Consider the following 72089-nt stretch of genomic DNA (forward strand, 5'->3'; position numbering starts at 1 on the left):
AACGTATGTAAAGGTCTTTTTTATTCAGATGTACCTTCCTTCAACTAAAATGACATGGTGTGTAGATCTCAGATTTTGCCTTTGCTCTTTAGAAGTAAATGATTGAGCAGTGTAAGAACAATTCTACTCATACAACATACATGGTCACATGTAAATGCTAGGGATTCTAGTTGACTCAAATACAGTAGTTTGCAACAAAGGCGTTTCACCTTTGCATTGAAAAGGGTTGTAGGCAACATTATCATCATCATCAAACAGTAGTAACTGTAAAACAACAATTGGGATTCACTGTAGCAAATAGCAAGTACAGTACCAATTGCTACCAAGGAATTAACAAGTGTCTACTATTACTCCTAGGAAATTACCAATTGTAGTCAATTGTATCAAAAAAATAAATAATAATCTGTCATTGAGGAAGAGATTTGGTCCTCTGTCCAACTCAAAGGCCACTCTCTTGGTCTATCCACTGGACATGCTGCTTAGTGTAAAAAACAACAACAACGTACAGATAGCCCAGTCTTGCATCCTTTTCTAACTTTGAGAAACAATGAAACAAAAAAAGGAGCAAAAACAACAAAATCTGTCAGCGAGGAAGAGCTTTGTTCCTCTGTCCGACTCACAGGCCACTCTCCTGGTCTGCCTGGCTTCCCCCCTCCTCAACAGGATCCTTCTGCAGCTGCTTGTACTTTCTCTTGAAGAAGCCAAACTGGATAACATTGACAAATTAGGAGCAATTACAACTCAAAAAAAGGCTTACTTACAAATACTGAGTGTGTTTCTCAAAGGTAATCCAAATGTACAAATGCAACATCTTGCAACATGTCATTAGTATGCTATGATTCATATTTCACTGCTGATTAAAAGGCCTTATTGACATTTACATACATGTACATTTGGAGAGCAGATACTGTACATGTAGAAGTTGTCATAGCAACCCCAGGGTTTCACACTTCCTTCTAGCCCAGCACCCACCTGATTCAACTCATAAAAGGCATTTTACATTTACACTATTTAGCAGACGCTTTCATACAAAGCGACTTACAATTACAGAGACAGTCTCCCTGGAGTAAGTTATGGTTAAGTGCCTAACTCAAGGGCACACTAGTGTTGGTGTTCCCAGGTGGGACTTGAACTCATGACCTTCTGATCACCAGTCCACCTCACTATCCACTAGACCACCACTACCCCTTAAAGGCTTAATGAATCGCTTCATTGAGATGATTCATCGAGTCAGGTGTGGGCGTGTGGATTAGGATAGTGTGACCCCCAAGGACCGAGTTGAGAAACCCTACAATGCATTAGGTGATAGCTATACACCCATACACTGCACCTGAGTCCACATTCTCACCTTCCACATGAGGCCAACAGCCAGTGCCAGAAGCAGTAGTCCCCCAATCACACTGCCCACTATCACCCCCACTGGAACATCAGCTGTCTCCCCAGGCTTACTCACAGTGATCCCCACCTGGCAGGGGCGAGAGAAGAAGGAATCATTAGAACTACTTCAGGTCACTAGATTGTATTATATATTTTATTCCTTGGACCCAATAATGTTGCAGTGCAATTCAATCTCAAATTGATGCAGGGTAATGTGAGAACATATCAAATATTGTTGAGAAACTTTGGGAACAAGTTGGGTTTCTATCAATGGGGATAACCAGTGATAGGAACAAACTGCAAACAAATTCAGCTTGCTGAGCATACAACAGCTCTAATAACAACTCCAAGATGACAGCCTATTGTCTATGTGCTATAGGTAGTACCCCTGTTGACCAGTAGAGGTCACACAACCACTGGCATTATCTCTTGCCTACCAGTAAAGGTCACAGTAACTAAAGGCACTTGTTTGTTTTTTTTATCAGAGATTTGTTTTTGAGGAATAGGGTGACTTGGTCATTCTACTACTTCTGATCTTAGTTCAGTTTTCATTGTTTTCCTTTCAGGTTAGGTTAGGATTTGGGGAGGGGAAGCTGATCCTAGCTCCATGCATAGGGGCAGCTTCAACCGAACAGTGTTGTTGACAAGGGAGCCTATTGGGTAAGACCAACTGTCCTCAAGGTATCAGTATATTGGAAAATGCTAAAGGTTGGGTAAAAGATTGATAAGACAATATTACCGGCAAGTGCTTGATGCCAATAATCAGTAGATCAGACTGAGATGTCTCAATGTCAGCACTTGAGGTCAGCTCAATGGTCTGGAACGTTGCCTGTGGAAATCAAACAACGGAGACAATAACTGCCAATTCTATTGTTAATATAGTGTTACAAACAAAGTTGTCTGTTCACAATACTCATGAAAAAGAAAGAATGGGAAAGTGCATTCTTACAGAAGCGAATGTACCACTCCAGATTCGGGTGGTAACATTCACAAAGTAATCACTCTTTGCTCTGATGTCTTTGAGGACACATTTGACGGATTGGCAACTGGCGCTTTTACAATCCTGCATTTGAGACAAAATCGACAGAAGGATTGTAATTGTTAGGAGATGACATGTATGAATACTGAAACAGGTTGTTGGGGCTTGGTTTTCAAAAGACCACAGATATTCAATTGACTTTGGATAGCGTGTCTCTTTGCACTTTCAGCATGTTTTCACAGTGCGTCTCGGATGGAGGGAGTTGCCACATGGTTGCCACAGAAATGCGCTCTGAGCATCAATGTCAAAATACAACTTCTCCAACCGTTGAATCATGGCTGTAAAGCTTCTGTCCCGTTTGTCTATGAGGATGCCCAGATGATGTTACATTTTATGGGACAGAACGGGACTGTCATTTGGATGGCAAAGATCCTTGATGTAATAATAAAAAATTAAGGTGTTTTCGTAGTGGTCTTGGACAGTAGCTGTTAGCGGCACCTTTAACATTACACTACCTTAATCTTACCACAGTCCTCAGCACTAGCATATTTGTTATGGCTGCCTGTTTACCTCTGAAACGAGCGGACACAGCTCTATGATCACTTGTCTATGATCACCCCTATCGATCCTATAATACAAGACGTTGTTGTTTATTCACACTGTGACGTTAGTAAAGATTATTCGATTTGATTAGATTAGAGGTATATACAGTTATGAGCTATGTATAGTTAAGGTAGCTTATGCACAGTATGTCATGTGCAGATGTATAACAAGAGGCTATATCAAAGAGGTATGTGCAACGTGCAATATAGAGTATGTGCAAAGGTAGTATTGTAAACATCAGTAGTGCAAAGGTTAAAGAGTGATCACATTGACCAGGGATGTGCAAAAGCGTGAGCTTAGAATTATAAGGTTCTATCTCCGTTTCGGGTAGTTCAGAGATATTGAGCGTCAAAGTTTTTACATTCCATTACGTTTTGTGAGATGGAACCTTTGTATTTGATGAATTACTAACAAAAAAATGTCAACATTTTAAAAATAACACCACACAGGCAACACCTAATGGATCAGATGTCAGATTTGTATGTAAAAAACTCAATTTTGACAAAAATGGAGATAGAACCTCATACTTCTAACGTCACTTTATAGTAATGTATTTTTTGTGCAACTCACCAGTCTTTCGATACCTCTGAGGCTCTCCCTGGAGAACAAGGCTTTGTGCGATTTTGCACCGATTTTCAGGGGATCGACCAGGCCACTCGAATCACAGCTCACAGAGCTGCCCTGCAGGGTTTGAACATGCCTCTCACAGTAACAAACACACTGGACATTCATATTACAACCCAGGGAGGATGGGAACAACTGTGGACACTAAAACCTGAGTCTCAGGAGGAGAGGGAGAATGTGCGGAAATCAAACTCTTGTGTATGGAGAGTCAAAATGTATTAAGAAAACAATCGTTTATTCCAGTGTACTACATTGTACTGGTCAACGCATTACCTCAGTGGACATTGATACTTGAAAAACTTTGACTTTTTCATGGTCAGAAGAACTAATGAATCCAGGCGCGGATATAAAATGACAAGAAAAGAAAAACGTACAGTATATAAAACAATAGGGAATTTATTACGGGGATAACGGGATGAGGAAAAGCAGGGTGGTATCGCAAACGGGGAAGGGCAGGCAGGCAGGAGAGACAGGCAGGCAGGCAGGCAGGCAGACAGACAGACAGGGCAGGGCAGGCGGGGCACGTAGGGTAGGCAGGGCAGGCAGATAGTGCGGGCAGGCAGGACAATAACTGGGTCGAGGTCTTGGATACGACAAACAACGATCTGGCCATGAGTGGATTGGAAGCCAGGGTTTACAGTTTTTCTCAATTGCTTTGGTGCATTTCTCTGATCAGAATTGAAATTCTCATAACTGTTAGTTCAACCTCCACAACATTTAGTCATTTGTGCACATCATAGTAGCAGTTTCTCATTCCTTCAAACAAATTGCAAATGCTTTTGGGCATGCATCAATTGCTGTCATACAATTCTCTGCTGTTTTATAACATTATCATTTGCTTATGTCATGTCAGTCAAAATGAACTATACTTTTGGATGCTTAATAGTCATTCCCTATAAAACTAATAGTCCTCATTTCATTGCTTGAGTCATTACATCCAAAAATGTTGAACAAGTTGTCAAAATCTGTCAAGAAAATTCTATACATTTCTTTATCATTTTTTCCTGAAAAAACTATTTCTCTCAGCTTTCACTGATGAGGAGGAGTGTGTGAAGCATTGATTGTAACCAATGATAAGCCACTTCTCCACAGTCACTCAGAGCTGAGTCCCATGAACCCTCAATTGGCAAGCATATATGAACCGAGCAGGACATAGTGTGTACCATTTTGACAATACTGTGACACAGAAATTGAAGGTCAGCATCGTGGAAGAGGGGCGAGGATGCGGGGAAGAAGGGTAAGGGGACAAAACAGGGGAAGAGGAAGAAGAGGCCAAGTACATAGGCAGATTCCTGATGAAATTAGGGCAATTGTGGACCATGTTGTCAATCACGGCCTCACAATGGCTGAGGCTGGCCGAAGGGTGCAGCCAAATGTTGGGAGAACCACTGTAAATTCAATTATTCAAGCATTTTGTCAGGAGAACAGGTGTGTATATTGGACAGTAATTCAGCACTAAATCTGCACTGCACTACTGTCATTGTGTCATACATGAAGCTTACAGTGGGACAAGAACGTGTCACTTTTTACATTTTACATTTAGACTTACAGCTTTACTGCAGCACAGATTTACTGTACTGTAGTGTAAAGTAGTGTTACAGTAAATATTTGCCATATTTACAGTATGATAATGTACTGCAGCATTTTACAAGTGATTTCCGGTGTAGCAACTTTCAAATACTCATGTCGTCTTCAATTTGTTTCCGATTTCAATGTATGATGCATCATTTGAAAGCTTACAATCTGTAGTTTAAGCACATGTAAAAAACTGAAAAATGATTTCGCCTACAGGTAGCCCTTTTCATTGGGCTGTGTCACATATGCAGTCAAAATGTGAAACATAACTATTCAGTGTCTTGTACTCATTTACCTCACTAAATACAGTAATGTGTAACCCACTGTAGATTTCAAATGGCTGTGCAAATAGTGTATAGTACTGTCTTGAGCATTTTCAGGTAGTGTCACCAAGATCTGACTTTTTTGCATTGGAAAACACTTACAGAGTGAACTGTCATAATGAAAACATGACAAAGCCATTTGACTATCTTGTTCATAAACAATGGTGTCAGGACTTTTCATTTTGATGACACTGACACTTTCATTGACATGAATACTTGCTTTTGAGGAATGAACTATCCATTTTGAGCAAGTGACACGCTTTTGCAGGTTAACACCTAGGTTTTGCAGTTTGTACTAATTGTTCTGAGAAATGCACTAACTGTGGTGCAAATGTTAATAGTGATGTAAGAAATGCACCAAAGCTGCCTGAGAAAAACTGTAAGTAGAGCGGGATGATGAGTAGATTGCCGACAGGTGAGCAGAATGAGCAGGTGGAGATGATGACAGACAGGAGACCGGAGCCTGGCCACGCCCACACACAACACAAATAGACAGACAAGGGCAGACAGAAGGGAGGGAAGCACTGGCACAGACTAGGTGGAAGTGGAGGGCATGACCGATTTGAATACTCACTATTTGTGAGCCAAGGCTGGTTACGTAGAGCAGGGGGTTACCCTTCTGGGTTCTCATTGGTAGGGAGATTGTGAGGTAAACCAGGTTGACAGGGAAGTTGCCTGTGGAGATCTGCAAGGAAATATAAATACCATTCATGACAAATTAGAAACTTGCCGTACAGGAATTATGACCAACTTTCTTTAGAAATGGCAAGAGCACCCCCAAATTGGTTACACTTTACAATAAGGGTCCACTAATTAACCTTAAAGGAGTCGTTAAAATGAGTTCATGACAAACAGATACCGTACATTAACAACGTACTGACTTCAACCTAAGTGTATGTAAAAGTCCGACCTCAACTGTAAATGTTAGACACATAAGCACTTACTTTCAAGGAGAAGTTGAACTCAGGACCAATGTCCTCTAGCTTCTTCACTGTGGTCTCTGCAGCCTTGTCCTTATCCACCACATAGAAATGTATATTTGATTGCCTGAGGACAGAGTAAAGGGGATGAGTAGATGGGTAGGTTTGTGTTGCTATGTCTGACAGAACAGACCAATACAATTTGCTGTGATTTCTCATTAGTTAACTCATTGACTGCCAAAGACGCCAATTGGCGTCTTATAGAATAGTAACGTTGACTGCCAAAGACGCCAATTGGCGTCTTATAGAATTTGTGATGTCCGGACTGGACTTGTAAGTAATAATAGTCGATAGAGAACGTGGTCCATCAAACGCAGCTTTATTCTTTTCAGCATGAGTATAGCAGCAAACTACTCAACATAACTTCTCAGCATGAATGAGTATGGCAGCCAACTACCCAGCATACACTTCAACTTCCTCCCTAGTCTAACACGTGATTCCGTCTTAAAGGGCAGGACACAACATTTCCCCCTTTCTGGAAAAGAGTTACTTGTACTAACAACAAGGCAAGCAAAAAAATGAAATGGTAGATTCAGCATGTATAAACAAAACAATATCACATTACCCAATCAATATCACATAAGGAAACTTAAATATTATTAATCTAGGTAATGACAGTCTAATACAATAACAATAGACCAAAGTAGTGCAAACAGTATAAGTGCAACAATCCCCATACAACAGGAATACAATTCAACAACTGTCAGTGACCCATTATTAGGCTATTCAAGAGACATAGTCCTTTAGCCATCCAGACCTCTGGATATTACGTCTAGGCCTGGGTGAATGATCAACCACAGGCTCTACAGTGTCTCCGTCTGTGGTTGCGGCAGTGTCTGGGAAAGCAGTGAGATGAAAGGCATTCCAAGTCTTTCCATCACTCAGAATGTATGTGCTGTCCCCCACCTTCTTGCTTATGGTGAGAGGATCACTGTACCTTCTGTGACCTTTCATCACATGCAGAGGATTCTTAACCCGCACTTTGTCCCCTTTTTGAAAAGCAGGAGGACGTGCACCACGTTTGGCATCAGTGTAGGCCTTCATCTTGCGCTGTCGTTCACTGACTCTGTGGCGAATGTTCATCGTCGCCGGAGTACACTCAGGAGCAGGAGGTAACAGAGTCAGCTTGGTTCGCATGGGCCGACCGTGGAGCAGTTCAAAAGGAGATGAACCAGTAGTGGCATGAGGAGTGGCACGGTAGACCTGGAGAAAGTCTACCACAGCTGGTTTCCAAGGCTGATGTTGCTGAATGGCCAGCTGGATGGTTTGTTTCAGCACCCGATTGAACCTTTCTATGGCCCCATTAGCAGCAGGGTAGTAGAGAGAAGATCGGCTGTGTGAGATTTGTCTGTCTTTCAGGAAGGATGTGAATGATGCAGACGTAAACTGCACACCGTTGTCAGTGACAATGTTCAGCGGGTTCCCATGCCGGCTGAACACAGATGACATAAAGGCAAGCACAGTGTTAGTAGTAGTAGTAACAGTAGTAGTAGTAGTAGTAGTAGTAGCAGTAGTAGTAGTAGTAGTAGCAGTAGTAGTAGTAGCAGTAGTAGTAGTAGTAGTAGTAGTAGTAGTAGTAGTAGCAGCAGTAGTAGCAGTAGTAGTAGTAGTAGTAGTAGTAGTAGTAGTAGTAGTAGTAGTAGCAGCAGTAGTAGTAGTAGCAGTAGTAGTAGTAGTAGTAGTAGTAGTAGTAGCAGTAGCAGTAGTAGTAGTAGTAGTAGTAGCAGTAGTAGTAGCAGTAGTAGTAGCAGTAACAGTAGCAGTAGCAGTAGCAGTAGCAGTAGCAGTAGCAGTAACAGTAGCAGTAGCAGTAGCAGTAGCAGTAGCAGTAACAGTAGCAGTAGCAGTAGCAGTAGCAGTAGTAGTAGCGTCAGTGGGTGCTGGAGCCTCAGCGATGGCCTGTATGCGTACAGTGTCTGGAAGCAGACCATCAGCAGAGACAGTGTGACCCAGGAATGGTAGACTGGGCTCACGGAAACGGCATTTGTCGTTATTAAGCTGCAAGCCAGCAGATTTCAGACGTTGCAGGGTAACTTTAAGAGCCTCGTCATGTGTGTGCCTGTCACTGCCATGTATGATGACATCATCAATGTAGTACTCCACACCCGGCAGGTCAGCGAGAATGATGCTCATCATCTTCTGAAAGGCAGCTGGCGCTGATGCCAGTCCATATGGCACACGGCAGAACCGATACAGTCCATCATGGGTGATGAATGCCGTTAGGTCGCGTGACTCCTCAGCAAGAGGCACCTGGTAGTAGGCGTTAGCCAGGTCAATGGATGAGAAGATGGTGGAGCCTTTCAGGCTGGAAAGGAGCTCATCCATATGAGGCAGTGGAAAGGCGTCAATAATGACCGCCTTATTGGGCTCACGCAGGTCGACACACATCCTTATTTTTCCAGTCTTCTTTTGTATGACGACAATGGGGGACACCCAAGCAGAGGCGTCGACAGGTTCGATCACTCCAGCAGCGAGTAAGCGTTTCAGTTCATCAGAAACTGCGTCTCTGACAGACAGCGGTAGCCGGCGCAGCTTTTGGCGTACCGGTGTGACAGAGGAATCGACCTTCACGCGGTGCACAAAGTTTTCTGCACACCCTACAGCAGCGGGAGCAGATGCAGTAGTGCACTGGAGCACAGGAGTAGGCAGAGATGCAGAGTCATTAGGAGGCACCACTTTGTTGTTTGCAATATGCACACTTAACACAGTAATTAGGTCCCTCCCCATCAGTGAGGTCCCCCTCTCCACAATGAAGAAGGTACCTGGAGCAGTGCGGCCATGGAGAGAAACATCAGCAGACATGCACCCCAGCACTGGAATGCTGGTTTTAGAGTAAGACACCAGCCTGGCAGTCGGTTCAGTAAGTGGAATGTTTTTAAAGTACTGTGCGTAGATGCTCTGTGGCAGTATAGAGACAGATGAACCAGTATCAACCAGCAATTCCACTTTACTGGACTGTGAGTGTTCTGAAATAATCTCCACAGTGCATGTGATCTTATCACTATTACGTGCAGAATGTTCAGTATATAACACTGTAAATTCAGGGAGATCAACCTCACGTACCTCCTTGGTGTGTGTCTGTGTACTGCGACACACCTTGGCAAAGTGACCCACTCTGTTGCATTGTCTGCATGTAACTGATGCAGCTGGGCAGTTAGTTGCATTAGCTAAATGTCCATCTGATCCACAGCGGTAACATGTTTTCCGCTGTGAAGCCTCCCTAGGCTTTGTACGCTTACCCCACTGTTGTGGAGTGTGCTGCACCGCCTGCACAGATGCAGCCCGCGGCTCACAGAAGGCCTTAGCTTGCTCCGTAGCAGCCTCAATCTGTGTAGCAGTTGTCATGGCTCTTTCCAGTGTAAGTTTATTGTCCATCAAAAGTCTTTCACGGATCCGCGGGTTGTGTAGATGTTCAACTAGCTGATCACGGATCGCCTCATCCGCACGATCGCCATAGTCGCACGTAGCTGCAAGTTCACGTAGTGCAATCACATACTGAAGGACCGTTTCATTCTGCATCTGTACTCTCTTACGGAAAGCATGGCGTTCAGCAACAGTGTTTGTCTTGGGCACAAAGTACTCCTCCAACGCAGTCATTGCAGTGTCGTAATCTGCACCAGTGTTCGGGAGCGAGTAGAAGAGACGCTGTCCCTCGGTGCCCAGGCAGTGTAGTAAGACGGCTCTACGCCGTGCAGCAGGCCAAGCATTACCGCTAGCATTGATGACCAGCAAATAGTTCTCAAAAATTTGCCGCCATGTCTTGAATGGAATGGTGGGCTCACCAGGCGCAGGCAGGAAAAAACAGGGAAACGGCACGTTTACAGCCATTGTAAAAACTAGTAACTCCGATTACTCGTCGCCAATTGTGATGTCCGGACTGGACTTGTAAGTAATAATAGTCGATAGAGAACGTGGTCCATCAAACGCAGCTTTATTCTTTTCAGCATGAGTATAGCAGCAAACTACTCAACATAACTTCTCAGCATGAATGAGTATGGCAGCCAACTACCCAGCATACACTTCAACTTCCTCCCTAGTCTAACACGTGATTCCGTCTTAAAGGGCAGGACACAACAGAATTATTTTATTTTTTCGCGGGGATCGCGTTATTGACATGTTCTACACCTAGCGAGTGAATTTCAGACTTGGGTGTAATGTATTTCGGTCCCAGATGGGGGCAGTAGTTCGATAAAAGCCTGGAGAAGGAAGTGGCTTGCTGTGGGTTGTAGTAATGGCGAAACGGATCAGGGTATGTGCCAAACGCGGCGCGGAGCATTGCGGAGCATCGCGGAGCAGCGCGGCCATCGCGCGACTCTTCAAACAGTTCAGAGTCGGATGATACAGAAAAAGTGCAGAAAAAAAAAAAAAAAAAAAAGTTCTGCAGAAAAAGCTCGTTTTATTGGTCAAAATCAGGTGTTTTTGCTGAAACCACCCTATGTTCTACGGCCGATTTCTAAACACTCAAAGAGGCTAGAAACAAACTTTATTTTTCTGACGAAAGAAGAGAGTCTAAAGTTTTGGTAGATATGTTCAATGTTTATGTAGTCCGAAAAGTCAATATTTGGTGGGTCTTCAAAGTTCAGCGAAAATGCCCCAAAAGTCTGGCAGTGTGGAGCTCTCCGCTCTGAACATGGCTGGCAGTCAAAGTTATGAGACATTGCTAAACAAAGCAGGCATATACTGTATATTGGCACAGTATATTGCATTCAAGAACAGAACTTACTGTACCTTGTAATAATAACCTCTGCATCATAAAGAAGAGGAATTGTTACGTCGACTTTGTTGTCTATAGGCCTCTCCTCCTTACCATCACTAAAAAAAAAAACAGCATCAAATTAAGACACAGACAATGACTTGAATTATTTACTGTACATTGGGCTCTACTGCACATTTGAAAGAATTTCAATTATCAAACTAACACACACCTTTTAGCTTCAAATGTCACTTCTGCTTGGTTCTGCAATTGATCCAGGTTGAAGTCAAAGTTGATAGAGAATTTTACCTGTAGAACAGACATAAAGTGCCAAATGATGCCAGTAATATTCAGAACAATATTTTTGTGGCACTAACATTAGGCCAATCAATTAAACCAGGTATTGAGGTACCAACCCATTCCAACTTGAAGTACTGTACCGAAGTCAGACTATTGTGTGAATACTGTATTGATATTAATTAAAGGTTTGCACAAAAACTAAAGTGCCAGGGGGAGAATGTTAATCTCAAATTAGGATGAGTTCTGTGGCTCATACCTGCTGGTGTTTCTTTAAGGCTGGGTATCCCACCTGACAAGCCAGGACAGTTTGTTTTGTAGAGGTGCACCTTACCATTGTCCCATCACTCTGAAATGTACAGGTAAAAACAACACACCTTTGCAAAATATTAGCAAAAATGTACAGAATGTCTAGGAGTCAGAGCTCTTTATAAAACACTGGCCATCATTAAATTAAATTGGTTGTTCATGAAAATGTTCTATCAAAACTGTTAGCACTCATAATCACATTAATTCAGCTTCATTTCATCACCCGAAACTCACTCACTGGAACAGTTACAGAGGCATAAAAGAGATTCTTGGAGTATATGACCAAGATCTGAGTGTTGTAAGCGTTCTCCTTCTTATTCTCCACCAGAACTTCAAACGAGATCCCTCTGTTTTTGGAACTGACCAGCATGGGGGATGCACTGCAAGACAGGGATGCCAGTTACTAAAGTCACATACTCAACTGAACTGTACGATAACTGTGTGGACAGTGGAGACTCAGTCAATTTTACTTTCAAGCTGAGGAGACTTACTGTATATTGTGTCTTATATTGTCACTTTGGAACTGTTCATGACGTTTATGTCATTCTCCAAATGGTTTCCAAGCTGTTATGTTCAGAGAGGACCACCCATTTTATGAGATTTGGTGCCTTCTGTTTAAACTGCTCTAAAGTTGTTAAGGCATTCTTAGTGAAAACAAGGTCACATAAAATGGACAAAAATAGAAAATAAGTCAGTGGTGTTGGGGAATAGAGGGTGTGGTGGTTATTGGAGAGATTAGCCGTGGCTCTGCAAGTGAATAATGCCACATCCCTCCAAATGTCCTCAACGTTCTCTGCACTGTCGCTTTGATGGTTTCTATCTGACAATTATTTGTAAAGGGGTATAACATTAGAATACTGTCACTGATACTAAATATCTAAGTACGGGAACTTTGTAACTAAATACTGTGGGTGAATAAAGTGCAGCCAAGGTAAGATCATGTCAAATTGTATTTTGCGAGGAATACCCCTTACTATTGACAGTTCCAAGATATATTTTTGAAATGTAACCCTAACCCTAAACATAAAACATGAACACAAATAGTAAAGGCAAATATACATACAAAAGTTAGCTAGAACCAAGTTTGAGTGCGTTCTTCATGAAAATACAAGTATTCCCTCAAGGCACGTCAGGAAGTAAAAAGAGTTTGTGTAGCTCATGGTATCACTCACCTGGGAACCTCTTTGCCATTTTTTACATTCAACACCAGATCACTAACACACACCTCATCAGAGCCACAGTCTTTGGAGAAGGGAATCTGTCAAACAAACAAAGACAAAGAAGATTAGTGGCTAGGCAAGTGGGTAATACGTATTCTATGGTCCTAGTTGTCAACAAGTCTCCACCAGGTTCACACACAAGTGTAGCTGGTGCAAAAAAGCATGTTTACCCATTTAAACCCATGTCAAACTACATCTTTCTCTTCCTTACTATTTCCTACTATTACTGTATATGTAGTCGTCCAAGGTAAAGTAAGTAAGTAAGTAAAGCTTTATTTATATAGCGCCTTTCGTACATGAAATGCAACTCAAGGCACATGCAAGGTGCATGCAAGGTACATGCATTGGTGAATACGGGAACCCAATGAAAGTCAGAAAAACCTTCTAAAAACAGGTCTCTACTTACAGTTTTTTCCGATTGCTAAGTCGCAGTGTTCAAAACTGAAGTCACAGAGTCACAAATCTTCATACAGTCTGCATTACTAAAAAGCATCTTGGCCAAACACTTCATACATGTCTCAAAAGAAGCTTGTTTAACCATACACTGGCAACAATGTTCACTCAGAAAGCATACACAGTAATTCATAACACTCTGACCTACAAAACACTAACAACAGGGAGCATTACATAGTTTGAATGATTTTCACAAGAATGAATATTTCATTATAAGAATGGTTTGATTTATAGTAATCATAGACAGAATAGTTGACTGTACAACTGTAAAGTATTAGGAGGGTTCTGGTCCACCCTCTGGTCTGCATCTGGTCACATCTAATGTCTTCCCTGGCAATGCATCTAGTCTATTTCATTTCATTGTATATATTCTGCTAATATTTTCTAGACAATTCAAAGGTTACTGCAAAAATTCACAAATCATTCTGTTTTGAATGTGTTCTTCACAGTTTTGAACACAGTGTGTTAACATTGGAAAATGTGTTGCAAATACATAGTGTTTTGCAGGAGGTGGAGTTTGAATGAGAGAAGAGTTCATGGATTTTGGAGAACGTGGTCATTGAATGCATTTTATGTGAAAGCAATGTAAAATTAGTCACAGTTTGGTCCACATGGACTTCTGTTTCGCAGACTGTATGAAGAGTTTTGACGATGTGACTTAGCAATCGGAAAAAAAATGTAAGTAACAGACTGTGTCTCTGCGTTGGTGACACCAATCAGATTTCGCTATGAAAGCGCCCATTAACAACACCTCCTGGATTCACTGCTCCAATCACATCTCTCATGGGAATCCACCGAAAGGCCAGTAGCAGTATCTAGATATACAATGTGTGTAGTACGTATATCAATGTGTGTACATCAATGTGTGTATATCAATCTGTGTGTCAGTGTGTGTATCACATGGTCTACACCCACCACAGGTTTTTGACTGAGCCGCCCAGCATGCCCCTCCCCTTCTGCCCTGCCCCTCCCATTCTGCCCTGCCCCTCCCCTTCTGCCCCACCCCTCCCCTTCTGCCCCTCCCATTCTGCCCCTCCTATTCTGCCCCACCCCTCCCCTTCTGCCCCACCCCTCCCCTTCTGCCCCACCCCTCCCCTTCTGCCCCACCCCTCCCCTTCTGCCCCACCCCTCCCCTTCTGCCCTGCCCCTCCCATTCTGCCCCACCCCTCCCCTTCTGCCCCGCCCCGCCCTTTCTGCCCTGCCCCTCCCCTTCTGCCCTGCCCCTCCCCTTCTGCCCTGCCCCTCCCATTCTGCCCCACCCCTCCCCTTCTGCCCCGCCCCGCCCTTTCTGCCCTGCCCCTCCCCTTCTGCCCTGCCCCTCCCCTTCTGCCCTGCCCCTCCCATTCTGCCCCACCCCTCCCCTTCTGCCCCGCCCCGCCCTTTCTGCCCTGCCCCTCCCCTTCTGCCCTGCCCCTCCCATTCTGCCCTGCCCCTCCCCTTCTGCCCCACCCCTCCCCTTCTGCCCCACCCCTCCCCTTCTGCCCCACCCCTCCCCTTCTGCCCTGCCCCTCCCATTCTGCCCCACCCCTCCCCTTCTGCCCCACCCCTCCCCTTCTGCCCTGCCCCTCCCCTTCTGCCCCACCCCTCCCCTTCTGCCCCACCCCTCCCCTTCTGCCCCACCCCTCCCCTTCTGCCCCACCCCTCCCCTTCTGCCCCACCCCTCCCCTTCTGCCCTGCCCCTCCCCTTCTGCCCTGCCCCGCCCCTTCTGCCCTGCCCCTCACATTCTGCCCCACCCCTCCCCTTCTGCCCCACCCCTCCTGTTCTGCCCTGCCCCTCCCCTTCTGCCCCACCCCTCCCCTTCTGCCCTAGCCCTCCCATTCTGCCCCACCCCTCCCCTTCTGCCCCACCCCTCCCCTTCTGCCCCACCCCTCCCCTTCTGCCCCACCCCTCCCCTTCTGCCCTGCCCCTCCCATTCTGCCCCACCCCTCCCCTTCTGCCCCACCCCTCCCCTTCTGCCCTGCCCCTCCCCTTCTGCCCCACCCCTCCCCTTCTGCCCCACCCCTCCCCTTCTGCCCCACCCCTCCCCTTCTGCCCTGCCCCTCCCCTTCTGCCCTGCCCCGCCCCTTCTGCCCTGCCCCTCACATTCTGCCCCACCCCTCCCCTTCTGCCCCACCCCTCCTGTTCTGCCCTGCCCCTCCCCTTCTGCCCCACCCCTCCCCTTCTGCCCTAGCCCTCCCATTCTGCCCTGCCCCTCACATTCTGCCCCACCCCTCCCCTTCTGCCCCACCCCTCCTGTTCTGCCCTGCCCCTCCCATTCTGCCCCACCCCTCCCCTTCTGCCCCACCCCTCCTGTTCTGCCCTGCCCCTCCCATTCTGCCCCACCCCTCCCCTCCCCTTCTGCCCTGCAGCTCCCATTCTGCCCTGCCCCTCCCATTCTGCCCTGCCCCTCCCATTCTGCCCTGCCCCTCCCCTTCTGCCCCGCCCCTTCCATTCTGCCCTGCCCTTTGCTTACAACCCAACTTGCAGACATTGCACAACATGAATGAGTGCCATTATTTAGCATCTGAGCAGTGTGTATTCAGTTCCCTGTTTGCAAAAAATATTTTGCCTCCATTTGAAGCACCTACTCAACATCTTAAAAGGAAAACATCTTGAAAAACATCTTGGCTTAAAGGGAAACTCACAAAGAACTCCCATGCATTGGGAGAGAACACATCCAAGACGGGGTTGGTGTCTGGATTCTGAAGGCCGACGTCGACCCGCAGACTGATAGAGTTCACAAAGTCTGGGTTCTCCTGTTGGAAAGATATGATGGCCAAAAGCTGTATGACGGTATGGATCACATGATGTCACACTATCTAAACTATCAAGCTTCTACAATCTATTCTACAGCAAAGACGATATGAAGTTGCTAAAAGGCAGAGAGAGAGAGAGAAGGAAAAAATAATAATTCAATCATTCAATTTCACCACCTAATTGAATTCCCTGTTACCTGAACATAGACTTGGAAGTCCTGGCACACAGGTTTGGTAGATATCTGAACATTTCCGGAGGAGCGTCGTTCGTTGTTTTTACTGAACAGGCCTCGCGAGGTCACTCGAGACGACTGCAGGTCAGCATCCAGAGTGAGGTTGTACGTGACAGCTGGGAGGACGAGACAACCTCAGTGTGGTTTGTTCAGGATCGCACAGGATACATTCATGTTTAACTTCCAACAATTCATTGTCTTTGTGTATAGCACACAGACATACAAACCCAAACACATAGTGTAGCATACAGCATATATATATAAAAGAAAATAAACATATTTTTGCTATTCCTTCTAAATTGCTGTCCTTTGTATTTTGTTTGTATATGGCTTTATATGCTTACTTGGTTTATGGGGACACACAATTACAATTACATACACTTATCTGATTTGTTTGTGAACAAGAAGAGAGTTAGTCAGTTCACCATAAACACCTAAGACTCAGAATCCTGTTATATCTTAATTCTTTTAAATAGTACCTCAGGAGAGGGTTACAATTGGAAAATTAGACTTATGCCTTATCACATAGCTACATATAGTGGTATTTCAATTGGTAACAATAGTATAATAACAATGTGCCTACACAGCAGTTATTACATACTAGCGGAAATCTGTTCTTACAGATAAAATCATTGGATCGTGTAGGCCTATATTTTTACATTATGACATAATCACAAAGTATCTTAAATTGTTTAATCCAACCAATGATTAAGACTTCGGTTACGTGTAAATAAATAAGGTGGGCATTTAAAACAGCATTTCGCACATGCAGTATGTCTCTCCTGTTCCATCTCGCACCTATCACTCCTCATATAAGTTATCCATGTACACCGCTAAAACATAGTTTCGAAAAGAGCTGATGTTGGTAGACTTAATCATAATCATATTTAACTCATGAAGACTTGTGAATTGACTTTGCTTTATTAGTATTGTTATTGCTCATACATGTTCTTATTATTAGTGGGCTTGCTTCAGCAAGTTCAACTATTGTTATTGTTCATACTTATTAAACTATTGTTATTGCTCATACTTCTTCTTCTTCTTCTTCTCCTATTTCTTCTTCTTCTTCTTCTTCCAATTCTTGCATGCTACTCCTCGTACAGCTTACGTTTATATTTTTAATTATATTTTATTAATTTACTTTTTAAACTATTCCGATTTGTTGTATGTCAAAATCTTTTAACATGGTGAAATGTTGATTTAGGCCAACATTCTGAGAGCCCTATTGTTACTGCAACTGCTGCTACGTTCACAAAAACCACAGGAGACCTGCATAACACATTCTTAGAATGATTACACAACAATACACTCTCTTCATTACCAGTTCTACCACACTGAAACACTTTTTCACATTATTAACATGTTTATTTTTTTGTATACATGGAAAATACAACAGTTTATAAGAACCCCGCAATTAACAGACACAACACTACCCTCTCCTCTCATAATTGTGGGTGGTGATCCCTGCAACAACCAGCTAAAACTCTTTATAATTAAGTTCTACCAAAACCATGACATAACAAATACATTAGGAAAATATAGATTAATATCAGCCTTACCTATTGGTCCAATGGGATTTTTGGGCCTGAATAATGCACTGAAGCAGAGGTTGGTCTTGAAGCAGGAGAGCTTGCGTCCATTAATGACACAAGGATTACTGAGAATGCTGATTTTGTTTGGTGTGAAAGAAGCCTTGGTTGTCACTACAGCCAATCCACGAGACCTGAAATATCAGATAACCCTTTAGAAGACCATAACATCCCATATCACATTAGGAAAAACGTTCTAAACATGTAATAATAGTCAGATTTAGTCAAGCTAACCCATTGAAATCTGTTAATTAATTAATTAATTAATACATAAACCTGAAAATTAAGTTAGTATATTGTGACATACAGCACTTTGGTGAAAACATCGTATAGAAAATGTCAGCATTAAGACCAATTACAAGTATAAATAAAAAAAAACATTGGTTGTAAGCTTCCGAAACATTTTTGGGAGTCATTCATATTTGTTCGCCCTATTCTAGCCCCAAATATCTTATGACATCATCGTCCAGTGTTTCTTGGAAAAACTCACCAGAGCTGGACCACTTTACCATGTGCACCCACAGAGAGATCAGGAATGGTGTCATCATTCAAATCTCCATAGCCATCCAGAGACCTCCCGAAGTACTGCAATTTAGGGTCTAATTTAGACCCAAGGATTCTCTAGAAAAGACACATTTACATTTACATCATTGACATAGCAAACGCCTTTATTCAAAGCCACTTTACAACAAATACATTTGTTTAAGTAAGTGAATCATCTATCCATCAATCGTCATAAGAAAAACAAATCTATGTTAATGTTGTAAAATGTATAAGCAGTTAAACCATCATTAAAACATTTTTAACCAATCATCTGCAAATCATTTGCAAATACTTTTGAATATAGTTCCTAATAGTTAAGTATTTAATAAGGTCTCTAACAGTTGGAATAAAATAATAATAATAGTGAGTTCATTATTTATTAATGGTTTACAAATGGCATTATTATACACTCACTGAAAACGTTATTCTGAACACTATACTAATACTGGGTAGGGCCTCCCTTTGCTCTCAAAACGGCTGCAATTTTTCCCGTGGCATTGACTCCACAAGATGACCCAGTTCATCATCAACATAAACATCCACAGGAAATGTGTATGAACATTAAGCTTTGATTGGGTTATTTTCTCATTCAAAGTGAACCAGACAGTCTTGGAGATGTTCCTCAACATCTGGTCCTTCATCACCTAATCTCATGTATTAGATAGACCAAGGAAACATATGGATTTGAAATGATAATCATGTGCAAACAAAGCATGCAAGGCTAGCAAAAAAGGAAACCTCAAATATTTGAAACCACTTCAAATATGTCTTTTGCGCAGGTCTGGTATTAGATAACTCATGCTCCTATGCCCATAAGTGAGATGCTGTTGTCATGACACTGTAAATGACTGATCAGACATAAGGTTCCTACCTGAGAGTACTGTTTGCGCAGTGTCTTCTTGTCTCCATTAAACACATAGATCACACCCCTCTCTCTGTCCTCTAATGGCGCTCCCACCACCACATCACTGTAGCCATCCAGGTCCAGGTCAGCCACAGCGGAGACAGCCATCCCAAAACGGGCATTCTCCCCTGAGGACGGACCACTCAGAAAGCCCTGCTCAGTCAGGATACCCTGTGGAAAGAGGGACAACTAAAGCCCCTTTCACACATACAAGCCTTCCCAGTAGATTCCATGCAATTTCCAGGGTCGATGTAAGTGTGAATGGGACTGACCAGGGAAATTCGCTCAGGCAATTATGTATAATTCCATGCAATTTACAGGGTCGCTGCATGTCTGAATGGACCCTGATTATTGCCTGGTCAGTCTCCTTTCACAGCTGTCCTGCATCGCGCAACCAGCAGGGCAGAGCGCATAAGAACTGCCCCAATATCGCTACTGCTAAATATAATTCCACAACTGGACACTATTTAATTTCCAATCATAGTGGAGGTATGATATATGGCATACTGTATACATAAACTCCTCCAAAAAAGTTTGGAAACGTTATTTCAGTCGATTCTTCCTCCCCTTTAATAATACCAATGGGTATTGGATTTTATATCGTTGGAAAGCCTTATTAGTCACCTTTACAACTGTACAACTTGTAAGGATCATGCATTCGTGGAATGAGTAACACAGCTAAACGTGTGGGTAGCGGGCCAAATTGTTTTGCCAAAATCCCCTGCAATATTCTTCTGTTGGTATTCACTCTCGTTTTGAGCTTCAAGTGCTGGCAGGTGTATGTCAGTCACAGGTGTGTGACTGGCACCTGAATGGCACCTAATTGACAGGAATTATATTCTAGGGCCAGTGGCGATCCCATATCTCCAGATTCTGGGACCTAACTCCATTCTCCAGGATGACAACGCTCGTCCCCACAGAGCCAGGATCATCACAGAGCACCTCCAGAATTTGGGAGTGGAGAGGGTGGAATGGCCTGCCGTGAGTCCAGACCTCAACCCAATTGAACACTTGTGGGATCAGCTTGGGTGTGCTGTACGTGCCAGAGTGACCAACGCAACCATGTTGGCTGACTTGCGGCAAATCCTGGTTGAGGAATGGGATGCCATCCCACAACAGTGTGTGACCAGGCTGGTGACCAGCATGAGGAGGAGGTGCCAAGCTGTTGTGACTGCGTATGGATCTTCCACACACGACTGAGGTCCCTGACAGTATAAAATGAATAAAGTGTAAAAATGGCCAATATGTGTTGTTTTTTCCTTATTACTGTGGGAGAGTGCAATCATCCAATCCACCAAGCAACTCAAAACGAGAGTGAATACCAACAGAAGAATATAGGGGATTTTGGCAAATATTTTTGGGCCGCTACCCACATGTTTAGCTGTGTTGTTCATTCCATGAATGCATGATCCCTACAAGGTGTACCTCGTTGTACAGGTGACTAATCAGGCTTTCCAACGATATAAAATACAATATTATTAAAGGGGAGGATTAATCAACCAAAATAACGTTTCCGAACTTTTTTTGAGGGGTTTATATAATGTACAGGTGGAAAGGCTTTTTTTAAAGGCATTTTTAACTCCCAGCAGAGTCAAAACCCGAAATTCTGTGTTCACTACCTTTTCCAGTTGAACATAAACTAAACTATTTAAATGCTGCTATTGTTTGCGAAGTTACAATATCCTTACATCACACCATTTTCAAAGGATGCGAAGTTCTAATGTAGCCTCTGGAGATGTTGTAGTTGATCCCAAAGTCTGTTCAAACCCATCATGGGCAGATCCTTTTTTCTGCTCTCCTCTCTTTCCTCTTGCAATCACTCTGGTACATGATAATATTCATATTATATGTCCACAATACCTTTTTCCAGAACTCTGCAGGCTCTTTAGCTACTTTTATCAAATTAGCTACTTTTTAGCTAATATCCTGACCATCTTTGTGCATAACTAGTGGTTTGCACCTTGTAGTGAAGCCTCTGTGGTTTGACTGGTGACATATTCTACAGATGGTATTCTCTTACGCATTGGCGCCTACCTTCTGGAGAGTGTGTCTACTCTGTGGGACAGTTGTTTTGGGGGTTTTCTTAATTATGGTGAGCATTCTTCGGTCATCCACTGTAGAAGTCATCCTTGGCGATTGCTTGCTATTCTTTTGAATGATGTCCCAAACTGTTGATTTGGAAAGCCTACGTTTTGGGGGGATTTCTCAGCCTAATGGCTTCCTTTCATTGACACCTCAGTCGACAGACATCAAACCAAATCAAAAAAATCTAAATCAAATCTAACGCTGACTACAAAGGTAAACGCAAACCTTAAAATCAATACTAGACATTGACAGTGTCTCATTACTTTTGGTGCCCTGAGATAGAGCTCAGCCTTTTTCTTATCTAAGTGACCATACGCTACCTTGGTGATGGAGAAGAGATAGACCCTCCCCTGCTCTTTCTTCAGGTCACTCATAAACATGGGGGCTCCAACCAACAGGAGGTCTGACACTCCGTCTTTATCCACATCCAGGGGACATAGGACACTCCCGAAATAGGAGCCAATCTAGGATTAGGGAGAGGCCAAAACGGACAGATAAAGTGTATGGACATCGAAACACTTCACAATATTTAACAAAGGTTTTGTGTTCCCTGAAAACAATGGTACAATAATGTATCATGAAGTACATGTTATGAACAATGAAAGTACATCATTTGCTAAATTATTACTAGAATAATTGGTCAATTTGGTTTGTGGAATTTTACAATTGGTTTATGCGCAAGAAAGTTCATATTCTAACATTTTTACTGACATTAAGGCTATTTTTTTTCCTTAAATCACCAAATGTACTACCATCACTAGTACCTGTTTTCCTCTCTCAGAGTCTATCACTGTAAGTCTCTTTTGGACATTGACAGTATACACGATGACCTGACCAGAGTGGTTTGAGCGGGGTGCCCCAGCAACAAAATACTCTGATGATTCACCACTCAGGGTGGTCACTGAGTAACCTGGAAGGACAATACAAATACACATAAACATTTAACACAATGTAAAATTATGCATAATACTGTATGTTTTAGAAAAATACCTCCTCGGCTTCCTCAACAAAAAGGCCAGATAACAGTAAAGTGCATTGCAGTTGTCCTACAGACAGTAAAAAACAGACATAGATGTGTCACTACCTAGTAATGAACTGTGGTTTCTGTCCTGCAGGGTCCCTTCAAATGCTGTATAGGGGAAGATGTCCGCTCCCTGTCCTGTTTGGTGGACAACAGTACCACTCCATGCGTATGCCCCAACGGCTCCCAGCATCATCACATCCTATAGCAACACAGTTGAAAGGTCAGATACAGCTCATATTTGTCTGACAGGCTGACATTTTTCTCAGGCTGGCAACCTTAACTTTCTCAAATGTCATGTTTGTATTAAGGTTAAAGTTCAGGAAAGGGTTAGACAATCAACGGAACTCTTGTTTGATGCATAATGATCCTCAGTAATGACAAATGGTTTGACACTGGTTTCCAGACTGTGAAGCAAAGCGAATTTAAATGATAAGGCTGGTACCAAAGATAGTTTCCACTGGTACAAATATGGCATCGTTTTACATACATACAGTGGGGGAAAATAAGTATTCAACACATCGACAATTGTTTTATTCAACATATTTCCATTGTAGCTATGACATTTAGACCAGATATTGGTATTAACTCAAGCTAGAAATTGTAACATTCCAATCCATAAAAAAAGTTATGTGAATTAAAAAGATATGACACAGGAAAGAAGTATTGAAATGAATTGTAACTGAAATGTGTTTAATACTTGGTGGAGAAGCCTTTGTTTCCAATGACAGCTTCAAGACGGTCCCTGCACAAAATAAATACTCTCTCACAGTGATCAGGTGGGATTGTGGCCCATTCTTCAACACAGACAGTCTTTAAATCATGAAGATTCCGGGTCCACAAGTGAATCTTGATCTTCAGTTCCTTCCACAAATGTTGGAATTATGCCATTCATCTTCTCTTCCATAATTGTGATTCCCCCTGAACCATGTGAAGAGGAACAGCCCTTGACCATGATGTTTCCACTTCCAAACTTCACTGTAGGTATAGTCTTTTTAGGATCATATGTCGAGCCATCTTCCAAACATGGCGTGGTGTATTGTTACCAAAAAGTTTGATTGTTGTCTCGTCTGACCAGACTACATTATCCCAGTAATATACAGGTTTCTCCAAATGTTCTGTAGCAAACCTCAAACGTCAACATGCCTTTTCTTCAGTAATGGAGTCTTCCGGGGTGATTGCGAGTGGAGACTGTGACGGTTGTGTGCATTGCCTATTGTTTTCTTTGTGACAACTGTACTTGCTGCTTCCAGGTCTTCCTGGAGCTCTGTTCAAGTGATCCTTGGCTCTTGGGCTTCTCTTCTGTCTATCTTTCTGACTACTCGGTCAGAAATCTTGTGAGGAGCTCCTGTGTTTGGCTGGTTGATGGTCGAGTGATGTTCCCTCCACTTGCGTTTTTTTTTTTACTTTTCCCCCACTGTACCTTAGTCTATACTATTCTACAAGGAAGAGGGTAGTACTCTACCTGTTTGCTGGAGTAGTGTGCACTGAATCCCACCTGGGACATTTCCATCTGGAAGTTTTCCCCTCCTTTCCCAGTGCCTAATGGTAAAAGTGTGACCAGAACAAATACAGTGCACAAATACAGAAGCATGTTGTCTTCTTTTGGCCCTACACTCCAATTACTGTGAGATTAAAGTATAGATGCTATAGTATTTGGTGCATATTGGTTTCATAAGTAAGTCATTACTTTTAATGACTTACTTAGGGTACCTAAAAGTAATGGGACAATTGGCAGGTGTTTGTCAGATGTGTTCTGTTCATTTGTACAAGCATAAGCTTTCAATGTCTAGTATTGATTCTAGGCTATGTATTTGCCTTCGGATTCTGCGATTAGTGTATGTCACCATGAGGTAGGTGGTATGTCACCATGACGACCAAAAAAACATCAATGAAAGTCAAGGAAGCCTTAAATCTGAACAAATCAGAAACAAAGCCAAAAGCTTAGGCTTACCAAAATCAATAGTTTGGAATATCATTAAGTATTAAAAAAGCATGGGCGAACTCAGAAATCGCAAACAGGCTATGTCAGGGCTATGTCAGTCATTGTTAGTCTAATCAATCTCAAAGTGAGTGTGCTTTGAGACAGTGCCATAACAGAGATGTGTAGCAAATTCGAGGTTAACCCTTGCACCATTAATTGCCGTTTGCGGCTATATTTGATGATGTAACTGCTAATGGCAGCAGCAGAATGTCTTCTCATTCATAGCATTGCATTTCACTTCCCGATAGGCAAAAATACCTCAAATCAAACAACAACTGAAGATGGCTACAGGACAGGCCTGGCAGAGCATCACCAGAGAATATACCAAGCTTCTGCTGGGGTCAATGGGTCGCAGACTCGAGACAGTTATTGCATGCAAAGGATTCTTGACCAAATAGTAAGCTGTTGTGTTTCATTTGGACATTACATTTTGATAAACCTGTCCCATCACTTTTGGGTACTGTGAAACAGAGGGCCTACTGTATGCATAAAAACCGTATGTACACCAATACCATCAAATAAAAGCTCAGACTCTCTACTTTAACCTCATAGTTGTTTGATTTCAAATTCACATTTTTGGTCAAAAGTCAAAAGAAGAAAACATGCTTAACTTTCCCATTACTTACGCAGGGCACTGTATTGGAAGTACAATACAACATTTATTCTTCCAAAAATATATATATTTGAGAAGGTCACTACATGACTTAGAACATGAGAATAAGAAAACACTGAATAAAGACCTAATAAATGGCTAGTAATACCCCAACATTGGCGAATTAGCTACTTTTTAAACACTTAAGCTAGTGCCTTTTTAAGTATTCCCAATAATAAAGTGTTACCAAAGAGAAACCCGCCCACTGCTCCTGTTCTTAAGCTTTATCTATCAGCTGCTAAACAGTGGGCAGGTTTCTTTCATGTCAACTGTTACCATGCACCTGCAAGATAGCTCAAGTGCCATTTTCAAACATGAAAACATACCCTCAATGTTGAAGATACGGTTTCCAAGCACTCCTGCAATTGTTGAGAGTGCGGCCTCTTCTGAGACATTGAAGAAATACTTCTCAGTTGGCACACTGGCAATAGACTTGATTTCTTTAATCAGGTTTGTGGTGTCAATGTTGTTTCTAGTGTAATAACCCAAGACCTACAGTATGAAGAGAAGCATCGTAAAGGAAATATCAAATCCAAAGAGAGAACATTTACAAATTGAATGAATGAAGAAACTGATGGATGGATACATTTGAAAAAGACTGAAGTCTCCTCTTGTTATTTATTTTGGATATATTGTGTTATATGAAGACCAAATCTAAACTAAAAAGCATAACAAATCAAATTATACAAAAGAAAAAAAGGAAATTCAGAGAGTGAATCACCATTATAAAAATGTATACTGTAAACAAATGTTTGATCTGAAAAACACATTCCATGACCACAGTAAAAGCATATTTAAAAAGAAAAGTTTGAATGAACTTACAGCAATGCCAAAGCGGGTGATCTGTTGCTTTTCACACTCTTTGATGACTCGATCTCTGATGTCTACATCATGTGACTCCCCATCGGTAACCACCACCATCACTTTGGCTGCACTGGGACGGCCGCCATTATCCTTGTGGAATCCCCACTGCCTGAAGACAATGGGCTCAGTAGTGTACCATGTGAACCACATTTCATCATTAAGCACATGGCAAATGTTATTAAATGTCTGAACACTGGGGATTCAAAAAGGTCACTTTTAACACACCGGTCAATGATTTTGATAATGTTTCAGTATTCAGATTCAGATTCAGATTCAGATTCAGTATTATTCTGGTGATAATCAAGATGAGTCCAGTATTATTAATGACACCAACCTGGCGTATTGGACGGCTCGGAACGTGTTGGTCTTGGGGCCGTACCACTGGCTGATTCTGGAGGCTGCGGCTACAACCTCGTCTCTGGTTCTGTAGTCACTCAGTCTGAACTCAAATCGCGGGTTAACTGCATACTGAATGACGCTTACCTAGTGATGAAAATATAATAATTATTATTCCTATTCTTAATATTATTAAGTATATTATATTTAATAAAGACCATTCATTCATTCATTCATAATAATAAAATAACAGTGTTAAAGAGATAGTCTGCTAAGAATACAAATAATACAAATAATAATAATAATAATAATAATAATAATAACAACAACAATAATAATAATATTATATATAACAACATAAAAATACAAAATTACAATAATAATAATAATAATTATTATTATTATTATTATAAAACGACACCTAGTGTTAAAGAGATAGTCTGCTAAAAATTCAAATTAACATGTTTTCAATTGTGATGAATTCACTAAGACAGTTTGGGCTAATAATATACATGTCACTGTCAAAGACTCTAATAATATACATGTCACTGTCAAAGACTCTCTAATATACATGTCACTGTCAAAGACTCTCTAATAATATACATGTCACTGTCAAAGACTCTCTAATAATATACATGTCACTGTCAAAGAGTGTCTAATAATATACATGTCACTGTCAAAGACTCTAATAATATACATTTCACTGTCAAAAACTCTAGTAATATACATGTCACTGTCAAAGACTCTAATAATATACATGTCACTGTCAAAGACTCTAATAATATACATGTCACTGTCAAAAACTCTAGTAATATACATGTCACTGTCAAAGACTCTAATAATATACATGTCACTGTCAAAAACTCTAGTAATATACATGTCACTGTCAAAGACTGTCTAATAATAAATGTCACTGTCAAAGACTCTAATAATATACATGTCACTGTCAAAGACTCTAATAATATACATGTCACTGTCAAAGCCTGTCTAATAATATACATGTCACTGTCAAAGACTCTAATAATATACATGTCACTGTCAAAGATTGTCTAATAATATACATGTCACTGTCAAAGACTGTCTAATAATAAATGTCACTGTCAAAGACTCTAATAATATACATGTCACTGTCAAAGACTCTAATAATATACATGTCACTGTCAAAGCCTGTCTAATAATATACATGTCACTGTCAAAGACTCTAATAATATACATGTCACTGTCAAAGATTGTCTAATAATATACATGTCACTGTCAAAGACTGTCTAATAATAAATGTCACTGTCAAAGCCTGTCTAATAATATACATGTCACTGTCAAAGACTCTAATAATATACATGTCACTGTCAAAGACTCTAATAATATGTCACTGTCAAAGACTCTAATAATATACACGTCACTGTCAAAGATTGTCTAATAATATACATGTCACTGTCAAAGACTGTCTAATAATAGCTGAGCTGCACTGCCCAAATAATATTGCTTAAAGTTAAAAAGCCAGGTTAAGCCCCCCTTTCTTTCTTTGGGGGTAGAAAAGCTGTTAAAGTCTAATCCTAGGTTTCTTGTTTTGCCATATACATATTTGGACCAGTGAAATTTGACCTTTTCATTTAGTTTTGTTGGCCATTTCCCTGATAGCATCATTGCTTCGGATTTAGACTTATTGATCTTAAACCCTGAAACGTATCCATAGTCATTCAAGGTTTGTAGAAATGGTGGAATAGATGTGGCAGGTTCACTTATGAATGTCATTGTGTCGCCAGCGAATAGTGAGACCTAGTGTTCGACCCCCCCCCCCCATCCAACACTCCCTTAATAAGATGGTTTTGTCTTATCAGCTCTGCAAGGGGCTCAATGCTTATTGTGAAAAGCAGAGGACTGAGGCAGTCTCCCTGTCTGACGCCTCTCCTTAAGATGAAAAATTCAGAGCAACACCCAATGACCCTCACCCTTGACTTTGGGTCTTTATATAAGACTCTTACCCAGTCAATAAATGTAGGGTGGAAGCCCATGACAAGATTTGGTGGAGAATTACCAATCCAACCTGTCAAAAGCTTTCTGTGCATCAAGAGTCCAACGCACTTCAGACAAGTTTAAGATCTGAGGGTTTTGGTGCTCAGCAGTAGAAGACAATATAATAGCGAAACTATTACCTGGGCACTTCCATGATTAGACTACCCAAAGCAAGACACCGCAGCAGTCATATAATCTGCGTGTTTATTGCAGAGGAACAGAGTGACTGATGTTTTCACTTGCATCTTCCCCAGAGTCAACAACAGAACAGAGGAAACGGAGGGGTATATTATATGCAGGGGTGCACATAACTGGTGCGCCAGTGCGCATGCGTCGCCAAAATGCATGCTGCGCGGCAGATCAGCCGCTTGAAAGCGCTCTTGCGCACCAACAGCTGGAACCACTGGGAGAGGAATTTACTTCCTCAAAACTCCTACTGCTGACTGCTGCATCACTGCAAGCCCCACTAAGTAACTATTTGCCATCCCCTCAGCCGAAGGCCCGACGAGTAATCCATCACAACAGTCGACCGACGACGACCACGGCGACTCCCCTCACGAAAACATTCGGAAAGTATCGTAACTCGTACTTTCATTCCGCGTATCGCGTATCGCACGGTTATCATGCCGCCACGTGAAAATTCAGTCCCGAACGACTCGTCGCTAAAAGGAAAAACAACACCCAGGGACACGTTTCTTTTCTCTGAAGCTTTCAAACGTTCAGACGTTTGTTTTACAGCTTCATTATCGCACCTAGACCCCTGACCCAGGGAATATGGTTGGGAATTATATTAGAAGGAAAAAAAAGACTTTGTTGCACAATCAAAATAATGAGCTATTTAAGGTGATAGCCTACAACATCCTCTACCATGGTTGACATTGAGGACAATGATGAGAGCAGTGATGATGATGATTAAGCTTGTAGCATAAATAAATGCTTAGGCTGTAACTTTTTGTTGAAAAGTTGATTTCAGTGTTTACAGAACAGAGCAGTGCTTAAAGAGATGTCCGTTTATTTCAGTGTGTTTGAAGAACAGACATAATAATAATAATAATAATAATAATAATACATTTTATTTATAAAAGCACTTTACATATACAATCTCAGAGTGCTACAACACAGTAAGATAAAGCAAAAAAAAACATTCAATTAAAAGGCAAAAAAAAGGCTCTATTAAAAAGGTGGGTTTTAAGGCCTCGTTTAAAAGCATCCACAGACTGTGGTGCCCTTAGGTGGTCAGGGAGAGCATTCCACAGCCTGGGAGCAGCCCAGTTAACATTCAGTTAGTGCTTAAAGAGATGTCAGTTGATTTCATTGTGTTTAAAGGAGTCTGACAGACTTTCATGCTTAAAGAGCAGTCATTTGATTTTGCTTTTGTTTTGCACACAATCATTTGTTCGTTCATCTTTATTTATGAATAAATGTTGTTTTGCTAATATAAGTTATCCATGTATCCCTTTTTTATCCATCCTGTGGGACGGGTCGTGACTCGCGAGCTCGGGGAGCACCAAGCAGCATCCCTAGGTGCTCCTCTGAGCACTGGCCCCAAAAAGTTATGTGCACCCCTGATTATATGAGTGGTCCAGTGTCTTGTTTTGGGTAGTCTAATGAAAGTGCCCAGATATGTAAAACATCTGTAAACAATCAAACAAAAGGAAACACAAACAAACTTCCAGAAACCCAGCTGGTCGCATGAAAAACGAGTGGGGGGGGGGGTTGACAATAAGGCACAATAGAAGGTTTATAGGCCTAGATAGGCAGATTTACTGTGTGTGCCTCGATGTCCCTCCAAATCAGTCTAGAGAACAGAAGACAATAAGCCACCGGTTTGCTGGGAGCAGTGGGAGGAAACACATCTGGTTTGTTGGATCTACTCAACCAATGGTATTAACACCCTTTTTTGAGGGCTGAAAACATACTGAAAACAAACTTTGATTTGGGAATCGACTATCCCTTTAAACTTAATAGTTCTCATAAAGCTGAATTCACTTTTTCACAGGTTTATATGCCTACCTGGGTATGTTTTGGCCCAATGTCTAAAGTAGGTAGTAGTGTTTTGAGGAATTCATTCATTGGTGTCCATGGATAAATGCTGTTGGAGCCATCCAAAACAATCACAATATCCATAGGACCCCCGCAAGCTGAGAAAAGAAGGTAACATTATATCATAGTTAGCACATTTCCTAACTTGTATACCATTATGACATTCTTTAAAATATATATATATTTGAAATAGCACTGTACGTTTCATTCTTTAAGCCCATGGAGACTTGGCTCAATTAAGCCAAGTCCTTGACTATCACACTTTCAATGGAAACCTTTCTTTGATTATGCTAAGACTTTCCAAAAGTGGAGATCATAGGATAGAGGATAGGGCTATGTCCCAATAATCTTACAGGGCATCAACTACTCACTGTATTATTGTCATTACCAGAGGACTGGATAGGTGTCTACCATATTGCTCTCAGCAGACCTGTCCTGATTGTAAGGAAAATGAGACATGGCCTTACTCTGGATGGCAGGAGAGAATGCAGGTTGAGGTTTGAAGAGGGGACTGACCCCTGCACAGACTCCTGGGTAGAAGTCCTGACTGCCACATTGCTGTGCCCACAGTGGCCCACATGTCTATAGAGAGGAGACACCGTGTCACTAAGAGTCCTTTCATCTTTGTAAATCTTGGCTCAAACTATTACTCATCATCTTATGTTACATACACCCTACATACACAGTGATTATCATATACACATTGACATAGTCCAGAAACAACCCCTTGCACCTTCGCCCACTTTGTTTGTAATCCCTTACTTATACATGTACATTTATAGGACTTTTAAATGTTTCAGAAAAAAAAGAAAGGTTGGAAAAAATCAATAAAAAATAAAATAAATAAATAATTGTTTTACCATAAATCCACTGATTTTTGGCATGCGTGTGAGAGTCAGTCCTAGACTCATGTTGGTGTTGATATTCCTCACATCTGGAATGTTGATAGAATCTGAGAGAATAAAGACCAGAACAGACAGAAAAGTAAAGCTGTTGATAACAGCATGAGAAATTGCTTCTACTTGCTTGCTGTAATTGTTTCATTGCTACGTTTCTATTACAAACACATTTGAAACTTCGAAATCTAGTTTTTACGTGTCACTGATAATTGTAATTGCCACAAGGACCACGAATGATATGACGATTGCTTTGGACACATCTATTGTTTTGAATGTCTGTGTATTTATGTTTGCGACCTCATAAAAATGTGTTTGCGTATGTGTTAAGTATTATGAGCTGTGAGATGAAGGCAACCCACAGAACCCTAAACACCTATAGTATTTGCATTTAGTAACAAGACCAAATAAGGTTGTAAGTTCAGCTTGCTCATCTCACGTTTATGTGAAAGGTTAAAGGTTAAAATACCAGCCTTACCCTGGATGTTTAGCTTGTCACAGCTGGTTTTAGATCCTGAGATTGGACACTTATAAACATCCCCTTTCCTGTTTCCAGTGAAGCCACTCCATGGAGACCCAACGAGGAGCCTAGGAGAGAGGAACCCCTACATGCTTACCTTACACCCATACATGTCTGTCAGTAAGTGAAGACATCAGCAAGTTCACATAGAAGCTTTGTATTACTGTATCATTTATACAGATTAGGTCATATAAATGCAGCTACTGCATACAAGTACACAAGAAAAAGAGGAGTAGGCAGAGGGATATCCCCAAAGACATGCAAAAAAATGCTACGTATCCTACAGTAACTGTGTGGCAACTATGTGTGTATCTAAAAGTTTGGACATCCAATCTCTTGGCTACATAAAACAGATCCCATTCAACCTCAGTCACTTACATATCTTACACAAAAGACTGTCACCCCCCAACCAACCCCGCGCACACTACAAAAATAAACATATTATATGTGTCACTGCTTGGTGAAAAGGTCCGCTTGTCTGGAATTGTCAAACCTCACAATCGAGCCAAACAAGTCTTGTTGTGAAAATAATTGTTTTCCGGTTCTTTGCATATGACGAAAATTGAAGCGATGAACAACCCACTCAATATCATAACCAACAGTTTTACATTCACTAAATACCTACAGTTTGCTAGCAAACCTGGGTGGGGGTAGTATTTGTATTTTTGACTGGCCGTGTCCCTTTCGGTACTCACAACCCACATCCACATAAATAGCTATGTGCGTGTGTCTGTTGCCATCAAGGACTATCCACAGATAAAGTTTTGTCAATCAGCTTACTATTCATGGGACTGTGGTCTGTCAATACACCTTCTGCTTTGTTATTGGGTAAGGTAGTTACCTGGGGGCCATTCCACTAAAGGTGGATCAGTATAGCGGCGATTGAAATAAATGCGGCGATCAGGCAACTCGAGATTGGAATTCAAGCCTCAGGTGATTCCTCGAACGAGGATCAGCCTTGTGTGATGAGTGTTCACAGAAGACAGGCTTACAAATCTTCGATATGGGCGCGTGCACGCAGACATAAAGAGCCCCGAAGAGTCGATCTGTCGAAATGAAGATACTCCACTCTGCAGGGGTACTACATTTGCGCAGCATTCCGAATTATTGATTTTTATGAAGACGGAAAAATAAGATGTAAAATAGTGCAATACTGCCACAATTAACAAGGCGAGGGAAATGGTTTGGCAAGAAATTGCTGACCGATTAAATGCGTAGGTCATACTAGCCCCAGTTATTGTTATATGTTCATATTTTAATAAATGAATATTACTACTGTGGTGATATCAGCAGCAAGGCTACTAACAGCCATATCGCCACAATGGCCTAGTGGTATCGACCGCTGCCATAGGATTTATTTGTCATTTTATATCGGTGGTTCAAATCCCTCTTCAGACGCACTTTTTACTGCATTTCGTTGTCTGAATCTAATCTAAAATCTCATCTAAAAAAGTATGTAGGCTATAAAATTATGGTGCAGGCTAATTTACAAGAACTGACACGATTACAATGGTGTTTGAAACCTTTGCATGAAATCTTGTTAAATGTAAAAAAAAAAAAAAAGAATCACTTAGTCAAGTCTCGAACTCGCAACCTTTGGAACTCCAGCCGGCTGCCTTAACCACTGCGCCAGCCAGACTGCTGTGATGACAGCAATGCAAGTTGAGACACATTTTTTTTTACACTCTTTTCTTTGTTGATCTATCGATCTATCTATCACACTTTCAAAATATCAAGTTATCTATCGATCGATCACACTTTCAAAATATCAAAGTATCTATCTATCACACAGTCAAACTATCTAATCTATCTATCTCGTGTGAAGTGGGAACTAATATTTCCTAAAAGACACATGAGGAACTGTCGTTCGGGGATGTAGTTTCCGCCTGTGAGCCTTTTTTGACGCACGTCTTACTTTAGCCTGTGTTTTAGCCTGGTCGCGACCAGGCTAATTATATCTGACTCAGAAGGAGCTCAACCAAGCAGCGAATTATTTGAGCCACATTGATGGAACCGAACGCAAGCTAACATTATCGAGGCTTAGAACTTAATCGAGGCTTAGAACTTTATCGAGCTTCGTGGAATAGCCCCCTGCATTGTTTACTAAGCTGTGTGTGTATGTACATGTTTGTATGTTTGTTGCTGACACACTGACACCGAGTTACATGGCATAGCCAAACGTGTTAGTTTGTTAACCATGTAGTGAGTTACATTCCATAGCCAAACGTGTTAGTTTGTTAACCATGTAGTGAGTTACATTCCATAGCCAAATGTGTTAGTTTGTTAACCATGTAGTGAGTTACATTCCATAGCCAAACGTGTTAGGTTGTTAACTAGTGTACTGAGTTACATGCTAAGCTGTGTCAGTGTCTAGCCACACAGGTGTTAGCTTGTTAGCTTGCTAGCTTTGTTAGAAGCTTGTTTGTTTGTTAGAGTGGTTTTGTTTGTTGTGTACGAACATACGCAAGTTATTTTGTGTGTGTGTGTGTGTGTGTGTTTACTATGCTAGCCAACCAAATGTTAGCTTGTTAGTTAGCTAGCTAGCTAGCTTTGTTAGAGATATTATAGAAAAGGTAAATGCTTTTGTAATAAACGGTAATGTTGTGTGGAATCAGAAATAATGATTAATTCACGAACTGAACTGATGTTGCTCATTTGTAGATTTGCTGTAGAATAATACTGTGATACTGTTGTAGCGGGTACAATTATATGCTGCGCCTTTAAGACGAGGTCACATGAACGCGCAGGTGTGAACGCGCAGGTGTGCTTGAGAGAGGAGCAGTGAGTTGGAACGAGCAACGTGGTCGGAGCGGTAGCGGTGTGGGCTCTTTGCAAGTATATAGTTTTGATAAGAAGATATTGCCGAGTGGTCATACAAAGTACGGGATACGTTGATTTGCGAGTGTTTTGTTTGGGAGGAGCCGGCCTGAACGTCGTCGGTATCGAGAGGTGAAGCGTGCGCCAGCTCACCCCTCCCCCACCCCGTGTGTGAACTGCGAGAGAAAGGAGCTACCTCGTGGTTGGTGTTCATTGTCCTGGACAGAGGAGAAGCGTGCGCCAGTGAGGCGTGGGTTCAGCGAGGTTTCTCGGAGTTTGCCCTGCCAGCCATCAGACACTCTTGACGTGCGATCTCTGCTGGATGGGTAATCTCTGCACTACACCTTGCCATTAGCACTGGCCAACCACGCATACCGTGCGCAGACGAACAGAACTGAACTGAACGGACTAACGCTCGAACGCGCACACACCCACACTGGAGGAGAAGGACTGCTCATTCAGACTGAGATGTGTTAAATGTCAATGTGAAAGTAAGAGTGAAATGCCTGTTTTTGAGTTTATCTGCATTCAGTTAAGTTGATGTTGTTAAATGTACTCTCTGTGTGACTGCTAGACTCTCTGTGAGACTGCTAGACTCTCTGTGATTGCTAGACTCTCTGTGTGACTGCTAGACTCTCTGTGAGACTGCTAGACTCTCTGTGAGACTGCTAGACTCTCTGTGAGACTGCTAGACTCTCTGTGAGACTGCTAGACTCTCTGTGTTTATTCTTGAGTAAACATTTGAATGGGAATAACAGCTGTAATTTCCCATTTCATTTACTTACCTGGGGGTAGGGGCGCCTCACCTGTTTAGCTAGACCTAGGTAAAGTAGGGGGTGGTGTCAGGTCAGTTTGGCACTTACCTCGCACACACTTTTCACGGCCACCTACTAAAGCCCACTTTACTCCGTCTAAGAGGTTGACGTTAACTCAAGCTACTAAACAGGAAACAACTTGCTCACTCACCTGAACATTGAGGCCATAGGTATTGGGTGTGGGGGACCTAGATCCTGTCCCACTCAGTCCTCCCCAGACTAAGTACTTTGTAACCCCTACAAGGCGGCGGTAATAATCCCGACCGTCACAATTGGCGTCACGAACAGGATAGAATAAGCAACCATTTTTAAGTGGAAGCCATGGCAGAATTAGAGGAACTTAAGAAGCAATTTGAGAGGATGATGGAGAGGTTCAATGACCAAGCTGAGGCCCTGATACAAGCTAGAAGCGAGCAAAGAGAAGCTCTGGCATTAGCTAAAGCAGTCATAGATCAGCAGAAAGAAAAGCCCCCTGCATCTATTGTGTATATCCCCAGAGACCGCAAGATTTCAGATTTCAGTGGTAAACAAGGTGATGTAGATATTGAAGAATGGATCACATCAATTAAATCTGCCCTTCAAATCATGAAGGTCCCTATAGAGGACCAAGCCGAGTTCATCAAGCAGCATCTTCAAAACGAAGCCAAACTCACAGTCAAGTATATGGCAGACAAAGCTAAGGATGCAGAGACCATATTTGAAGCACTGCGTAAGACTTATGGTGACAAAGTCCCTTTAGGCACCCGGCTCAAAGAATTCTATGACCGCAAGCAGTTGGCAGGAGAGACCATACGTTCTTACGCCTATGACATTCAAGAAAAGCTAATGCGAATTTGTCGTAGAGATGCCAAGCGTGTCCCTGATTCAGACGGAATGCTGAAAGAACAGCTTGCTCTTGGGCTTCGAGATGATATCTTAAGAAGAGAGATCAAGAGGAGACTGAAGGAAAAGGAGAGTCTTACTTTTGCTGAGCTAATGCAAGACGCCATCTCATGGTCTGAGGAGGAAGAGGTTCAGGGGTCTGATAGTGCGCAAAGCAGTTCCCGTGCCAAAGGTGCCATTAATGCTACCAGGGCTACCGACGAACCTGCTTCGCAGTTGACAATGGAGATGTTGTATGAAGCAATACAAAAGTTAGCCATCCGTCAAGATGAACTGTTCCAGATGATGGGCCACAGTGGCACTGGCATGACACAAGGGAAAGGCGAGAGGGCAAGAAGCCCCCCTTTGAAAAACGAAGATGGGCAGTTCATCTGCTACACGTGCAATGAGCCAGGACATACCAGCAGACACTGTCCTCTGAACAGGGGAGCTAAGAGCATAGCACGTCCTCCACTCGGAAGGGATGGGCCATCTGGGCCTGCAGGAAACGACCCCGGAGGGGCGATGCGCCAGAGTCCAGGTACCCCTGCAATTAGAAGTCACCTGGCAAGGCAGCCCTGTAACACTTCTCAAGCCTCAAGTGTAAGTGCCTTTGGAAACTGCTTGGTCGTTGAAGTGAAGATAGCAGGCGTGAAGACTGACTGCCTGTTGGACACAGGCTCAGAGGTGACCACAATCCGGGAATCTTACTTCAGAGAGTACTTTGGGAAGTCGGCGTTGTCCTCAGCCAACAGGGTCCAGCTCGCCGCTGCCAATGGCCTCGAAATTCCCGTCCTTGGATGCCTGGAGGCGGAGGTAGAGTGCATGGGGAAGACCGTTGGCAGGAAGTGTGTCTTTGTCCTTAAAGATGAAAGCCCAGATGTGGAAGAGATGAGAGGCCTCCCAGGTATCCTGGGAATGAATGTTCTAAGTGAACTGAAGGATCTTTTCGTTGCCACGGACGGCATGAAGAAGATGAATAAGTATCGGGAAACAGAGGCTAAGGTCCACAGGGTGCTAGCGAACATCAGAAAAGAGGCAGGGTCCCTCGGACAGAGTGACCGAATAGGATATGTTAAAGTGGCAGGCAGAGAGACAGTCATCATTCCCCCACTCAGCGAGCGCATCCTGGAGGGTTCGCCTCGACTACGGAGAGGGCTCGCCTCGCCTACGGAGAGGGCTCGCCTCGCCTACGGAGAGGGTTCGCCTCGCCTACGGAGAGGGCTCGCCTCGCCTACGGAGAGGGCTCGCCTCGTCTACGGAGAGGGCTCGCCTCGCCTACGGAGAGGGCTCGCCTCGCCTACGGAGAGGGTTCGCCTCGCCTACGGAGAGGGCTCGCCTCGCCTACGGAGAGGGCTCGCCTCGCCTACGGAGAGGGTTCGCCTCGACTACGGAGAGGGCTCGCCTCGCCTACGGAGAGGGCTCGCCTCGCCTACGGAGAGGGTTCGCCTCGCCTACGGAGAGGGCTCGCCTCGCCTACGGAGAGGGCTCGCCTCGCCTACGGAGAGGGCTCGCCTCGCCTACGGAGAGGGTTCGCCTCGCCTACGGAGAGGGCTCGCCTCGCCTACGGAGAGGGCTCGCCTCGCCTACGGAGAGGGTTCGCCTCGCCTACGGAGAGGCACCCGTCCAGTAAGGACACCGGCCCTGACATTGACACAGGCTGCCCTGACTTCATATGCATCCCTGCCACTACACACATGCCCCACACAAACACAGGCCTGGGTATTAGAGAAGTAGTTGAGGAGCTGGGAACTATGGGTGGGTCAGATGCAGGGAGTGAAAGTGAGAGTGTGGCTGAACCCAGACGGTCTCAAAGACAGACCAGGGGTAGAATTCCCTGTAGATTCAGGAGTGATTATGTTTTGAAATAATTTGTGCGATTGCAAATGTTTTCTACTTACCTTCATGCATGTCCATGTTTTTAGGTATTGAGGAGTGAAAAGTGTTATGATGCCGTGTTTTATTGTTTTCAGCTCTTCTGAGGCATCCTTATGTACTGGTTGAAATGTTACCTGTGTTGTGAACCTACCTGTGGGTACTGTCGTATGGAGTGACATGTTGTATTTTTATTTCTTCTTTTACTGAGGTCGCATCGTCATTTGGATGTTGGATGGCATGGCAGGGTTTCGCAGGGGGGAATGTAGCGGGTACAATTATATGCTGCGCCTTTAAGACAAGGTCACATGAACGCGCAGGTGTGAACGCGCAGGTGTGCTTGAGAGAGGAGCAGTGAGTTGGAACGAGCAACGTGGTCGGAGCGGTAGCGGTGTGGGCTCTTTGCAAGTATATAGTTTTGATAAGAAGATATTGCCGAGTGGTCATACAAAGTACGGGATACGTTGATTTGCGAGTGTTTTGTTTGGGAGGAGCCGGCCTGAACGTCGTCGGTATCGAGAGGTGAAGCGTGCGCCAGCTCACCCCTCCCCCACCCCGTGTGTGAACTGCGAGAGAAAGGAGCTACCTCGTGGTTGGTGTTCATTGTCCTGGACAGAGGAGAAGCGTGCGCCAGTGAGGCGTGGGTTCAGCGAGGTTTCTCGGAGTTTGCCCTGCCAGCCATCAGACACTCTTGACGTGCGATCTCTGCTGGATGGGTAATCTCTGCACTACACCTTGCCATTAGCACTGGCCAACCACGCATACCGTGCGCAGACGAACAGAACTGAACTGAACGGACTAACGCTCGAACGCGCACACACCCACACTGGAGGAGAAGGACTGCTCATTCAGACTGAGATGTGTTAAATGTCAATGTGAAAGTAAGAGTGAAATGCCTGTTTTTGAGTTTATCTGCATTCAGTTAAGTTGATGTTGTTAAATGTACTCTCTGTGTGACTGCTAGACTCTCTGTGAGACTGCTAGACTCTCTGTGATTGCTAGACTCTCTGTGTGACTGCTAGACTCTCTGTGAGACTGCTAGACTCTCTGTGAGACTGCTAGACTCTCTGTGAGACTGCTAGACTCTCTGTGAGACTGCTAGACTCTCTGTGTTTATTCTTGAGTAAACATTTGAATGGGAATAACAGCTGTAATTTCCCATTTCATTTACTTACCTGGGGGTAGGGGCGCCTCACCTGTTTAGCTAGACCTAGGTAAAGTAGGGGGTGGTGTCAGGTCAGTTTGGCACTTACCTCGCACACACTTTTCACGGCCACCTACTAAAGCCCACTTTACTCCGTCTAAGAGGTTGACGTTAACTCAAGCTACTAAACAGGAAACAACTTGCTCACTCACCTGAACATTGAGGCCATAGGTATTGGGTGTGGGGGACCTAGATCCTGTCCCACTCAGTCCTCCCCAGACTAAGTACTTTGTAACCCCTACAAGGCGGCGGTAATAATCCCGACCGTCACACTGTCATGATTGAAATTATTTCACTAGCCTATTTCTTTTTGTGCAGTATGTAGGATGACTTCAACAAGTACAGTAATAGGGTTGCCACCCGTACCTTGAAATACGGAATCGTTCCTTATTTGACAGTTAAAAGATGCGTTCCGTTTTGAACCAATACGGAACGCTGTTTGTTCCGTATTTTCAATCCACCCGCATTGCGTGATTCCTCCAATATATCTTACTGCAGCGCTGGGCAATATCAGTGTTTCCTATGCATTGATTCGTGGCGGCCCGCACTGCAATCGAGACTGAATCGCTCTCAACAGGCGCGCGGCGCGAGGCGACGCGCTTGCAAAACAGTTTTATGATTGGTCCGAATTTCCCGGGACATTTGGATTTCAGGAAATCGCCCGTCCCTTTAATCCCGTATCCTAATCGAAAATGCAACATCATCAGCGACGACTGTGGGTTATTGCATTTACTGCTGTTCTCTGGTTCATGTTCTTATACCAGTGCTCAGTATAGAGTATTTTAAAATGGAGTGACTGCAGGCAGGGGCGGCGCTAGGGGGTGGCTACTTGGGCTCAAGCCCCGGATGTTTTCTGAAAAGCCCCGAATGTTTTACTTTAAAAAAAAATAAAAAAATCTCGTGAGTAACGTGCAGAAATCAAACAAAGGATAATACTTATACAAATAAAGTGAATAACAGGCTGATAGTCTTTGATATCTGCACTCTGGTTGACTGAGTAACAAGTGAAAAAGAATGATGTAACGTTAATGTTACAGCTAGTAAACATGGAGTAACCATATTAAGTATGCCCTTATGGTAGTCTGTATGTATACAGAATATGACTCAAATCTATCCTAAGATGTAACGCTAACTAACTAAGTTTGTTTAATGTCCCAGGGGGGATTTGATTTCACAGTACTATACACAGGCCAACAATACATGTAATATATCGTCATATAACACAGGACAAGACTCTAAATACAAAATAAGTGGTGAGCACAGAGTCTGCCCTGATATACATACTGTAACATAACTAGCCTCAGTCCATCAATTATGTAATTCTATACAAATATAAATGATGGTGACTGACAGGGGGAGCTACGTGTGCTGACCTCCCTCTGTGCCCAGAACCACCACAATAAGTTTGCTTCATTAAAGGGTGTGAATGTATATGTGTTCTCCAGTGCCTTTTGTCCGCTTTAAGGTGGTGGTAAGTTGAAGGTTGAAGGCTAATTTTTCCGGCGCGCTCCGCGCGCACATTAGATTCTCCCTCTGGGCTAAGCCCCGGATCTCCTACGATCCTAAATCCGCCCCTGACTGCAGGAACAGGTGCTCTGTGGAGCTCATGAGGAGTGAGCTGCTGATCACTCTCAACGTTGAGCTGTCCTGTTCAGAGTTTTACTCCATTGTTTTGAAAGACAAACAGCTGCTCAGTGCTGCAAGGAGTGATCAGAAGTACACTTGGAAAAAGAAATACACACAGTGAGGAAGAGAGAGAGAGGTGTTAACTGTTTTCACAGGAAAAATAAGTAACACAATGAGGAGAAGAGAGAGAGCTCAACTGCTAAACCCTGTCTACTGCTGCACATGATTGAATGATGACTGTTGAATGTTTTGTAGTTTTATAGTTTCATAAATTATTATTTGCACAACCATTGTTGCACTATATTTGAAAGTGGCAAAGCTTTGTTTAATTGTAAGTTATTGAGTTAAGTTATGGTGCATATACTGTATGCTAATGCTTTTTGTTTAATACATTTTGTATTAAGATACGTTCAGTCAGTGTTAATAAAGCACTTGAAACTTTAAGTATGAATCTAAATGCTTTATTGAAACAATGTTTAACTTATGATTTACTAGCACTGGGGACCCCACCCCGCCCTTGGGCCCGTGGTGGTCGTGGTCCCGAGGAGCGGGGCCCCTACTGCGAGGGGTGTCCCTTATTTCTCTGACTGAAAGGTGGCAACCCTAACAGTACACTATGTTCATGAGAGTCTATGGAAAGCATGCAAGTCTACACTATAGAAGTGTCCACACCTCTGAGCTGAAATTTGTCTTACAGAATTATGAGGTGAGAGGTTCTGAGAGATGAGACCTTGATGTGAGTCACCAGCACTTCAGGTATTTGTCATTGTCATTGTATTAGCAATTCTATTTTATGAACATAGAAGTATTTTGTAAAAATTGTGTTTTGATAACAGTGGGCAATCATTTTCCTACTGTCTTCTATTTTTATTACAGCTTTGATGCCCAGATGGGATGGGAAGGAACTACACAAGTCCCACTAGATGCATTATGGACTATAATGATAAATGCATACACACGGACACAACATTATTATTGTTTACTTTTTCAATTTTTTCCATTGCCATTTAGTTTTCTCTTGCTGCTGCAATGTCGACTGAAACTGAAGCCATAACAATGTTACTCTCTTGTACTTGTATAATGGGATGTAATAAACTTTTGGCACAACATCATGAAATCATGAATCTGAATACCCCACTGACAGATGACAGGTAGATAATGGTAGTGTAATGGGGGAGTGGTTGTCCTGGGGCAGTGGTTGGGGGTGGAATTAACCAGCTATTTCCCACTCATTACCTGCTGGTGAAAATATTTTGAGGCAGAATTTATTGGTTTGTTGATTTGGGGGTATCAACATTCAAATATGGATAACTTCTTAAACTTGTTTCAGATTTCAATGTATGACATCATCTGAAAGTTTACAATCTACCCTTTCATAATCTGGAAAAAAATGATGTTGCCCTACTTTTTCATCAGACCATGTCACATATAACTACTTGCACACTACTTGATTACTTGTACACTACTTGACTACTTAACTACTTGTATTAAATTATATTGTATTATATTGCATCTCATCGTAATTTGCACAGCATTCTGCACTATTGAAACCACTGTAGTGCCATCACGTTCTTATTTTATTATTACATTTTTCTCTGATTGCTAAGTTGCAGTGTTCAAAACTGAAGTCACATTGTCAAAACTCTTCATACAGTCTGCATTACTAACATGCATCTTGGCCAAACACTTCATACATGTCTCAAAAGAAGCTTGTTCAAACATACACTGGCAACAATATTCACTCAGAAAGCACACAGTCATTCATAACACTCTGACCTACAAAACACTAACAAGCATGAATATTTAATTATAAGAATGGTTTGATTTATAGTAATCATAGACAGAATAGTTGACAGTACAACTGTAAAGTATTAGGCAACAAGAATGAATCAGAAACGCCGCAATTTGCTTCTATCCTTAAGTGTTTTTGTTCAGTATCTTTGAAGTAAATACCGTAACTTACTTTTGCAAAGTACACTACATTTAGCCTACTTAAAATGAAAAGTGGAAAATGAAAAGTTCAAACCAAAAAAACCTACCTATGGAACAGCTACCACTGTCCTGCATACTCCCAGTTCAATACTAGAATGGAACAGCTACCACTGGCCTGCATACATCTCCCAGTTCAATACAATGACATAAACACTACTGCACATGGATATGGCATACAACTCCCAGTTCAACACAATGATCACTACTGCACATGAAATTACAGACTTATGGATGTCATGGAATGCATTCTTACCATTTGCCTTGATGGTTTGTGAATTGTTGCACAGTATAGCCAAACTGTTCATTTGCAGGTCCAGAGAAAACCTTAGCATCTGCCGTTCCAACATTAAAGGGCTGAGAGTACCACATTCTGTCAACTGGAGTAGAAACAAAGAGAATGTAGAATGGTATTCCCATCAATAATGAAGGTTAGCTTAGCGGTTTTCCCCACAACAACAAATGTACAATCAAACTGGAGAGGCAAAATATAGTAATTTCACAGAAAATGTTAGATTTTTTTTTCTTCTTTCTTGTTAATATGGAAAATGTAAGTAGTGTATATTGTTTGCTTGAACAGGCCAGCTGGCAACAGTTAAACCAGCTTAACTTTCCTTTTAAGTAAGTAACTTATTTGTGCATCTTCACATACAGTACATATCAGTAGCAGGGGAAACCAATTCAAACAACAACACACGCACTCACAAACAGAAGTAGCCTTTAAATAGATAAATATTTTTGGGACAAAATAAGGTCCCAAAGCAAAAAAACGACTCCAACCCCCCAAGGGCATGGAATTTACTCATTCCAGAGACACTCTTTTACCCACAAGCCCCAGCATGTCAGGCTCAGTAGTAATCACAATCTGTGGAATGTATGTATATGACATAAAATACATTTTGAGATACAAACATGCGTATCATTCTTGTGAGTGAGTCCATATAGCACTGGCAACTACTTTCTTACTTCTCCCTTTGAACAAGAGAGGAAATTATCTGTTGATCTTATGATCATCTGATCTCACGATCAGAAAATATGCATGCATTGCAGAAAATGGTTAAAGTGTAAATACATGTAATTGTGTCTTGAAAGCACATTCTTAATCACTGAAGTAACCTTTTATTTGACAGATTTGTAAGGGGGGCATGCATGTGTAGGGGAGGTGGTTTGGAACCACTGGCCCGTAACCAGTAACGATCCCTGAGATGTTTTATTTATGCTTAGGTTTAGTGGGCTACGGTGCATGTCATTCATGGGAGACCCAGGTTCAAACCCCATTTGCTCACACATGCACCAAGTAGCCTAGTGTCCCTGAAATGCATGGTGTAACATCAGGTGTTAGACTTTGATTAAAAGGGCAGGTTGCTATTATGGACAATTTGAGGTAACACAATCACACATAGTTAGACATAAAATCCAATTGAAGAGAATAAATTATATTGGGTGGAATAAGTATGCTTCATGTTACTGTAAACCCCCATCTAGTGCTAATAGACATACAACTGATGACTGATGCTGCTTCATGTGTCTCATATTCTCCATGGTGACAGCCTAGCACTGATCAAAGACAAGGCTTGAGTTGAGAAAAAAGAAGAAGAAATGTACAATAGCACAGTGTCCTGTTGCAAGGCGTCATAAAACATCATTAAACAGCGATAAGCCAGTAGTAACATGTTAATATCAAAACAACACATAATACAACACAGTGAAATACAGGAATCAATTCACCATGTAAAACACGACATATCAAGGGAAACAATCAACACGAAATTGACCAAGTGGCACCAGAACAACCAACCGAAATGTTTTTTTTCTAGATTGTTCCAGCAGTGAGGTGCACCAGAACTAAAAGCTGATTTAGACCCGAGGAACTTCAAGAGTTAACCAACTCTGAGAACTAGTGAGGTCGTTTTTGAATTTCAATAACGAGCTGCGGTAAACCGGGAGGTTTTCAGTAGCCGGCTTATACACAAAAGGGAGTAATGAGATTTACGATACTTTACCAGTTCCAGCCAACTTTGTGATAAAGGATGCAATAATGAGTATTACAACTATAACCTGTGATAAAGTGACGGGCATGATAGATGGCATCCAAGGGTTTAACAGTGGTGGCTGCTGCATTTTGGTCGATTATATCTCCATAATCCAGCACTTGCATGACGTTTGAATGCACAATCCGCTTTTTGCTCTTAAGAGAAAGGCAATATCTATTCCTATAAAAGAAGCCAACCTTAAATCTTAGCTTATGTTTTCTGAACAGGTCTTTTCAAACCAAATGCTCATTTATAAACGGGGACACGCTCAAATCTCAATGAGGGCACCACCCAGATTACATGCATAAATCAGACACATTATTTCTATAATAATGTAAAATAGCAGCCGACAATCGACCGCATCAGAGAAAGTGAGCAATTCATTATCAACGTTTACATTTTTACATTCAGGTGAGGTCGTCGAACAATCCCGAATTATTCATTTTAAAAAGTGGATCTTCATACTTCAGTGTTCTACATTATATGGCCACTTACCAAGAATTAGAAGTGTGAAGATATGCTGTCCGAGTAATTGCTTTTTCAAGTCCATTCCATGTGAGGGATAAATACTTTAAATAAATATTGTGCGTAACGGTTTTTTTCGGATGACGGATTTAAAAATGAGCATTTGAAAAAAACGCATTGGCTGTGCAAAGACCTTAAGTCTTGTTGGCAGTTTCTGTAGTTTGCTGTGTCAAGTCAGCTGGACGGTGAGACAGCCATGACGTTCCCTAACTTTCCTCGCATTCTCAATAGACTTGCATAGGTGTGATGGTACCCTTAAGTTTGGACACACCTTCTCATTCAATGGTTTTCTTTATTTATATTATTTTCTACATTGTAGATTAATACTGAAGACATCTTTCAACTATGAAATCACACACGTGGAATTATGTAGTAAACCAAAAAGTGTTAAACAAAACATCATGTTTTATATTTTAGATTCTTCAAAGTAGCCACCTTTAGTTTTGATGACAGCTTTGCACACTCTTGGCATTCTCTCAATCAGCTTGGTGTGTGTGTGTCAGTGGAAAAGAAAACTGTGAACACCACCCAGAAAACCACAAAAAAACTAAAGGTGTGCAATTGATTCCAAATCAGAGACCTTAGAAACACAAATATATTAACTTCCAAAATTACATAAACTATTATCCTTGCATTAAGATGGACTCAATTAAACTCAGACTGATTTGAATGAATTTAGTCCGGGAAACCACCCGATTAGTGTTGGTGGTCAAGGTGCTGTCCCTTCTCTAGAGAAACATCAGCTTGATTTTGCCCCCCCCCCCCCCCCCTCCTCCTCCTCCTCCTCCTCTCTCTTTCTCTCTCTCTCTCTCTCTCTCTCTCTCTCTCTCTCTCTCTCTCTCTCTCTCTCTTAAGGCCAATGCGATTTTGTCGCACCACAAAATTCGATTTTCAACTCACACCATTGAAGTCTATGATAAAATCTCATCCCAATGCACACGGCGTGCGATGCGATTTTGTCGCACCACAACATTCCATTCTCAATTGTTACGTAGTCGGACCAGGCAGGCTGATTACAATAGGCTCTACCAATATTGCTTGCCTTGCTTCCACAATTTCTACAAGATACAACTGGACATATTGTGCCTACATGCTCGATTGTTATTATTATGTTATATAGGCGTCTTGTATGTGAGATGGGCCGTGTAGCTATGTGGCATGACACGGCAATAAATCATGCATGCAGTAATTCGTATAGCTAGTAACAGTGGCGGCTGGTGCTAAACATTTTGGGTGGGGCACAGGTTATGGGGGCATGCTCCACGGGGAAGAATATCAACTTTAAAATCTGGATTTACAGTCGATTTTAGCATGAGAATAACAGTGTTTCCCCTAGGTTTGCTGCCTTGGGGGGGTGGCATGGACCGTGGCATGGACCACGCCCCCAGCGTCCTAACGATTCCCAACCAAGTTGGGCGCTCCGCCACGCCCCCAGCGGGCTCGCCACGCCCCCAGCGGGCTCGACGCACGCGCAGCGAGCTCGACTCCCAGCGGGCTCGCCCCCAGCGGGCTCGACTGCGAAACGGCATACATTTTGCCGGACTGCATACATTTTCGCGCACTGCGTGGCTATTTTAAACATTACCGTTTCAATCAACCACGTAATATGTCACTGTCAGATATTTATTCACCAGAACTAGTAAAACAGAGGTAGAGGACAACAGAGGGGCCAGAAAAGTGAGCTGTAAAAAAATATTCCCTGACCTCTCTTAACGAGACGAGCGATAAGTTACATTAAATTACAATATCAGAGCATAAAAACATCACAGGAGAGACATGGCAAATGTGCGTCCATGAGTGTGAGTCCATCCCACCAGCTAAGCAGTTTTTGAGTCGATTAAAGTTTCATTTATTTCAGTTGTTCTGCCTATGTATCCTCTTGAGGATAAAACATGTGAGATCAGGTTTTGTATAGATTTGTAAAAATGAACATTAGAACCTGAAATGAACTGATTGAAAAGAACCGATTGATATGAACTGATTGAAAAGGGCCTATTGATATGAACAGATTGAAGTGAACAGATTGACAATAGCAGGCCTATTAAATACAATGGCAGTCAAAACTGTCCTTTTGAGCCGTCTTTGGGTCTTCAATATATACAAAGGGGGTAGAGGAGCACCAAAATATTATGAATGAAAAAACCTTTATTGTCGCCAATGGGGAAATTTTGTTGTCAAACAGCTTAGTAGGGCAGACAGAAAACATTCAATAAATAATGTGTGAAGGCGTTTCATCAGTGGGGAGCATATCGCGATGAGAGGAGCTCCAGCAGAGGAAGTGGTCATCCTGGCACACACTTCTCCACACTTGGTGTTGTACTCCACCACCTGTCGTTCCAGAGCTTCCAGCATAGAAGGGCCTTGCTGTGCACCATACTCTCCCCTGCACACCTTTTGGAAGAGTCTGAACAAAAAAATGTTAGCCAATAAAGTTATAATATGCATGCTGTATACCGTTTCAAACTATACATCCCACTCCACTGCTCATATGTGTTCAAATGTGTGACACATACACAACCATCATCAACATAGTATTATACAGTCTCAATCCCAATCATGTGAGGGGTCTTTTGACAATACATACATAATAACTACAATATGATCTTAAAAAAAAGGTGCACCTTTGGACAAACTGGAGGTCTGGGCAGATCTCTCTGTTCGCTGAGGCATGGACATATCTCACGCCATACTGCATTTGCAGGTCGTGCTTCAACACACAAAGTGCTGATGTGGGAGAGTGGCCGATTTCAAAAAGCCTCGTCAGGCTCTCAATTGATGCCTTCCCCACATCTCTGTGCCCAAGGGCCTCGGCCACAAACAGGTTGTGGTTGTGGGTGTTCTTTACCCTGACTTCCAATGGGAAGTCAGGCATGTGTCTGTCCTTGCAGCTGTTGACAGAATCATATCAACATTATGTTAAGTTTGAGCCAGTGAATGAGGGAATCAGTGGATTGGTGAGGTAACAAGGAGGATGTGGATGAGTTGAAATACTTGGCGTCAACAATCCAAAGTAATGGAGAGCGTAAAATAGAGCTGTAGAAGATAGTGCAAGCTGGGTGGAGTGGGTGGAGAAGTGTCTTAAGAATGATTTGTGACAGAATGCTACCAGAATTCTACCACCAATAGTGAAAAGGAAAGTTTACACGTGGTGGCATTGTCTGACAAATAACTAAACAAGAGGCAGAGCTTGGTTTTGGACATGGCAGATAGGAGACAAGCTGGTAGGGGTAAGGATGCTGGAGATAGAGCTGAAGGAAAAGGCGGAGGCCTAAAAGAAGGTATATGGTGTGGTGAGGGTGGACCTGCAGATGGTTGGAGTGAGAGAAGCTGATACAGGACAGTTTAAAATGGAAAAAAATACTCTGCTAACGAGGATGTTAAGTTTAAGCCAAGGATGAATATAACAACATGATTATCAGCGTACAGTAGACCTGCATACATCTCTCAACTCACCGGCTAATCCGCCGCCTTAGAGGCTGGCACTGTTTCAGGGTGAGAGACATTGTGGCTGGACAGCATGTGTTTTTAGATGAAGGTCTCGAATTGGCCGTCATAGACCTCACATCAACATGGTGCTGACACTTGTAGTCCACCTAAACAAAACATTATATTCACTATATAAACGTAAAGTGGAAGGAGTTGAGAACCTATGTGAATGCCATCCGCCTGATACGTGACTGTTTGGAGCAGGCACAAGACATTTTAACTGTTACCCTGAAAAGAACGCGCTTTGCCAGACATGGAATGGTTCTTTGGACCCTCCATGTTACCCCGGAGTGTTTTGCTGCCTTCACCCACTCCCTTGCCTCGGCAGTCTTGCATCGACATCTTGCAGCGAGGCATCGACATCTTGCAGCGAGGAAAGAGATGCGCAGCCTTCAATTGAGGATATTCCTCCACGTTTTCCCTGACATCTGAGCACACACTGACCTGAGTGCGCGCAGCCTGGGGGGCGGAGCCCGCTGGGCGTGGCGGAGCCAATCGTTAGGACGCAGCCCGCTGGGGGCGTGGCGGAGCGCCCAACTTGGTTGGGAATCGTTAGGACGCCCCCCCCCAGGGGGTAAGACCCTGCCTCATACCAGCGTCATGTCCAGGGGGTGTACTAACTTGTACATTAAGCCGCCTCACGCTACGGAAACAGGAGATAGGCTCCTCCTTCCCTATGGGCCATTAGGCTCGAGAACCATCGGTTCTCAAGGCTACTTACTTATGTGGTCTTGACTACCTGTCCACTTTCTCACCTGGTTCTTGCTCTCTCTCTCTGGTGTGCCGACACCATCCTGCTCTCTCTCCTTCTCTCCCTCTCTATCCTCCTCTCTCCCTTTTGCTGTCAACCAAAAGGCAAACATAACAACCAGAGTATTTATAATCTAATAAGAGGTATAAATTGATCCATATCAATGTATAACATAATTATAATTGAATTTTGGATTGCTGTGGGCAATGCAGTCAGATAATGTCATTTTGACATTACTCTCTCACCTGGAAAAAAAAACATGTCCAACTATACTATACAAAACAGACATTTCAAATGCTTCAATCCACTGTCCATGTACTGTAAATATGCCATTATGGTATTACCAATGAAGCCCAATTCTAGCAGAATAAGAAAGATTGTATATCTAATTTAACTTAAGTAAAATAATAAAGTGCCTCCAGTTAGCTCTTTAGCTGGCATGTGTGCAGCAGACTAGCTCATCTCATCACCTCTGAGCTAGCTAGCTAGCTTGATAGTTCTTTGACACTATTTACAATGGAATTATAGTCATTGTCAAGTGTCAGTCAGACACTTTCTAGTCACAATAATAACGACCAATTGTAACCAACTTTCTCTGTCAGAACACTCAGCAATTATATTTGCTAACGTTTCAACTTGCTTACTTCTATCTGAAGACATCTCACCCGGCAAAAACTCTCTCGCGTCGCGCGCACAATGTTGTATTTCTGGTTTGGAGCCGGAAATTGCAAAACGTCACGTTTGACGTCAGACTTAACAACCGGATATTCAGGGGCGCAATTTTTGCGCCCCGGCCGAGAAATAGGAGACAGCCAATTGGAGCGCTGCTACAGCTCACGTGTAAGCCAAAAGTATTTGGCCTGCCATAGACTTGCATTCGGCCGGCGCCCCGACTCCTCCCCCTATGTATTTTAACAGTGAATTTGACACACACAGATAAAATGTTTATTGTATTGGAGGATTTTTAATGAATGCTGATAGGCGCCGACAGAATATCAGCCGCATTTTGTGAATAAACAATGTCCTGACAGGACATAAAGTATGCAACCGCCTGTGCTCTTCCGAGGCGAAAGGCGGAGGATAGAAGGCAGCCAACTCTATAGGGGTGCAAGAGCCTATAACCTTCGGAATAAAGGCTGGGTTAGGCATCAGACTGACCCTAGAGTCCCCTGGGGAGAACTTTGTACACTCTCGGTGCACCGAGAGCGCATGGACTTCACCTATGCGCTTAGCCGAAGCCAAAGCAAGCAATAGGACCGTCTTTAGCGTTAACACTTTCACCTCCACCTGTTCCAGCGGTTCGAACGGTGGGCAGGAGAGAGCATCTAGTACCATAGGGAGGTCCCATGAAGGAGCTAACGGCCTAGACGTAGGCAATTTCCTTCGGGCCCCTTTCATAAACTGGCACACCAACGGGTGCTGGCTTATCGACTTTCCACCCAGGCCAATATGACAAGCCGAAATAGCTGCCAAATAGACCTTAACGGTTGAGAAAGCCTTACCCTTCTCAATCAGGTCCTGTAGAAATGACAGAATAACTGTCACAGAACACTGAAAAGGGACAGCGTGTGACTCTGAGCACCAAGTCTCGAACACACGCCACTTATGCCCATACAACTTTCTAGTTGATGAGGCTCTGGCGCACTGAATAGTGTCGATCACCCCTTGGGGAAGACCCACTAGTGCAAGGTTGATCCCTTCACGGGCCAGGCCCACAGAGACAATCTCTCTGGGTGGGGATGGAATATCTCCCCCCGTGCCTGGGTCAGCAGGTCCCTGCGCAGCGGTAGTTGCCATGGCGGACCGGATAGGAGTTGAAAACTCTCCGCCAACCAGTGCTTTCCTGGCCAACGCGGGGCTATCAGCACCATGGACAGATCTCCTTCCCTCACTCTGGCCAGAGTCGGGGGAATGAGTGCCACCGGTGGGAACGCATACAGGAGGGTCCTCGGCCACTCGTGCGCTAATGCGTCCACTCCCAGTGGGGCTCCCCGATCGCGCAGAGAGAAGAACAGAGGACACTGGGCGTTCTCTGCCGTAGCATAAACGTCCACGGTCGCTTGACCGAATCGTGACCAAATCTGTTTCACTACTTCGGGGTGAAGTCTCCAGTCTGCGTACAGTGGGTTGCCCCTGGACAACAAATCTGCTCCGTAGTTCAGAATGCCCGGTACATGGGTTGCTCTCAGCGACCGCATGTGTACACTGCTCCACACTATCAGTCTGTGTGCCATAGTGTGTAACTGGTGGGACCTCAGTCCCCCCTGTCTGTTTACATAGGCAACGACCGTGGAGTTGTCTGTCCTCACCAAAACATGATGTCCTCTCAACCACGGGAGGAAATGTTTCAGAGCCAAGTGAACAGCTAGCAGTTCCAGGCCGTTTATATGGGTAGAACGTAAGTGCGGGTCCCAACCCCCGTTTATCGTTCTCCCTTCGAAAGTGGCACCCCCGCCTCTCAGAGAGGCGTCCGTGGTGATTACTTTTCTTTTCAGGCCAGGTCCCATAGAAACACCCTGTGTTATGAAACCTGGGTCCTTCCACTGGTGCAGAGCCAGTGAGCAATCCCTGGAGACCCTCACACGACGGTGACTGTCGCGGTGGGGGTCCAGGCCTAGAGAGGCCACCCAGCACTGGATGCCTCTCATGTACAGGCGCCCCAGGGGTATGGCCACCACAGCGGAGGCCATCAAGCCTAACAACCTCTGGCATTGTTTGAGGGTAACTATGTTGCCCCTGCGAAACAGCGCTATAGTCGCGCGCATCGTCTCCACTCTTTCTGGAGACAAAAACGCCTTGGCTCGGATAGAGTCCAGTGCGAGCCCTATAAACGCGATGCGTTGAGAGGGTGTCACCATGCTCTTTTCCATGTTTATTCGGAACCCCAGACTCGTTAGGTGTTTCGAAATGACCGCTGTGTGACGCGCCGCCTCCTCGCGGGAGGTGGCTGCCACTAACCAGTCGTCGATATATGTGGCCACTCTGATACCCCTCTGTCTGAGAGGGGCCACTGCTGCCTCGGTGCATTTTACAAACACCCTTGGGCTTAGTGACAGGCCGAAGGGAAGGACCACATATTCCTACGCTATCCCTTGGAAAGCGAATCTCAGATATTTCCTGTGTGGAGGATATATCGGAATGTGGAAATAAGCGTCCTTCAGGTCGATTGATGTGAACCAATCCCCTGCTCGTATGAAACTTAGCAGGGAAGAGTGTGTCAACATCCTGAATTTGTATTTTCTGAGATGCTGATTCAAGACGCGGAGGTCTAGAATAGCCCTCATGCCCCCCCCTTTCTTTGGGACCAGAAAATACTTAGAGTAGAAACCTCTGTGGGTCTCCTCGAGAGGTACAACTGTTATAGCTCCTTTCTCCCTTAGAATGGAGATTTCAGGCCCCGCGGTGGTGTAGCGGTCTACGCACTGGCCACTAGTGCATGCTGCCCACCGGGGCCGGGGTTCGTATCCCGGCTCGCCAGATCCAGATATGGCCGAGGCACACGGGATCGGCATATTGGGCGGCCGCTTCCGAGGGCGGTATAGGAGTATTTCTGGACAAGGATCCGTCGCGCAACACCGCCCCCTGGGTGCCGGAATAACGGTGCTGGGCTCGAGGAGCCAGTCAGCTAGTCTGCCTGGCGGCCTCTTCTGGGACTGCCGGCCACGGGGTCGTGCGGCGGATCCTATGCAATAGGCAGGGGATAATTGGATGCTAGGTTGGGTTCAATTGGCTACCAAATTGGGTGAAAAAGGGATAAAATCTGAAAAAAACTAATTTAAAAAAAAAAAGAATGGAGATTTCCTCCAGGAGAATATTAGCTCGTTCGCCCTGAGCTTGAGAGTACAGTATTTCTCTGAATGGGGGTGGAGCGACACAGAATTGGAGCCTGTAGCCCCTTCGTAGTGTCCTCAACACCCAGTCTGACTGTGTGCAGTCTGCCCATTCCCGCTGATGCGTGGAAAGCGGGCTGACTGGCCACATCGTCACATGCGAGTTGTTGGCGCCCCCTTGTTGCCGGGGCGCGCAACAGCCGCCTAGCGTGCCTTCCCGCGCTGTGCGCGGTCGGGCCGCTTTCTGCATCACAGCCGCGGGACGGGTTAGTCCCACGGTCTGCGTTATGGCAGAGAAAGATTTGTTTTTCAACATCTCTTTTATTTTTATGTTTTTCAACATTGTTAACAACGCCCTTGGCATTCTGCCTGGATGCGCTTGTCGGGACATTTTTAATACATTGTGCATTAACGTGCTTGAGTGACAAACAACTTTGCAGTATGAACAGTCTCTCAGCTTTCCCCCGGAAGGCGTGTGAACACGGACGCCGACCGTGGTCTTGCACTTTGTATGGAACATGTCGTACCGAACTTGCTCTATAACGGAGCTGGGAGGGTACAGAGTGGTCAGCGAGGGGGGCCGACTGGACTCGCTCTCCTCCCGAAGAGAGGCTGTCAGATCACCCGCTTCCTCTTCCTCGCCGACGCGGCGGCCGGGGGAGGGGGCGGGGATGCCTGAGGTCTGGCCCGGGGAGCCTGTTTCCTGGCCCATGGGTTCTTAGGACCTCTGGGTGCCTGAGGCGCTGCCTGCTGTCTAGCCGCTCTGGGGGTCTTGAAAGCAGGGGCCGGGCGAGAGACAGCCTGCGCATATGACTGCCGTGGCTGGGTCACGGGCGCTGCGGGCTGCGCTCTTCTCGGAAGGCACAGCTCCATAGCCTCATCCTCTCTCTTTTTCTCCTCACATCTCTTCTGCATTGAGGTGACTGCTGCACCGAACAGACCCTGCGGTACGATAGGGGCGTCGAGAATTTCTTCTCTCTCCTTCGCCGACAGGTTGGTGAGACCGAGCCAACGCGCCCTCTCCTGCAGTACCATGAGACCCATGGATTTACCCATGGCTTGAATGGCCATCTTGTGGAGACGGAGGATGTGATCCGTTATAACGCAGATTTCTTCCCATAGGGTATTGTCTGGCTTAACAGTCATATCCTCCTCCAGCTCAGCCTGGAAGGCTGATAGGAGTGCGGAGGCATTGAGAACCCTCGCTGTCAGTGCCGCTGCTTTGTAGCACTTGTCTGTAAGGCTAGCCTGAAAACGGTCCGACTTGGAGGGTAGGGACGGGGCAGCCGAAGATACGGGGGTCTTCGGGTGCAGGTGGCGCGCCACCACCGGCTCGACCGGTGGGATGTGGCGGAGGCCGAGGGAGTCCATTCCCTCACAATCCAGTTGAGAACCCCCGATTATTGGGTGTTTCTCGCTGAATGGCCGTTCTTTCCACGTAACTGCTATCTCATCGAGTAGCTCGGGGTAGAACGGCATAACTTGTTTCCCCGTCTTAGCCGCCGTCTGCAGTCTTTTGCCGTCAAAGCGTGACTTAGCAGTTTCGGTTTGGGCGACGGGCCAGGGGATATTCAGCCTTTTTGCTGCTCGCTTGCACATGTCCTGCATGTCACAGTCCATGAGAGACGGGGCGGAGGGTTGGTTGCCTCCGCCAGGCATGGGGGGCTTTTCAGATCCGCGCCTATACTGATTGAGAATGAGGAGTCCTCCTCATCATCGGTGGACAAAATGAGGTCTGAGTCGTGCGACCCTCCTTCATCATTGTCCGAGTCTGTCCTCGGGTCATAGTGAGCAGTGGTAAAGCTGTCAACTCCCTTGTCATCCAGTACCGGGAAACCAATGTCAGGGCTATGTGGCACTAAGTCCGCCCAGCATGGTGTCGGTAAACCTGGAGACATGTCCGCGTTAGACTGTGATGGCAGTTTATTGGGGAACACTGCACAGTGGATACACTCATCGGTAGAGATAACAGCGGCCTGGGCGTGGGTTAATCCCAGACACGCTGCGCACTTAGAGTGAGTGTCCCAGCTAGCCATTGACTTGCCGCACGGGCAGGTCTTCTTGCTAGTCTCGACTGTGCTAGGTCCGCTAGCCTCAACGTTAGCCATTGCTGGCTAGGGGGTTGTAGGCTAGCTGCTAGCAGGCCTCGCTACTTCACCTGTTAGCTTGTCAGCTATCAAGGGAAACAGAGGGGCCAGGGGAGGGATATTACTATCTACCCGCTAGCAGTGCGTTATAGAGATAAAGTTATTCCTACTTTTGTCTCTCACACTGGGTATTGCTACCCGTAACCGTTCGGAGTATTCCTACTCGCAGAACAGGGAGTATTGCTGCTCGTGCCGTTCAGAACGAGGAGTATTGCTACTCTTTTCGTTCCGAGCAAGGTGAGTATTGCTACTCGAATCGTAACACGGGGTATCGCTACCCCGAGTTAGAGTATTCCTACTCTTCAACAGAAGTATTTCTTTTTTGATTGATTGAAAACTTTATTAGAAGATTTGCAGAAGTAGGTACATGAATGTACATATTACATACAAGGTCAACTAACAGGATAAAAACCCAAGAAAGCCACTGGCTTATTTCAATTGGGGTCCTTGATTCTCAATTCATCGTTACATGTAAGACAGACAGAAAAGTTCTACTCCTGTGAACGTCAACGTATGCAGTTTAGCAGCAAAAGCGCCCGTCGCTACGAGTTGGTCGCTCGTATCTGTGGACTGTTTAGCTTTAGCCACCCGCACAGTTGTCGTCAGCTCCAGTGAGAAGCGAGAAGAGGTTTTTGAATGACGACAGATGCCGCTTGTGTCAGGAGTATGGAAGGCCATGCCCACATAAAACGGCACGTCTCCACACGTTGCCTCTAGGCGTCAATTCCACACGTCGATTTTTAACGTGTCTACGTAGACACGTCGATTTCAACGGGCTGTTCCATTCTACTGATGTCTGGGTGTTTCCATTCTACTGATGTCTGGGTGTTAGAAAGGAAGCCTTTTGTGGTTTAAAGGCAGTTGGCAAACAGCTTTTAGGTGCATTACCAGTTAACTTTATAATAGTTACCTTTAGAACGATGATGCTGTTTAAACAACAAAAGAAGAAGAAGCAACGAGGACTGGTAACATTACAAGCAGACATAGATTTCGAAATCTATGTATGTTTGTAATGTTACCAGTCCTACCACTAGGCGTCACTATGCCATATATAATGTATATTCTCATGTATTCATGTATATACACATATCATTTTGCTTTCACTTTAGATTAAAGGAGAGATAGATAATACATAGAGAATTGTATGAGAAAAACAATGGTCCAAACAAATAAAGATTTGAAAAATTATGATAACCATCTTATTGTCTTAGTTTAATGTCATTTCAATACTGCTTCAATACTAACGTTGAAATTACAGTCTTAAAACAATAAGTACATCGAAAACATATACACAGAGCATGTATGTTTACACATGTAAGACAAAGAAAAGAAAATTTGATTTTTCTATTGTCCCCTATTTCCTGGGGCTCATATAGATTTGACTAATTAGTAGATTAGATTAGATCAGCAAATGTCTGTCCAGCGATTGATATGAAGGGGTGAAAAGTAGGGGAGGATGACATTGAAAGACAACATTATGGCCCATTGGCATATGAACATCTAAGCAATATCACACGAGAGGGAGTGCTGTTATACTTAATATCAGCACGGCTGTGATAGGTACGAGGCCGCAGTTCTACAGCGCCATTTATTACTTAACAGTAATAAGCGAGAACAGATTATGATTTGTTTGTTTATTTAATAATTTATTTTGGCAAGGGGACATCACTTTGCTTGACATTTTGGTATCAACTAAGGTAAACAAACTCATAGTCATGTTACATGGTGGCGGATGTTCAGTGCAAAACAAATTTGGTCTTGCCTGAGTAATACACATTCTAATATCTTATACCCTTTCTCTTATCTTATCCCCTGACTCTTAGTAACAACAACAAGGTACAAGGTTCATTTATTGGCATTCTATAACACAGGGATGCACAATGAGATGCAAGATATAGTCCTTACAGTCCCAGTAGGTCTCAGGTCCTTACAGTCCCAGTAGGTCTCAGGTGTGTGTGTGTGTGTGTGTGTGTGTGTGTGTGTGTGTGTGTGTGTGTGCGCGTGTGTGTGTGTGTGTGTGTGTGTCCGTGCTCCGTTCTACATCAGCACCAGACAACAACATAGTGCAAAGAAATAATATTTTAAATTAAAAAAGAAAATACTAAATGAGATAGTGTGCAATATTGGCAGTGGCTAGCTAGGCTAGTGGCCAGAGTTCAGTAGTCTGATAGCTTGATGGAAGAAGATGTCTCTGAGCCTACAGCCCCAGCAGGTCTCTCAGGTCCTCTGACCAGGGTTTGCTGGTTGTCTCCCGTGCCAGACTGAAGACCCAGGGTGATAGAGCATTCAGACAGACAGACAGACAGACAGACCCAGGGTGATAGAGCATTACAAACCGTGGCTCCCAAACTCTTTGTGACTTTGTGACCCTTGGTCTGGGAAAGGTGCTGTCCAAATACATTTTACTTACTTACTTACTTACTTCTGTATCTCTTGCCAGATTGCAGCAGGGTGAACACCCTGTTGCTGGGGTTGGTATTGTTGATAGCAGTGCACACTGAGGTCATTTAATTTTTCAATAAATATAGGCTATATGGGATGAAAACATAGAAAATGGAATGTACATTTATTTTGAACATTGTTGTGTGACAGTGCTGTGGTTTTTGTAGGCTTGGGACACTGGGTCTCTACAGATTGTTTCTCTATGATAAAGTGTGGGCTATTGCACAACAAACATGACACAATTGGTCTCACACATTCACTAAATGTGCGGTTGCAATTCGAAAGAAAAGCCCGCAATGCCATCCTCACGAAGTTGGTCTGCTTGTGAAACTTTACTCCCCCGCGAGAAGTGTTCAAATCCGCAATGCCATCCTCACGAAGTTGGTCTGCTTGTGAAACTTTACTCCCCCGCGAGAAGTTTTCAAATCGGAAAAAAAAAAAAGCCTTCCATACGTAGCGAAACGTACCCCCTACGCTGTTGTCGACAGCAATGACGCGAAACTCCTCATTAATATGTATGAGTGCCTTGATTCAAGGTCCCTCATTGGCTATGATACGCGAGTCCATTTTAGCGGAGCGGGCGTTCCATACAGGAGGGACGGGACCCTCCGCCTATATAAGGTCCCGTCCCTCCTGACACAAGCGTCGCAGTGTAATTCAGCTTCTGATGAGGTCACGCAGGGGCGTTCCCATAGTGAGATACGAAACGAATACTATGAAAGAGAACTGCTGGTTACACCGAAAAGGTATACGTAGCCGGCCATTCTCTTAATCTTAGTTTAGTGCTGCTTCATCCCTATGTTTAGCTGTTCCTCAATGTTTATGTGGGAATGTTTGCTTTACTTCGTTAGGGGAAGAAGGCATGGGAAGGGTTTTTGTTTTGTGTTTTTCTTTGTTTATGTTCCTGGGGGCTATTCCACGAAGCTCGATAAAGTTCTAAGCCTCGATAAAGTTCTAAGCCTCGATAATGTTAGCTTGCGTTCGGTTCCATCAATGTGGCTCAAATAATTCGCTGCTTGGTTGAGCTCCTTCTGAGTCAGATATAATTAGCCTGGTCGCGACCAGGCTAAAACACAGGCTAAAGTAAGACGTGCGTCAAAAAAGGCTCACAGGCGGAAACTACATCCCCGAACGACAGTTCCTCATGTGTCTTTTAGGAAATATTAGTTCCCACTTCACACGAGATAGATAGATTAGATAGTTTGACTGTGTGATAGATAGAAAATTTGATATTTTGAAAGTGTGATTGATCGATAGATAGTTTGATTGTGTGATAGATAACTTGATATTTGGAAAGTGTGATAGATAGATCGATAGATCAATAAAGAAAAGAGTGTAAAAAAAAAAAGTAATTGTCTCAACTTGCATTGCTGTCATCACAGCGGTCTGGCTGGCACAGTGGTTAAGGCAGCCGGCTGGAGTTCCAAAGTTTGAGAGTTCGAGACTTGACTAAGTGATTCTTTTTTTTTTTTTTTACATTTAACCGAAGATTTCATGCAAAGGTTTCAAACACCATTGTAATCGTGTCAGTTCTTGTAAATTAGCCTGCACCATAATTTTATAGCCTACATACTTTTTTAGATGAGATTTTAGATTAGATTCAGACAACGAAATGCAGTAAAAAGTGCGTCTGAAGAGGGATTTGAACCACCGATATAAAATGACGAATAAATCCTATGGCAGCGGTCAATACCACTAGGCCATTGTGGCAATATGGCAGTTTGTAGCCTGCTGCTGATATCACCACAGTAGTAAATATTCATTTATTAAAATATGAACATATAACAATAACTGTGGCTAGTATGACCTACGCATTTAATCGGTCAGCAATTTCTTGCCAAACCATTTCCCTCGCCTTGTTAATTGCGGCAGTATTGCACTATTTTACATCTTATTTTTCCGTCTTCATAAAAATCAATAATTCGGAATGCTGCGCAAATGTAGGACCCCTGCAGAGTGGAGTATCTTCATTTCGACAGATCGACTCTTCAGGGCTCTTTATGTCTGCGTGCACGCGCCCATATCGAGGATTTGTAAGCCTGTCTTCTGTGAACACTGATGACACAAGGCTGATCCTCATTCGAGGAATCACCTGAGGCTTGAATTCCAATCTCGAGTTGCCTGATCGCCGCATTTATTTCAATCGCCGCTATACTGATCCACCTTTAGTGGAATGGCCCCCTGCTCTGTTCGCTCACGCACCTACAGTATTGTTATTTATGTTGACGCTCCGTAAGATTCGAATAAAGTTTCCCCATGGCTATAACTGGTAGTTACACAGGCTCGCCACAAGGTGGCAGCCTAACCTTACTCAGCTGGAATGTGAGAGGTTTAGGGACCGGTTTAAAGAGAGGGAAGGTCTTCTTCTCACACTTGAAATCCTTATCTGGAGACATAGACATAATCTTCCTACAAGAAACGCATATTAAACACACAGAACAGTGGAGGCTAAAATGTAACTGGGTGTCTCAGGTATATCAGTCCACCTTTTCGTCCAAAGCCAGAGGAGTCGCAATATTAATCCGCAGAAATGTCCCGTTTGTACACATCTCAACAATCTCTGACCCAAATTGTCATTATCTTAGTGATGGGTAGAATTTTGTCACGTCATGTCACCTTTTTGAATATATATGCGCCCAATTTCGATGACCCAGGTTTTTTTAGAAAGGTCTTTAACCTCATCCCTGATCTATCAACCACCCACCTAATCACAGGTGGAGATTTTAATACTATACTAGACTGTTTTACCGACAGACTTTCTACACATCCTATTTCCCCTTCTAATTCCACTGTTGCCCTCAATAATTTGATGGGGTCACTGAACCTAGTTGACATTTGGAGGCAACAACACCCATCTGATAGGGATTACTCTTTTTTTCCACCTGTGCATAAATCCTATACTAGAATTGACTATTTCCTGATAGACGCCAAGCTGACCTCAGACATAATTTTCTCAAGTATCACAATATTTTGGTTTCAGACCACAGCCCCGTAGAACCTAGGCCCACCCAGATTGACAGCTGGCCCACCCAGTCAGATTCATAAAAATACATATTTTTTAATAATAAAATATTTTTAAAGTTTAATTTTCACTAACTAACTGTAATGTGAATAGTTTTGTCTTGCGACCGTCATTGCCACCGGCTTGTGAAGAACTGGTAGGACTACACGGTCGGATCTGTCAGCCATGGAGGAACCAGCCACTCAACCAAAGCTGGTAACATTCCCTAGTACCACTGTAATAGATGGGAAATCACGCTCCTTCAGTAGAAATTGGTACGAGAAGTTCAAGTGGATGGAATATAGTAAAGAAAGAGACGCTATTTTTTGTAAAGTGTGTCGACATTTCCCAGAGGCGCACACGGAGTTCACTTTTATAAGAGATGGATACAAAAATTGGAAACGTCTCCGGCAGGCCTGTGACAAACACGAGTCTAGCAAGCCGCATGCTGTTGCCCTCACCAAGTTGGATGGGCAAAGCCATGGACCCCAAAGCCGTGGGACAGTGTTAAATCAAATGCACGGTGATGCCGTTTCATTCATAGAGCGAAACCGGCAACACGTTAAAGTTGTGTTAGACATTGCTATGTTGTGTGCCAAGTTGGAAATTCCACTTAGAGGTCACAGAGAAACGGAAGAGGCGCTCAATAAAGGTAATTTCTTGGAGCTATTCAAGTTCATGTCAAAATATGATCCAGAAATTGAAAATAGACTGAAGGAACTGCCTCGAAATGCCACGCTCCTAAGCCATCACATTCAGGATGAGCTGCTTGAGGCTGCAGCCTCACTGCTAATTCGAAAGATAAAGTCTGAACTGCATGAGCAATCCACATATTATGCCATACTTGCGGATGAGTATAAAGATCTATCCAAGCGCGAGCTAGTTGCTGTCTGTATTCGATTCATTCATGGAGGGGTAATTAAAGAACGAGCAGTAGGCTTTGTGGAAACTGCGGAATTGTCTGCTCAAGGAATATCACAGAGGATCCTAGTGTGTATTCGTTCATTTATTTGTTCATACATTCATTTATGTACCTATATATTTATTGTTAATTCTGTCAGACTTGGTCCTCCATAGTTGATGGTTATTGGTTAATTCATTGAATTGCGTGCGCTTGAATGCCTTGCGTGTGTGTATTATAATAACTTGTTTGGCTGTCCGTTGCATTGGGTAGACAGGTACTTTATTTATTTTCCGTTCGTTTCATGGTCTGCATAGTGTACCGCAAAATCCCGAGGCCCCCCCGCAAGGTACAAACAAGTGAGAGCAATAACTAAAACCAAATGGTAGACTACATCAGTAGAATGTATTATAAGTAGAAAAGTACAAGCTTTATTTCTTTTAACAAAGTGTGGTGTGCACAGCAGCGCGATATCTGTAAACATACAAGCTGTAGACTCTCCGCTAAGGGTTGCCAGATGGGATTGAGAATTTCCAACCTAACCAATCTAAAAACTTCTAAATCCACCAAAAACCAGCCCATCTGGCAACCCTGTCTCCGCTGCATCAGAGTCTACTTGTTGCGTAAAATTGGCCAGGGTTAGTCAAATCCTTTGTTGGACATCTCGTTTCTTAAGTCCTGGTATATTGTGGCATTTCTTTAATGTTTGCCATCTGGTCTAGGAATACCCAGGGAGACGCAGACAGCAGAAGTAGAATAGAATAGTAGAATAGAAAAATAAACAGCTATATATAGCCTAACCATGCTGAATTATGTACCTGTATGATGCACTGACAGTCTGTGACTGTGAACCTGGCTGGACCCTGCCCTTCTGCCTGAGTTTGAGTATGATGCTGCCCAAATAAATGTTATTGTTTAGTGCTGTACGCTTTCGTGGTATTATATTGTGTGAATTATCATCTGTATGTTGTTTTTCTTTCACTCGACTAACCGCCGAGATAATACTTGAGACATGTACTTCCGTAAACATAATTTTTTAATTTTATTTTTTTACAATATCGGACCGACAGTCCCACATATAGCGGCTATAATGTCCGAATAGAGAATCTACCACCACCTAAAGAATGCTTATTGTACTTTGTATTGTATTTTCGCTTGCTCATTTTCCTTGTGTCTCGCTGCCTACGTGTGACGTCAAAGTCATGTTGCTATTGGATACGGCTAACTATGTATATATTTTTTCATATAGGCCTATATATTAAAATTAAGGTTGACACAATGAAGGGCCACTTATTTTCTTTGTTTTATATATTTTTAAATTATAAAAAAATAATAATAATAATATTGGATCCAATGTTAGGGGGCCCCCTAGTGGCTGGGGCCCCCCCGCGGTGCGTCGCTTGCGGGCCCGTCCGCTACGCCACTGGTCACGGTCCCTGGTGTGCACGAAGCGTTAGTTGATAGTTTGGCGTCACTGCGTCATCGCGCATCTGTCTGTGATTGGGGGGGGGGGGGGGGGGGGGGGGGGGGCACTTGTCTGTGACTGGGGGTGGGGCACTCGCAATTATTTATCTTATTATTTATATGATAGCCTAAATATAACCGTTAGTTTTGTACCTGTGTGGATGTCTTCCAGTAAATATAGCCTATATTTTAAAAATGTGCCCAAAATATTTTAAAGGTCTATTCATTGTCCGAATAATTTGGTGCCCCCCCATTGGCTGGTGCCCCAGGGCATTCACCCGATGCAATATATGGATAATCCGGGCTTGCAAACATAACATTATGTTGTTGTTTTATTTTTTTTGCAATTGAAGGGAAACAGTACTGTTATAATTTACAACAACCACAAGATCAACCAAGACACGGTTTGCATGGTCAAATGTTTGGCAACATATGGAAACAAACTAACTATGTGAAGAGTGAACTTCGTTTGTTGCCCTCTATCGCCCCCTGGTGGGCACAAGACATGGTGAAACGTGAAACATTGTCTTTTCGTTCCCAGCAAAGAAAGGGCATCTGAAACGGCAAAATTCTCATACACAATCCGAGTCGCACCGATAGATAGTTTTGGAGTTCTCCTTAGGATAGGCTTAATTTAATTTCGTTTCAGAATTAGTGCTGAATGAAGGTGCATTTGGATTTAAATAGCATCATAACCTGGATTATGATCTATAGGGACCGATCAATGATCAACTCTGTAGGGCCTAAAGAAGTTATTTATTTTACCCTCACTTAATTGCACGCCCCGGATTACCAGTCAGAGGTCCAGACAGATTCCTGACAGTGCAGGGGTAACATAGGCGTGAGGGAGAAGTCTATATTTTCCCATCCTTTTCCCAAACCCACTGAACCCAAATCCCGACTCCTGTCTAGATTAAAATTCCTCACTTTATTCTGGACTCCATAGGTCACATGATCAAAGCATCTGGCACCTATTAAGTATATACAACAAGCATTGTGATTGGCCTAGAAGCATTCCAGCTATTCCATGTTTTTTCAAGATACCTTCCCCTCACAGTGAAGAGCTTCTAACAAAACAAACCAGCACACTTCAGGAGTTGCTTTTGTTAAAAAGTGTTTTTTTATTTTATTTTACACAGCAGGACACTTTCGTTGTCAGGCAAGGCCAATCTTCAAATGGAACCAGTCGACAACCATCCTCATGTAAAGGCTTGATCTGGTGGGGGGGGTCAAGCACAAGATGTATAATATATATTATTAGCACACGAAAATGGCTAGCCAAAGCTTGACAGAGAGCTTTGTGCAAACGTGTTCTCATACCCATTCAAATCATCTAGACATGACTGGATCCAACCCTGGAGCCCTTGCTGTAGGAGCCATCATCAGAACTGTCTACAATGACAGATTCCACTGAGCCTCTGCGCCAACGATGTCTGTGGGTACAATGATGCAATAAAACATGTTTTTAAGAAAAGGTAAAATTTTGGATTGGTAAAAAGTGATTAAAAGCCATGACGCATCATTACCCTTTTGTGCCTGATCCAAAGACTGGCTGGTAGCCAGGTTGGGGCTGGTGGCCAGAATTACCCTTAACGCTGTCAGAACCACCTTTGGGCTGGTGGCCCTTCGGGGGCTGGGGGTGGGAGCTGCTCTGGGGCTGGTAGCTAGTTTGGGGCTGGGGGTGGGAGCCCTTCTGGGGCTGGGGCGGGTAGCTGGGTGGGGGCGGGTAGCTGGGTGGGGGCGGGTAGCTGGGTTGGGGCGGGTAGCTAGTTTGGGGATGGGGGTGGGAGCTGCTCTGGGGCTGGTAGCTAGTTTGGGGCTGGAGGTGGGAGCCCTTCTGGGGCTGGGGCGGGTAGCTGGGTTGGGGCGGGTAGCTGGGTTGGGGGTGGTAGCTGGGTGGGGGCGGGTAGCTGGGTTGGGGGTGGTAGCTGCTCTGGGGCGGGTAGCTGGGTTGGGGGTGGTAGCTGGGTTGGGGGTGGTAGCTGGGTTGGGGGTGGTAGCTGGGTTGGGGGTGGTAGCTGGGTTGGGGGTAGGGCTGGGGGTAGAAGCTGCTCTGGGGCTGGGGGTGGAAACCAGATTGTGCGTGACTATTAAAGGCACGTGGGCTTAAACCACCTCTGCTCTGGAAGCTGGTCTGGGGCTTAGGCTGGAAGCTGCTCTGGGCCTGGGGGTGGAAACCAGATTGTGCGTGACTGTTAAAGGCGCGTGGGCTTAAAACACTGTAAACCACTGTCTGGGGCTTGGGCTGGAAGCTGGTCTGGGGCTTGGGCTGGAAGCTGGTCTGGGGCTTGAAGCTGGCCTGGGGCTTAGGCTGGAAGCTGCTCCGGGGCTGGGGGCGGACACCAGATTGTGTGTGACTATTAAAGGCGCGTGGGCTTAAACCACTGTAAACCACTGTCTGTGGCTTGGGCTGGAAGCTGGTCTGGGGCTTGAAGCTGGTCTGGGTCTTAGGCTGGAAGCTGCTCCGGGGCTGGGGGCGGAAGCTGCTCTGGGGCTGGGGGCGGAAACCAGATTGTGCGTGACTATTAAAGGAGCGTGGGCTTAAACCACCGTAAACCACCGTCTGTGGCATGGGCTGGAAGCTGGTCTGTGGCCTAGGCCAGGGATTGAAGCTGGCCTGGGGCTTGTGACCAGATTGTGCATTACTATTAAAGCTGCTCCGAGGCTGGAAGCTGGCCTGGGAGCTGGTCTGGGGCCTAGGCTGGGGATTGAAGCTGGTCTGGGGATTGAAGCTGCTCTGGGGCCTGGGCCGGGGCTGGAAGCTGGGATGGGGCTTGTGACCAGATTGTGCGTTACTATTAAAGCTGCTCCGTGGCTTGCGTTGGTAGCGGCTCTGGAAGCCAATTTCTGTCAGGGGCACAAGCTCGTAGTCGGTTGGGGGTAGCTCAGCCTCAAAGTCAGTTGGAGCTTCAGCCTCAAAGTCGGTTGGAGCTTCAGCCTCAAAGTCGGTTGGAGCTTCAGCCTCAAAGTCGGTTGGAGCTTCAGCCTCAAAGTCGGTTGGAGCTTCAGCCTCAAAGTCAGTTGGAGCTTCAGCCTCAAAGTCGGTTGGGGGCTCAGCCTCAAAGTCGGTTGGAGCTTCAGCCTCAAAGTCAGTTGGGGGCTCAGCCTCAAAGTCGGTTGGAGCCTCAGCCTCAAAGTCGGTTGGGGGCTCAGGCTTGATAATGTTGGAGGCACCACTTTGAGAAGTACTAGGGCCATAGCTAGAGCTTGAATCGTCGCTGATATCTGGAGACTCATAGCTATTTGAGGCAACCCCTCTGAGATCACCGCTTTGGCCGCTAAAGGGGAGATCATAGCCGTCATTCCCTCCTATGGCCCATCCAGAACTGGGAGCTAAAGACAAAAAGACATAAACGCCATTATTACCCACCAGCAGTTTTGGGTGCTGCACTAAGGTGACCTGTTCATTCTAAATAGAATATAGAATAGACTTTATTGTCATTGTACAGTTGCCTATACAATGAAATTGTAGTGGTTCTTCTGAAGGTGCAAAAACAGAAAACATATTCACATACATATACACATCAAATATTACACACTAGACAATTAAGTAAAAAGCAAAAATGCTATAAAACAAGCTAAGAGACAATGAGGTCCGTGGTGTCAAGTGCAAATAAAGACAACAATCTTAAGAAAAGAAAACTATAAATCAAGCTAAAAGACATGAGGTCAGTGGCGTTATAATACTGTAAACATATATAAATAGGCACTTAGAATAGAGTTATTGCACATTTCTATTGCACTTTTTCCCCTTAAATGGAGCCAGTCTTACCATTCTCTGCTGTAACGTGACGATGGCCAAAAGCTAACAATGACAGCAATGTAATCCTGGTGGATGAAAAATTCAAAGTTCTCAAGACACATCAGTCAAGGCAAGTACACTCCCTAACAATGGACCTAACATGTGAGACAGTTGATGAAATAATCAAAAGAACATACCTTGTACAAAACACAACAGCTTTCGCCATAGTTCTGTTCAGGCCCGACTGCAACAGAACCTGAATCCAACTGGCACCTTCCACGTAAGCTTAAACAGTCTTGCCACACAACCTTGTACCATGAGAAGGAACTGTGCTCTTCTTATGCGTTTACTTCCTGCCCTGCAGGACTGTTTGGTTGATTGGGTGGATTGAGAACAGCTTGTAAGAAGAAGAAATTAACTAATTAAACAGGCTATCAATTAAGTGTTCATTATTGGCCATCTTGGTTTTTTTGTTGAAGTCTGTAATCGGTGGTTTTCACTGTCCATTGGTTTGGTCTTGAAATGGTTTGTTTACTGTAATCTTTACCATGTATTATGTAGGGAGCAGCATTTGTCTGCTTTCATAAACTAGGCCTAAGTAAACTGCTTTTATAAACTCAGTACTTCAAGATGTAGTGGTGGTCCAGGCGCGGATCTATGGGTGGGCCTGGGCCTAGGCCCACCCAGATTGACAGCTGGCCCACCCAGTCAGATTCATAAAAATACATATTTTTTAATAATAAAATATTTTTAAAGTTTAATTTTCACTAACTAACTGTAATGTGAATAGTTTTGTCTTGCGACCGTCATTGCCACCGGCTTGTGAAGAACTGGTAGGACTACACCGTCGGATCTGTCAGTCATGGAGGAACCAGCCACTCAACCAAAGCTGGTAACATTCCCTACTACCACTGTAATAGATGGGAAATCGCGCTCCTTCAGTAGAAATTGGTACGAGAAGTTCAAGTGGATGGAATATAGTAAAGAAAGAGACGCTATTTTTTGTAAAGTGTGTCGACATTTCCCAGAGGCGCACACGGAGTTCACTTTTATAAGAGATGGATACAAAAATTGGAAACGTCTCCGGCAGGCCTGTGACAAACACGAGTCTAGCAAGCCGCATGCTGTTGCCCTCACCAAGTTGGATGGGCAAAGCCATGGACCCCAAAGCCGTGGGACAGTGTTAAATCAAATGCACGGTGATGCCGTTTCATTCATAGAGCGAAACCGGCAACACGTTAAAGTTGTGTTAGACATTGCTATGTTGTGTGCCAAGTTGGAAATTCCACTTAGAGGTCACAGAGAAACGGAAGAGGCGCTCAATAAAGGTAATTTCTTGGAGCTATTCAAGTTCATGTCAAAATATGATCCAGAAATTGAAAATAGACTGAAGGAACTGCCTCGAAATGCCACGCTCCTAAGCCATCACATTCAGGATGAGCTGCTTGAGGCTGCAGCCTCACTGCTAATTCGAAAGATAAAGTCTGAACTGCATGAGCAATCCACATATTATGCCATACTTGCGGATGAGTATAAAGATCTATCCAAGCGCGCGCTAGTTGCTGTCTGTATTCGATTCATTCATGGAGGGGTAATTAAAGAACGAGCAGTAGGCTTTGTGGAAACTGCGGAATTGTCTGCTCAAGGAATATCACAGAGGATCCTAGTGTGTATTCGTTCATTTATTTGTTCATACATTCATTTATGTACCTATATATTTATTGTTAATTCTGTCAGACTTGGTCCTCCATAGTTGATGGTTATTGGTTAATTCATTGAATTGCGTGCGCTTGAATGCCTTGCGTGTGTGTATTATAATAACTTGTTTGGCTGTCCGTTGCATTGGGTAGACAGGTACTTTATTTATTTTCCGTTCGTTTCATGGTCTGCATAGTGATCTCCTCCAGTCCCTGCGAATATTTTGCGTGTGTGCATGCGTGTTGGTCGTACCCAAATGTTTCGAGCACCCACGGGCAGAAACATAAATCGGCGCCTATGATCGCGAGCCCGGTTGTGTTCCATCCATCTGGCTGCTCATACATAGGTCTAAAACGTGCGGTGATGAGTTTCACTCAGGCCCACCCAGATTTTTCCAGGCCTACCCATCAGCCACTTTCTGTATCCGCCACTGGGCCCATATACTGTATAACTGGCGGTTCAACCCTCTCTTACTTAATGATGAACAATTCCGACTAAGAATTTCGAACTCAATTACAGCCTATTTGACCGAGAACGATACTGCTGATGTGAACGACTCCACTTTGTGGGAAGCCTTTAAGGCTGTCATACGTGGTCATATTATTGCATATGAGGCCAAACTGAAAAAAGACAGGATGAAAGAAATGGTGGAAATCTCTGCTAAGCTTTCAACGCTTGAGACTGAATATAGGTCATCAGCTTCATCCTCCACACTTAAAGACATAATGAAGCTTAAATTCAAATATAACTCTATTCTCTCCGACCAGGTAAGCAAAACGCTATTGAAAATGAAACAAAAACACTTTGAGTTGAGCGACAAACCAGACAAATTATTAGCTCGCCAGCTTAGGGGTATTCAGGCGAAGCGAATGATTAATACAATTAAAACCAATACGGGTTCTATAACCACAGATCCCAAAAAAATCAACGAGTGCTTCCGTGAGTTTTATGAGAATCTCTACTCCTCGAAAATCACAGCTGATACAGCGCAAATTTCAGATTTTCTTAGCGCTCTCCGCCTGCCTAAATTGTGTACCTCTGCACAAGTTGAATTGAACACAGAGATAACTTTAGAGGAGGTTATGGAAGCAATACGCTCTTTCCCTAACGGGAAGGCCTCCGGACCAGACGGGTATGGCATAGAGTTCTATAAAGCAAAGCATACTCGGACAAAGTCTCTCCCATTATGTTAAGGATGTTTAATCATTCTATTGCTACAGGGCGTCTCCCTGAATCCCTGTATTTAGCTAACATATCCCTGCTACTGAAGAAGGATAGGGAGGAAACCGATCCAGCCTCATACCGTCCTATTGCCCTCCTCGGAAACGACCTAAAGGTGTTCACTAAGATTCTTGCAAACAGACTCAATAGATGTATTGCAACTATAATTCACCCTGACCAAACTGGATTTATCCCTGGAAGATTTTCCTTCTTTAATATCAGACGATTGATGAATATAATGTACTCTAAATATGACAATGACTCCAATGTTGCTGTTTTGGCACTCGATGCCCAGAAAGCCTTTGATCAGGTTGAATGGAGATACATTCTAACAGTATTGAAAGAGTTTGGCCTGGGTGACAATTTCACCTCTTGGGTTGACATGCTATACACCAGCCCAACGGCTTCGGTTATAACCAATTGTGATAAATCACCCACCTTTGCCTTACATCGCTCCTGCCGTCAAGGCTGCGCATTGAGCCCGTTGATTTTTGCCCTTGCCATAGAGCCCCTCGCTGTTAGCATAAGGAATCATCCCTCTATAGCCCCATTGATGCTAGGAGGGGTGGACCACCGCATCTCGCTTTACGCGGATGATGTGGTTTTACTTCTCTCCCGGCCTGAAGAATCTCTTCCGCCTTTGCTAGACCTAATTAAAGAGTTTGGTGATCTTTCTGGGTACACTATAAACTGGGACAAAAGTGAATTCATGCAGCTTAAAGCGAGGTTAAACCCAACATTTGTTAAAGATGTCCCTTTTCACATTACTACAGATACAATTAAATACTTAGGCGTGGTCATCCCTAAAGACCCCAAATTGATTTATAAACTGAACTATCTGAATATGGTAGACAAATTGAAATCCAACGTTGAAACCTGGAGGCTATTACCTTTATCCATGATGAGTCAATGCAGTTAAAATGGTGGCTCTCCCCAGGTTTCTATACCTCTTCCAGAATCTTCCTATATTTTTGCCAAAGTCTTTCTTTAAGTTACTAGACTCTATTGTCCTTCCATTTGTCTGGGGATACAAAGTACATTGTATAGCCAAGTCACACCTATTTAAACCCAAAAGTGCAGGGGGCCTCAGTCTACCTAATTTCCAAACCTATTATTGGGCTGCCAACTGTAGAGCATTGATGTACTGGCAAGGGGCGTGCTCAGACAACCCCACCATCTCTACCCCTTCTTGGCTTGCAATAGAGCAGAACCTTCCCAAAAGCTCTCTCCACGCTCTTCTCTTTGCTAAGAGCATACCCCCAAAAGCCGCCTCGGGTAATAACTTCATGCTCATCAACTCTCTTAAAATCTGGTATCAAATTAGAAAAGTGTTTGCTCTGCCTGACTTCTCTACTTCCACCCCTGTTTGCAACAACCATGCCTTTCCCCCTTCTCTAACTGATAGAACTTTCACTATTTGGAGGAACAAAGGTATCATCACAATTGCAAACCTCTATATAGAGAATTCGTTTGCCACTTTTGCACAGCTGAGGGAAAAGTTTACACTCCCAGCAGCCCATCTCTTCCGTTACCTCCAGATAAGAGACTACGTCCGGACCAACCTACCTAACTTTGAGGTGATCCCTGACGCTGTCAACTTATACACTCTCATGAATCAGGTCCCTCAGTCAAGGAGGCTTGTCTCTAGATTTGTTGATGTTTTTACAACACATGACCCAATCTCCACGCAACACTTAAAAGAAGCATGGGAAGAAGATCTGGGTATAACAATTGATGACGAGAGCTGGGAAACGAGCCTTAATGCTATCCACAGCTGCTCCATAAACTCCCGACACCAACTTATCCAAT

General features: G+C 43.8%; 1 protein-coding gene across 1 annotated transcript; it reads right to left on the minus strand.

The window, feature by feature from the left end:
- Positions 1 to 616: 616 nt before the first annotated feature.
- Positions 617 to 43411, minus strand: LOC308157953 (integrin alpha-2-like; the record flags this gene model as incomplete). The annotated part of the gene is made up of 31 exons (XM_080531547.1): positions 617 to 706; positions 1349 to 1465; positions 2117 to 2206; positions 2327 to 2440; positions 3530 to 3640; positions 6056 to 6166; positions 6426 to 6528; positions 7399 to 7559; positions 8373 to 9223; positions 9701 to 10143; positions 11190 to 11273; positions 11387 to 11463; positions 11999 to 12140; positions 12933 to 13018; positions 16059 to 16169; positions 16367 to 16518; positions 17962 to 18125; positions 18482 to 18612; positions 19406 to 19609; positions 21844 to 21987; positions 22288 to 22433; positions 22608 to 22746; positions 24010 to 24086; positions 25507 to 25672; positions 26003 to 26153; positions 26379 to 26527; positions 30407 to 30534; positions 30904 to 31018; positions 31297 to 31388; positions 31811 to 31920; positions 43296 to 43411. The coding sequence occupies 31 exons, from the start codon at positions 43409 to 43411 to the stop codon at positions 617 to 619; spliced, it is 4875 nt and encodes a 1624-aa protein (XP_080387673.1).
- Positions 43412 to 72089: the final 28678 nt, after the last annotated feature.

The sequence above is a fragment of the Nansenia antarctica genome (genome assembly GCF_963989245.1).
Source record: "Nansenia antarctica genome assembly, chromosome: 5".
Lineage (NCBI taxonomy): Eukaryota > Metazoa > Chordata > Actinopteri > Argentiniformes > Microstomatidae > Nansenia > Nansenia antarctica.